Source organism: Coregonus clupeaformis, chromosome 35, assembly GCF_020615455.1.
Source record: "Coregonus clupeaformis isolate EN_2021a chromosome 35, ASM2061545v1, whole genome shotgun sequence".
In the NCBI taxonomy this organism is placed as follows: Eukaryota; Metazoa; Chordata; class Actinopteri; order Salmoniformes; family Salmonidae; genus Coregonus; species Coregonus clupeaformis.
In genome coordinates, this window is record NC_059226.1 from 17,539,219 (window position 1) to 17,600,166 (window position 60,948).

The 60,948-nt window shown below is 45.6% G+C and overlaps 2 protein-coding genes across 2 annotated transcripts; one reads left to right on the forward strand and one right to left on the reverse strand.

The window, feature by feature from the left end:
• Nucleotides 1-28,951: 28,951 nt before the first annotated feature.
• LOC123482517 (reprimo-like protein) lies at nucleotides 28,952-30,418 on the reverse strand. Its single transcript, XM_045210658.1, has one exon. The coding sequence runs from the start codon at nucleotides 30,012-30,014 to the stop codon at nucleotides 29,685-29,687; it is 330 nt and encodes a 109-aa protein (XP_045066593.1). The 5' UTR covers nucleotides 30,015-30,418; the 3' UTR covers nucleotides 28,952-29,684.
• Nucleotides 30,419-37,709: 7,291 nt separating this feature from the next.
• Nucleotides 37,710-58,273, forward strand: LOC121569604 (integrin beta-3-like). Its single transcript, XM_045210659.1, has 15 exons — nucleotides 37,710-37,865; nucleotides 39,007-39,092; nucleotides 39,424-39,628; nucleotides 41,451-41,703; nucleotides 41,969-42,131; nucleotides 42,286-42,447; nucleotides 42,512-42,607; nucleotides 42,695-42,784; nucleotides 46,718-46,852; nucleotides 46,982-47,411; nucleotides 54,550-54,772; nucleotides 54,960-55,060; nucleotides 56,531-56,647; nucleotides 57,184-57,350; nucleotides 57,490-58,273. Exons 1-15 carry the CDS (start codon nucleotides 37,799-37,801, stop codon nucleotides 57,556-57,558), a joined length of 2,364 nt encoding a protein of 787 aa, XP_045066594.1. The 5' UTR covers nucleotides 37,710-37,798; the 3' UTR covers nucleotides 57,559-58,273.
• Nucleotides 58,274-60,948: the final 2,675 nt, after the last annotated feature.

A 60,948-nucleotide genomic window follows, 5' to 3' on the forward strand; every position in this document is an offset into this window, starting at 1 on the left:
CAGCTCTTTGGTCTTGGCCATAGTGGAGTTTGGAGTGTGACTGTTTGAGGTTGGGGACAGGTGTCTTTTATACTGATAACAAGTTCAAACAGGTGCCATTAATACAGGTAACGAGTGGAGGACAGAGGAGCCTCTTAAAGAAGAAGTTACAGGTCTGTGAGAGCCAGAAATCTTGCTTGTTTGTAGGTGACCAAATACTTATTTTCCACCATAATTTGCAAATAAATTCATTAAAAATCCTACAATGTGATATTCTGGATTTCTTTTCTCTCAATTTGTCTGTCATAGTTGACGTGTACCTATGATGAAAATTACAGGCCTCTCTCATCTTTTTAAGTGGGAGAACTTGCACAATTGGTGGCTGACTAAATACTTTTTCCCCCACTGTATCATCTGTCCATGCCATTGCATTTCAGATGTCGGTAAAAAATAGAGCTGTAAACAGTAACTGAAGATAAACCTTGTTTTGATCCAACCCAGGCTTGGAGTAGACGCGCACCAGTTGGGTTGCCAAGGCGTCAAAGAGCAAACAAGAAGTGCGAGAAATATGTGCAGGTTGTTGCGTACATATACAGTCGTGGTCAAAAGTTTTGAGAATGACACAAGTATTGGTCTTCACAAAGTTTGCTGCTTCAGTGTTTTTAGATATTTTTGTCAGATGTTACTATGGTATACTGAAGTATAATTACAAGCATTCCATAAGTGTCAAAGGCTTTTATTGACAATTACATTAAGTTTATGCAAAGAGTCAATATTTGCAGTGTTGACCCTTCTTTTTCAAGACCACTGCAATCCGCCCTGGCATGCTGTCAATTAACTTCTGGGCCACATCCTGACTGATGGCAGCCCATTCTTGCATAATCAATGCTTGGAGTTTGTCAGAATTTGTGGGTTTTTGTTTGTCTACCCGCCTCTTGAGGATTGTCCACAAGTTCTCAATGGCGATTAAGGTCTGGGGAGTTTCCTGGCCATGGACCCAAAATGTCACAATTGTTGTTTTGTTCCCCGAGCCACTTAGTTATCACTTTTGCCTTATGGCAAGGTGCTCCATCATGCTGGAAAAGGCAATGTTCATCACCAAACTGTTCTTGGATGGTTGGGAGAAGTTGCTCTCGGGGGATGTGTTGGTACCATTCTTTATTCATGGCTGTGTTCTTAGGCAAAATTGTGAGTGAGCCCACTCCCTTGGCTGAGAAGCAACCCCACACATGAATGGTCTCAGGATGCTTTACTGTTGGCATGACACAGGACTGATGGTAGCGCTCACCTTGTCTTCTCCAGACAAGCTTTTTTCCGGATGCCCCAAACAATCGTAAAGGGGTTTCATCAGAGAAAATGACTTTACCCCAGTCCTCAGCAGTCCAATCCCTGTACCTTTTGCAGAATATCAGTCTGTCCCTGATGTTTTTCCTGGAGAGAAGCGGCTTCCTCGCTGCCCTTCTTGACACCAGGCCATCCTCCAAAAATATTTGCCTCACTGTGCGTGCAGATGCACTCACACCTGCCTGCTGCCATTCCTGAGCAAGCTCTGCACTGGTGGTGCCACGATCCTGCAGCTGAATCTGTCACGGTTCAGACAGACGACAAGAGGACCACAATTGCGTCACACCAGAAAGTTTATTAAAACTTAAGGGAAAAGGGAAGTAGGGAGTGAGTGAAGGCTCCAGGGGTTATCCCGTCCAATGTGCTGGGTCTGTGCCCCCCCCCCAGTGGCAGCGATGCGTCCGATGACGCCGGTGGTTGGTGGTCCAGAAGTCCTGGGGGGGGAGGAAACACAGACACAACGGGGCGGATGAAACAAGGCAGAAGTACAGTTCAAGGGAAATCCAAATACGTTGTAGCAAGGCAGAAGGCTGGTCAGAGTTACCGGGGTCGAAGAGTAGTCAGGAGTCGTAATGGCAGAGAGCAGGTCTGGTTTTCCTGGGGCAGAAGAGTATCCAAGAATCAGGCAGGTCCGGGGTCACAAAACAAGGGTGAGCCAGAAGCGCGAGCACACAGGTTCCGGGTGTGAGCTTTGCAGACGATCTGACAAAGGAGAGCTGAAAGACGGGACTTTAAATACTGGGAGAGGTTAGTGGGTAATGCAGCGCAGCTGGCAGAGTAATTAGAGCCGAGCAGAGCAGGAACAGGTGGAGCTCGTTAGGCTGAGTAGAGAGAGAGAGATGAGCAGAGTGGAAGATAGTGGAAACACATTAAGGTGGTAACCCGGTGGAGTGAGAGGGCTCATGACAGAACCCCCCAAGGGACGGCCCCAGAAGTCCCAAGAGCAACACCACGCCGGGCGGGAGGAGGGGAGCCGGAGGAGGGCTAGAACTCCTCCGAACGGTCCGAGCGAACGCCCTCATCCTCGGAGGAAGCCGGAGGGCCGTGGTCGGGGAGATGGGACAGGTCCCGAGACAGGATCAGGCACAGGACAGGAAGCCGAGCGGGCAGGACGGTTAGGGATCCCTCTGGGGCGGCCCCTACGGATTGCAGGTTGATCAGGATGCCGTTGGTGGAAGGCGGTGATGAGAGTCCTATCCACAATCCGACTAGCTGGCACCCAGGTCCTTTCCTCAGGTCCATAGCCCTCCCAGTCAATGAGGTACTGGAGACCCCTACCCCTCCGTCTGGACCGAAGCAGGCGGCGGACGGTGTAAACCAGACCACCATCGACGAGCCGTGGAGGAGGAGGACAAGGCGCAGCAGGGACCAGCGGACTCTCATGAATGGGCTTAATCTTAGACACATGGAAAGTGGGGTGCACCCTCATGGAATTAGGCAGTTGGAGCCGGACAGCAGTTGGGCTAATCACTCTTATGATAGGGAATGGGCCAATGAACCGAGGTGCCAACTTCTGCGACTCCACCCTGAGTGGCAGGTTCCTTGATGACAACCACACCCTTTGACCAACATGGTAGGTGGGAGCAGGGATTCTCCGACGGTTGGCCCCGGTAGTGTAGCTGGCAACGGATCTGAGAAGTGTGGCTCGGGCCTGTGACCAGGTGCGGCGACATCGACGGGCAAACGCAAGTGCAGATGGGCAAGTAACCTCCCCTTCCTGACTGGCAAATAGAGGAGGCTGGTATCCATAAACACATTGGAAAGGGGACATACCGATGGCAGAGCAGGTCAGAGAATTGTGTGCGTACTCCACCCATGTCAATTGCTGCGACCAGGAGTGGGGGGTTGCGTGAAGTCATGCATCGCAGTGCCTTCTCGAGCTCCTGATTTGCCCGCTCTGACTGCCCATTGGATTGGGGATGGAATCCGGAAGTCAGACTGACTGTGGCTCCCAGCAGGTGACAGAACTCCTTCCAAAAAGCGGAGGAGAATTGTGGACCACGGTCAGAAACTACATCCTTTGGCAGTCCGTGGATCCGGAAGACGTGTTCCAGGACCACCTGGGCGGTCTCCTTGGCGGTTGGGAGCTTGGGGAGGGGAATGAAGTGTGCCATCTTGCTGAATCGGTCAACTATGGTGAGAATGACGGTCTTGCCCCTTGAAGGGGGCAGCCCCGTGACAAAGTCAAGGGCGATGTGAGACCAGGGGACGTCTGGGCACAGGCAGGGGCTGCAGCAATCCGGCTGGGGGGCTGGCAGGACGACTTGTGTTGGTTGCAGATGGGGCAGGCTTGGACGAATTCCCGTACATCCTTTCTCAGAGCGGGCCACCAGAACCTCTGGGCGAGCAGGTTGTAAGTGCGGGTGGAGCCAGGGTGACAAGCTAGGCGGGAGTCATGTCCCCACTGAACGACCTGGGACCTTAGGTTTTCGGGGACAAAAGGCGGTCAGCTGGGCAAGTGCTGGGACCGGGCTGGTTACGGAGAGCTTCCAGCACCTGTTCCTCAACAGCCCAGGTCAGAGCTGCTACGATGCAGGGACTTGGCAGAATCGACACAGGATCCTTGGAGGGGTTGTCATCCTTCTGGAATTGACGGGAGAGGGCGTCTGGCTTGGTGTTGCGTGATCCAGGCCGGTATGACAGAGTGAAATTAAACCTGGTGAAGAACAGGGCCCAGCGGGACTGCCTGGAGTTCAACCGTTTGGCCGTGCGGATGTACTCCAAGTTCTTATGATCGGTCCAAACGAGAAATGGAATGGTGGACCCCTCCAGCCAGTGACGCCACTCCTCCAAGGCAAGCTTCACAGCCAGCAGCTCTCGGTTCCCTATGTCGTAATTGCACTCAGAGGGGGACAACCGACGTGAGAAAAAGGCACAGGGATGGAGCTTCCTATCCTCCGCAGCCCACTGAGAAATCACAGCACCAACTCCCACATCCGAGGCGTCCACCTCCACAATGAATTGCCGGTCCACGTCAGGCATCTGGAGGATGGGAGCGGAGGTGAACCTTACCTTGAGGGTACTGAAGGCCTTGTCGGCTGCTGGGGTCCAGGTGAAGGGTTGCTTGGTGCTGGTTAGAGCAGTGAGAGGGGCAGCAACGGTACTGTAGTTCCGGATAAACTTTCTATAGAAGTTAGCAAACCCCAGAAACTGTTGCAGCTTCTTTCTGTTCTCCGGAACTGGCCATGACGTGACTGCTGATACTTTGGCAGGATCCATTTGGATACTTCCCTCTGCCACTATGTACCCCAGGAAGGCCACTGTCTTGACGTGAAACTCACATTTCTCTGCCTTGGCGTAGAGGGAATTCTCCAGAAGACGATGAAGGACTTGCTGGACATGGCGGGTGTGTTCAGACAGGTTTCTGGAGTAGATTAAGATGTCATCCAGGTAAACGAAGACAAACTTGTTTAACATGTCCCGCAGTACATCATTCACTAGAGCCTGGAACACAGCAGGAGCATTGGTGAGGCCAAAAGGCATAACCAGATACTCGTAGTGGCCTGTTGGTGTATTGAATGCGGTCTTCCATTCATCTCCCTCCCGGATCCGCACTAGGTGGTAAGCGTTTCTGAGATCCAACTTGGTAAAAACAGTGGCTCCCTGGAGCAACTCAAAAGCAGAGGTGAGCAGAGGGAGAGGGTAACGGTTTTTCACTGTGATGTCGTTGAGTCCCCTGTAGTCGATGCAGGGGCGAAGAGATCCGTCCCTCTTCCCCACAAAGAAGAAGCCAGCACCAGCCGGAGATGAAGATGAACGGATCAATCCTGTGGACAGAGAGTCATTGATGTAGTCCTCCATGGACCTTCTTTCAGGAGCAGACAACGATAAAAGACGGCCCCTAGGAGGGGCTGTTCCAGGGAGGAGGTCGATGGCACAGTCGTACGGTCGGTGAGGGGGGCAGAGATGTGGCTCTTGCTTTGTTAAACACTTCTCTGAGACCATGGTAGCATTCTGGGACATGGGAGAGGTCAGGGGCGGAGTTAGTAGGTACTGGCCGAGGGGGTAGTGCGGCAGCAAGCAGGCAGGTTCGGTGGCAGTCCTCTCCCCACTCCCTGATCACCCCGGTCACCCAGTCGAGCTGAGGGTTGTGCCGGGCGGAGCCATGGGTAACCCAGGATGAGGGGTTGGCCTGGAGAGGGGAGCAGGTGAAACTGGATAGTCTCTTGATGGTTTCCGGACAGACCCATCAAGACCGGGGCCGTGACATGAGTGACCGATCCGAGTAAGTGTCCGTCCAGTGCCCGGGCAGGAATAGGAGGTGTCAAACGGAGGTTCTCCAGTCCCAGTTGGCGTGCCAGCTTGATGTCCATTATGTTGGCTTCGGCGCCAGAATCCACCAGAGCAGCCAGGGTGTGAGTAGAGTCAGAGAGGCGGAGGTGAACTTGCAGCAAGGGTTTGCGGTCGGAGGACTGGATGGTCATTGAGCTCAACCGGACTCCCCCTATGCCCGGTGAGCTTCGGCTTTTAAAGGGCAGGTTACCACACGATGTCCATCACCTCCACAATAGAGGCAGAGGTTTGAGGTGAAGCGGCGCTGGCGCTCTGCAGGAGTGAGAGAGGCTCGCCCAATCTCCATAGGCTCAGACTGATCAAGCTGACTTGGGTGAGTGGCAGTAGCTGACAGGAGCCCAGTCGGATCTCTCCGAATGCCGGTAGTTGGTGGACCTTGGCGCCCCCTCTCACGACGACGGGTCTGTATCCTTCTGTCGATCCGGACAGTCAGTGCGATGGCTTCATCAAGAGTGGAAGGCAGTTCATGGGAGACCAACTCGTCCTTGATATAGTCAGCCAAGCTATGGAAGAACGCGTCCACCAACGATGGTGTGTTCCAAGAACTTCGTCTTGCCAGGGTTCGGAAGTCGATGGAATGGTCTGCGACTGTACGTCTGCCTTGTCGAATACTGAACAGTTCACAAGACGCCTCTGCGGTTGGTGAATCCAGGTCAAACACCTTCAGCATCTCCTCAGCAAACAGGTCGAAGGTTGCACATGCGGGGGTTTGACGTTCGAACTCTGCTGTTCCCCAGAGTCGAGCTCGGCCCGTCAGGTGAGTGATGGCATACCCGACCCTAGCCCCCTCCGTGGCGAAGGTCCTTGGCTGCAAGGAGAACTGAAGTCGGCAGCTAGTCAGGAATGGCCGGACCTGGGTAGAATCGCCGTTGAACCGCTCGGGGTTTCCAATCTTGGGTTCCGGGGCAGCGGCTGAAATGACCGGGGCAGGTAACTCGGAGGCAGGGCTGGTGGGCAGACTGGCTGGGGTAAGGTTGGTGAGGAGTTGGATGATCCTGGCGAGTTGTTGTTGCTGCTGCTGGGACTGCTGCTGGTGCTGCTGGAACTGCTGATGCTGTTGGTGGCCGACCTGAAGCAGAGAGGTGATGTCGCCGCTCATGCGACCTAGCTCTCTCTCAGTGTGTTCCAGGCGTAGCATGGCGGTGGGTTGCTCAGGTTCTTCGGTTTCCATGTCGGGGGAAGTGTGCGCTGAGTCCATGATGGTCAGATCGTACTGTCACGGTTCAGACAGACGACAAGAGGACCACAATTGCGTCACACCAGAAAGTTTATTAAAACTTAAGGGAAAAGGGAAGTAGGGAGTGAGTGAAGGCTCCAGGGGTTATCCCGTCCAATGTGCTGGGTCTGTGCCCCCCAGTGGCAGCGATGCGTCCGATGACGCCGGTGGTTGGTGGTCCAGAAGTCCTGGGGGGAGGAAACACAGACACAACGGGGCGGATGAAACAAGGCAGAAGTACAGTTCAAGGGAAATCCAAATACGTTGTAGCAAGGCAGAAGGCTGGTCAGAGTTACCGGGGTCGAAGAGTAGTCAGGAGTCGTAATGGCAGAGAGCAGGTCTGGTTTTCCTGGGGCAGAAGAGTATCCAAGAATCAGGCAGGTCCGGGGTCACAAAACAAGGGTGAGCCAGAAGCGCGAGCACACAGGTTCCGGGTGTGAGCTTTGCAGACGATCTGACAAAGGAGAGCTGAAAGACGGGACTTTAAATACTGGGAGAGGTTAGTGGGTAATGCAGCGCAGCTGGCAGAGTAATTAGAGCCGAGCAGAGCAGGAACAGGTGGAGCTCGTTAGGCTGAGTAGAGAGAGAGAGATGAGCAGAGTGGAAGATAGTGGAAACACATTAAGGTGGTAACCCGGTGGAGTGAGAGGGCTCATGACAGAATCAACTTTATGAGACGGTCCTGGCGCTTGCTGGACTTTCTTGGGCGCCCTGAAGCCATCTTCACAACAATTGAATCTCTCTCCTTGAAGTTCTTGATGATCCGATAAATGGTTGATTTAGGTGCAATCTTACTAGCAGCAATATCCTTGCCTGTGAAGCCCTTTTTGTGCAAAGCAATGATGACGGCACGTGTTTCCTTGCAGGTAACCATGGTTAACAGAGGAAGAACAATGATTTCAAGCACCACCTTCCTTTTAAAGCTTCCAGTCTGTTATTCTAACTCAATCAGCATGACAGAGTGATCTCCAGCCTTGTCCTCGTCAACACTCTCACCTGTGTTAACGAGAGAATCACTGACATGATGTCAGCTGGTCCTTTTGTGGCAGGGCTGAAATGCAGTGGAAATGTTTTTGGAGGATTAAGTTCATTTTCATGGCAAAGAGGGACTTTGCAATTAATTGCAATTCATCTGATCACTCTTCATAACATTCTGGAGTATATGCAAATTGCCATCATAAAAACTGAGGCAGCAGACTTTATGAATGTCACACCCTGGCTCTGGGACTCATTATGTTGAGCCAGGGTGTGTTCATTTCTATGTGTGTATTTCTATGTTGGTGTTCATTCTAGTTTGTTGTATTCTATGTTTGCCTGAGTGACTCCCAATCAGAGGCAACGAGTGTCAGCTGTTGGCTGGTTGTCTCTGATTGGGAGCCATATTTAAACTGTATGTTTTCCCTTTGTGGTTGTGGGTTTTTGTTCCGTGTTCGGTCATTGATACCGTGGACGTCACGAGTCGTGTTTTGTTTTGTATTTTGACGCTTTAACTAATTAAAGTCATGTTTGTTCATCACGCTGCGCCTTGGTCTGTTCCATATGACGATCGTGACAGAAAAACCCACCATGCAACGACCAAGCAGCGTGTCCAGGGGCAGCTCTTGGGCTGGACATGGGAGGAAGCGCCGGGAGAAGAGACGGTGGAGGCGCGCCATAGAGAGGAGCTACGGCGTGATCAGGGTCGTCGTCGGACGGTCGTGAGGCAACCCCAGAAAATTTTTAGGGGGGGGCACACGGCATGGACGACGGGGCTGACGGAGGAGAAAAGGGGGTGGATCCAGAAGGCCACCAGGCCAGGGGTACACCGCCCTGTACGTCCTGTGCGGATGCCTCACACAGAGTGTGTGAGGGTAGGCATTCAGCCAGGACGGGTGGTGGCCGCTCTTCACTCCAGGCCTCCTATCCGTCTCCACAGCCCGGTTCGGCCTGTCCCTGCTCCACGCACCAAGCCTACGGTGTGCGTCGCCAGCCCAGTCCGGCCTGTCCCTGCTCCACGCACCAAGCCTACGGTGTGCGTCGACAGCCCAGCCCGGCCTGTCCCTGCTCCACGCACCAAGCCTACGGTGTGCGTCGACAGCCCAGCCCGGCCTGTCCCTGCTCCACGCACCAAGCCTACGGTGTGCGTCGACAGCCCAGCCCGGCCTGTCCCTGCTCCACGCACCAAGCCTACGGTGTGCGTCGACAGCCCAGCCCGGCCTGTCCCTGCTCCACGCACCAAGCCTACGGTGTGCGTCGCCAGCCCGACCCGGCCTGTTCCTGCCACTCGCACCAAACCTACGGTGCGCGTCGCCAGCCCGGTCCGGCCTGTTCCTGCCACCCGCACCAAGTCTACGGTGCGCGTCGCCAGCTGACCCGGCCTGTTCCTGCCACTCGCACCAAACCTACGGTGCGCGTCGCCAGCCCGGTCCGGCCTGTTCCTGCCACCCGCACCAAGTCTACGGTGCGCGTCGCCAGCCCGACCCGGCCTGTTCCTGCCACTCGCACCAAACCTACGGTGCGCGTCGCCAGCCCGGTCCGGCCTGTTCCTGCCACTCGCACTAAGCCAGGGGTGCGAGAAGTCAGCCTGGTAAGGCCCGTCCCTATTCCACGCACCAAGCCAGGGGTGCGAGTCGTCAGCCTGGTAAGGCCCGTCCCTCTTCCACGCACCAAGCCAGGGGTGCGAGTCGTCAGCCTGGTAAGGCCCGTTCCTCCTCCACGCACAAAGCCAGGGGTGCGAGTCGTCAGCCTGGTAAGGCCCGTCCCTCTTCCACGCACCAAGCCAGGGGTGCGAGTCGACAGCCTGGTAAGGATCGCTCCTGTTAAGTCCAGTCCTGCTCCAGCCGGCGGGGCCAGACTGGACCAGGGGCACTATGGGGGGGTGTATTGGAGGGTGGTGGTCAAGGCCGGAGCCAGAACCGCCGCCGAGGAGGTATGCCCGCCCAGCCCTCCCCTGGTTTGTTTAGTTGAGGCGCGGTCGCAGTCCGCGCCTTTAGGGGGGGGTACTGTCACACCCTGGCTCTGGGACTCATTATGTTGAGCCAGGGTGTGTTCATTTCTATGTGTGTATTTCTATGTTGGTGTTCATTCTAGTTTGTTGTATTCTATGTTTGCCTGAGTGACTCCCAATCAGAGGCAACGAGTGTCAGCTGTTGGCTGGTTGTCTCTGATTGGGAGCCATATTTAAACTGTATGTTTTCCCTTTGTGGTTGTGGGTTTTTGTTCCGTGTTCGGTCATTGATACCGTGGACGTCACGAGTCGTGTTTTGTTTTGTATTTTGACGCTTTAACTAATTAAAGTCATGTTTGTTCATCACGCTGCGCCTTGGTCTGTTCCATATGACGATCCTGACAGTGAAAATTAATATTTGTGTCATTCTCAAAACTTTTGACCACGACTGTAGGCTGGAGTGTCCCTTACTGTAATGATTATGCTGCTATGGGATATTTAAACTAGGACTATTTATTCGCTCTCTCTATCACATTTATTTTCTTACCATTTAGGCCTATATGATGTAGTCGAGTTCTAAAAGTTTCTAAAAGAGCAAATGGGGTGGTCACACTTGAATTGATTTTGACAGCTGTGGCACAAAGGTAGCCTTCTTCCATGCAGCTAAGTGAGTGAATTCATAAAAGTAGCCTATAATTGTGATTTCCCGCCCCTAGACAATGCGCCTGGCAAATCCATATGGTCACATGCGTCAACGTTGACAGAAGGGGCAGGGAACAGGTGGGCCGCCGCCACGTAGGTCTCTCACTCTAAATTGAGTGGGCTAAGTTATGGACAGCTGGGATAGGCCTGGGCTCTCTTTCACTTCATAGACCACTAATTACAGCTTCCAGTTGACAAGTTTTTCTCTCTGACTCCCGCTATCTCCGTTCTCCTCCTCAGTGTCTCTCTCTCTCCTCTCCTTCCCTTCTCCTATACGCTGTCACAGTCTCCCACGCGGCTCCCATCCGCCCACACCACAGCATTTCAAATGGTGTAATTAATCAATGTGGGCACCATCTCGGAATGATTCCCTCTATTTTTAAAAAGCCCTGTCACCAGGGCCATTTCTAGCATTTTTGGGGCCCTAAGCGAGTTTGGTTGTGGGGTCCCACCACTCCTGGACAAAACACACCAGGGTTGGGCTCAATTCCAATTTTTTGATTATTTAATTGTGATTTTAGTTTACTTCCTAAATTGACTGCTGGGCATGTGCCTTGCGATTCGGCCATGATTACTACAAGGTTTACATGGCTAGAAACGTACCTAGCAATCTATAAAATATTCGCTGTCATGGGCTAATTGAGTGACTGTCAACGACTGACATAGAGGAAAACTGCTGATGGGTTTTTCTATAAACTGGGGTACCAGTTAGCATAATTTGCCTTTTTTTCAAGTGACAACATTAAGATATAAAGGGGGAACATACAGTTGAAGTCGGAAGTTTACATACACTTAGGTTGGAGTCATTAAAACTTGTTTTTCAACCACTCCACAAATTTCTTGTTAACAAACTATAGTTTTGGTAAGTCGGTTAGGACATCTACTTTGTGCATGACACAAGTAATTTTTCCAACAATTGTTTACAGACAGATTATTTCACTTATAATTCACTGTATCACAATTCCAGTGGGTCAGAAGTTTACATACACTACGTTCACTGTGCCTTTAAACAGCTTGGAAAATTCCAGAAAATGATGTCATGACTCTAGAAGCTTTTGATAGGCTAATTGACATCATTTGAGTCAATTGGAGGTGTACCTGTGGATGTATTTCAAGGCCTACCTTCAAACTCAGTGCCTCTTTGCTTGACATCATGGGAAAATCAAAAGAAATCAGCCAAGACCCCAGAAAAAAATGTGTAGACCTCCACAAGTCTGGTTCATCCTTGGGAACAATTTCCAAATGCCTGAAGGTACCACGTTCATCTGTCCAAACAATAGTACGCAAGTATAAACACCATGGGACCACGCAGCCGTCATACCGCTCAGGAAGGAGTCTCCTAGAGATGAACGTACTTTGGTGTGAAAAGTGGAAATCAATCCCAGAACAACAGCATAGAACCTTGTGAAGATGCTGGAGGAAACAGGTACAAAAGTATCTATATCCACAGTAAAACAAGTCCTATATCGACATAACCTGAAAGGCCGCTCAGCAAGGAAGAAACCACTGCTCCAAAACCGCCATAAAAAAGCCAGACTACGGTTTGCAACTGCACATGGGGACAAAGATCGTACTTTTTGGAGAAATGTCCTCTGGTCTGATGGAACAAAAATAGAACTGTTTGGCCATAATGACCATCGTTATGTTTGGAGGAAAAAGGGGGTAGCTTGCAAGCCGAAGAACACCATCCCAACCGTGAAGCATGGGGGTGGCAGCATCATGCTGTGGGGGTGCTTTGCTGCAGGAGGGATTGGTGCACTTAACAAAATAGATGGCATCTTGAGGAAGGAAAATTATGTGGATATATTGAAGCAACATCTCAAGACATCAGTCAGGAAGTTAAATCTTGGTCGCAAATGGGTCTTCCAAATGGACAATGACCTCAAGCATACTTCCAAAGTTGTGGCAAAATGGCTTTAGGACAACAAAGTCAAGGTATTGGAGTGGCCATCAGAAAGCCCTGACCTCAACCCTATAGAAAATGTGTGGGCAGAACTGAAAAAGCGTGCGCAAGCAAGGAAGCCTACAAACCTGCCTCCGTTACACCAGCTCTGTCAGGAGGAATGGGCCAAAATTCACCCAACTTATTGTGGGAAGCTTGTGGAAGGCTCCCCAAAACGTTTGATCCAAGTTAAACAATTTGAAGGCAATGCTACCAAATACTAATTGAGTGTATGTAAACTTCTGACCCACTGGGAATGTGATGAAATAAATAAAAGTTGAAATAAATCATTCTCTCTACTATTATTCTGACATTTCACATTCTTAAAATAAAGTGGTAATCCTAACTGACCTAAGACAGGGAATTTTTACTAGGTTTAAATGTCAGGAATTGTGAAAAAACTGAGTTTAAATGTATTTGGCTAAGGTGTATGTAAACTTCCGACTTCAAATGTAGATCCATTCAATATAATTAATGAGTTCAATCAAAACCTATGTTTAAACACTTTCTCATGCTTGGAGTCTTTACAGTTTTGGCAAAAATCGTGTGACATTAAAAACATTGACCTTGATCCTGTGAAATTCCTGGATATTGCTTTCAGTCTCTTTTTTTTAATGGAGGTCTCAGAAGTGTACCGAAACCTCTTTACATTTCGTATATCCCTATGTTATGATATGAAAACAGTTTTCATGGGCACACATATTCAAAATAATATATGTGATTGCAAAATCCAATGCTTCAAATAGTAACTTAAAGGAGGTTCTTTAATAATTATGCATAATAGTTGTTTCAATGTGCATTTGCAGCCTGGTCTCATAGACTAGACGTAACATAGTAAATGTAAATCTGGGACACTCAAATTAGTGTGATACACTACATGGCCAACAGTATGTGAACACCCCTTTAAATTAGTTGATTCGGCTATTTCAGCCACACCCGTTGCTGACAGGTGTATAAAATCGAGCACTCAGCCATGCAATTGTAACTGTAAATGCTGTAAGTGCTGGTAACTATAAGTTATGTTATTGAGAAGTGGAAATGTCTAGGCGCAACAATGGCTCAGCCGCGAAGTGATAAGCCACACAAGCTCACAGAACGGGACCGCTGAGTGCGTAGCGCGTAAAAATCGTCTGTCCTTGGTTGCAACACTCAATACCAAGTTCCAAACTGCCTCTGGAAGCAATGTCAGCACCAGAACTGTTCGTCGGGAGCTTCATGAAATGGGTTTCCATAGCCGAGTAGCCGCACATAAGCCTAAGATCACCATGCACAATGCCAAACGTTGGCTGAAGCGGTGTAAAGCTCAGTGCCATTGGACTCTGGAGCAGTGGAAACGCGTTCTCTGGAGTGATGAATCACACTTCACCATTCAGCAGTCCGACGGAAAAACCAGGATTTGGTCTGGGATTGTTTTTCATGGTTTGGGCTAGGCCCCTTAGTTCTAGTGAAGGGAAATCTTAACGCTACAGCATACAATGACATTCCAGACGATTCTGTGCTTCCAACTTTGTGGCAACAGTTTGGGGAAGGTCCTTTCTTGTTTCAGCATGACAATGACCCCGTGCACAAAGCAAGGTCCATACAGAAATAGTTTGTTGAGTTCGGTGTGAAAGAACTTGACTGGCCTGCACAGAGCCCTGACCTCAACCCCATCAAACAACTTTGGGATGAATTGGAACGCTGACTGCGAGCCAGGCCTAATCGCCCAACATCAGTGCCTGACCTCACTAATGCTCTTGTGGCTGAAGGGAAGCAAGTCCCCGCAGCAATGTTCCAACATCTAGTGGAAAGCCTTCCCAGAAGAATGGAGGCTGTTATAGCAGAAAAAGGGGAGACCAACTCCATATTAATGCCCAGTATTTTAGAATGAGATTTTCACATACTTTTGGTCATGTAGCGTATGTTACCTTTGGTAAGGTTACGTTGGGGTAGATGGGTAGGAATATAACGCACATGTCTAGCAACCCAAAGGTTGCGAGTTCGAATCTCTTCATAACATATTGTACGTTTTGCAAATTCATAACATATAATACGAATTGTAATTCGTAACATATACTAAATGGAGTGTCTCGGATTTACGTACAGAATAATACGAACTGCTCTGAGACCAGGTTGGCATTTGATGTCTGAATGATGTCAAGTGATACAGAGCTTGTGTGATACTGCACTCGATTTAAAAACAGCCAAAGGGCAGGAATTAATGTTGATCTTGAGGATTGACAGAACATTTTGGTGTCTATGTTGTTAAACGGTCAAGATAAGTTGCCTGCTTAATGGATGACATTAAATCAAGATTCCTGAGGTAAGATTAAGGTCCTCGTACATTTTGATCCTTGAGCATATAAAAAAAAAATATTACTGGATATTTCAATGTTAAAATGTGGGTGGGGTTAAATACGGAATGCGTGGTCAAGTGCACAGCCAACACTTCCTGTCCTTTCAAAGTAGAAATTCACCCTTCTAACTCCATTCTATTAATCTATTAATCTATTAATGTATTTATTAATAGCTGCTCATAACATGCCACAGTGCCAAGATAAGGTAAGGTCAATTTATGCATAAGATTTAGTGTGTATTGACTTATTAATGAACTGCTGTTACTGTAAATGGTTAGCTGACTGATATATCCTAGCTACTTAACTAACCATTGGTAATCTTATTAAATGATGGCATACAGCAAATACAACAGTATCTATTGCTAGACTAGAGATATGCCCCTAGCCATAGTTAGTCAGTGGTAGTGGCGACCCGTCATTCAGGGCTGGCTGGGGCAGAGCCCCACCTGTTTAGCAAATAAATAAATACAAATAATAATGTTGTTGCCTGTTTTGCATGCTATTTTGGCATTAATACGTGTCACATATCAGTTTGCAAACAATGTAAAAAAAAATATTAGTGAGTTAATAAAGCCGCATACAAACATGGTCTCTTTTTTGCTTTCTTGAGTAAGGCAGCTCCAAAATGCAGGTGTTTCAGTCTAGCGCAGGGCTTTCTGTGGTGGTGGGGCAGCCAGCGGAAAATACAGAGCGTAGGGGTTGTTAATGTTCTCTAGTTGCGCCGTGATTGGCTCAGTGTTTTGTCACTCATGGGGACACTACGTCACCGCAAAATCTACGGGGATAGCTTGACAATTCAAACCCATTGGGTGTTGCCATAGATTTACATTAGAAGTGCCCATTAAAGAAGGCTCAAGGTCATTAGCCACAGATAAAATTACTTCAAATGACTTTATATCTACCGTAGCTTTGATTGGACTGATAATGTCAACATCATACTTTTAAAATCTTAGCTAGCAAGCTAGACAAGCAGTCATCATCATGAATCAAGTCGACAATCTACTGGCAAATCCTTTTCAATCCTTGTCATATGAAGAGAAATTATAGATAAAATGCATCGGTGCTCATCGTTCATTGGACAGAAACATTATACAACAAGTTGGAAATCACAAATTCAACAATGAGTGGTTTGGAAGGAATCTGTGGCTAACTGCAAGTGTTGCAAAGCAATCACTAGCCTGCTATTCAGTGAAGAGGGTCTGTGGTCCAAGTCTGGGTTTAAGGATCTCTTTTCCAAGCTTAAAAGGATAAACATTCACATGCAACACCATGGGCCAGAAAAGGTTGAATACAATGGCCATGCTGTCAATCCAGCATGACTTTTGCTGAGTTCAAGACAACTGGGAACTCTGAGAAAAACTAGCTCCGACTGGGAAAATACATTTTGAACAGTCATCCAACTCGGAATTCCAAGTCGGGAACTCGAGCGTCATTCTAGAGCTCCGACCTGAAGATCAAAAAAAATTAAAAAATAAAAAATAAAAAATCACTGACGTCATGATTCAACCTTGTTTTTTTCAGAGTTCCCAGTTGTCTTGAAAGCACCATAAATCCAGAGAATACCAGACTTTGATGACAATGTTTGATAAATAATAATAATTTGCCATTTAGCAAACGCTTTTATCCAAAGCGACTTACATGACAGGAAGGACCGTCACGCCACCTTCCTGTTCAAGTGAGCACAGCACAACAAGGTGTGTCCAAAAATGTATTGTATGCTGCTGCATAAATAATGTAATATGCCAGGGAGATATCTATACTGTAGCTAAGAAAGTAATACTAAGTGTATGTTGTGTAGTAAGCTGTTAGTAGCCCATGTGCCTCACCCTAATAATTTGGTCCCTTTCCCCCTCATAACTTAGCCTACTGTTCTGACTTGGTGGTGCACATGTAGCCTATAGCCTGTTTTAGAGATATGTCATCATCGAATATTGTAAGAGCTTTCATTGTCTGCTTATATGCCCCCTTTATTTATCCTACAGTTCTGACTTGGTGTACAGGGAGAACACTGTAAGAACAGCCCATGTTCTGAATTCTATCGCTGTACATTTCAAAAGTGCTGAACAAATAGTTATATTGACTACGTCCATCTTAGCTGGCTCATTAATGTCTTAATCAAAATTATGGATTGCCTCTTATCCGCTCGTTGTTCCCTTATGCCATAGTTTGCCTCTCAGATCTCCACAAGTGTCTAGACTCTGGGCAGTAGGGGTTAGGGGTTGTTTCTGGACAGGCCATGGGTATTATGGTAGCTCAGTCAGTCAGTCAGTCTGGCACTGTCCCAAAAAAAGGTATACCTGTCAAATACTTGCTTCCTCTGTCCTCAATTGCATTTCCTTGATTGGTTGCATCCTCTCTCCTCGTCTCCTTCTCAAAACCCATTGGATGAGATGGTCAGGGGTCTCCCCTCTCACCTTCTTATCTAAAGAAGGAGGCGAGGAGAGAGGATGTGAGGAATGAAGGAAATGCAATTGAGATTCTCCCCTTGTTTCCTCCGTTCCTCACCTCCCTCTCAAAGCACATTGGGGGAGTGGAGGGCAGGTTCCTCCCCTCGGGCTCTAATGCACAGAGGCAAGGAATGGAGGAAACAAGGACAGAGGAAACAAGAATGTGATGTCTAGTTTTCACACACACACACACACACACACACACACTCTCTGCTTGAAGAGTTTACTGATTATAATGATTTCATTATTGGTTTTTATTGTGAATTATTTTGTTGTGAACACATTGTATTATATTATTGTATTAAATTATTATATAAACTATTACAAAATATAGAAATGCTGTTGTTTATCTTTTTCATTATTCTGGAAGGTTTAGCATGGCTATAAATGATAGAGAATTTGACTAAAGCAAGTGACATTTTAAATGACATTTACACTAACAGTGAAAAGTTTCGACACACCTACTCATTCAAGGGTTTTTCTTTATTTGTACTATTTTTTACATTGTAGAATAATAGTGAAGACATCAAAGCTTTGCACAAAAAGGGCTTCATAGGCAAGGATATTGCTGCTAGTAAGATTGCACCTAAATCAACCATTTATCGGATCATCAAGAACTTCAAGGAGAGAGATTCAATTGTTGTGAAGATGGCTTCAGGGCACCCAAGAAAGTCCAGCAAGCGCCAGGACCGTCTCCTAAAGTTGATTCAGTTGCGGGATTGGGGCACCACCAGTGCAGAGCTTGCTCAGGAATGGCAGCAGGCAGGTGTGAGTGCATCTGCACGCACAGTGAGGGGAAAACATTTGGAGGATGGCCTGGTGTCAAGAAGGGCAGCGAGGAAGCCACTTCTCTCCAGGAAAACATCAAGAACAGACTGATATTCTGCAAAAGGTACAGGGATTGGACTGCTGAGGACTAGGGTAAAGTCATTTTCTCTGATGAATCCCCTTTGCGATTGTTTGGGGCATCTGGAAAAAAGCTTGTCCGGAGAAGACAAGGTGAGTGCTACCATCAGTCCTGTGTCATGCCAACAGTAAAGCATCCTGAGACCATTCATGTGTGGGGTTGCTTCTCAGCCAAGGGAGTGGGCTCACTCACAATTTTGCCTAAGAACACAGCCATGAATAAAGAATGGTACCAACACATCCTCCGAGAGCAACTTCTCCCAACCATCCAAGAACAGTTTGGTGACGAACAATGCCTTTTCCAGCATGATGGAGCACCTTGCCACAAGGCAAAAGTGATAACTAAGTGGCTCAGGGAACAAAACATCAACATTTTGGGTCCATGGCCAGGAATCTCCCCAGACCTTAATCCCATTGAGAACTTGTGGTCAACCCTCAAGAGGCGGGTAGACAAACAAAAACCCACAAATTCTGACAAACTCCAAGCATCGATTATGCAAGAATGGGCTGCCATCAGTCAGGATGTGGCCCAGAAGTTAATTGACAGCATGCCAGGGCGGATTGCAGAGGTCTTGAAAAAGAAGGGTCAACACTAAAAATATTGACTCTTTGCATAAACTTAATGTAATTGTCAATAAAAGCCTTTGACACTTATGGAATGCTTGTAATTATACCTCAGTAACATCTGACAAAAATATCTAAAAACACTGATGCAGCAAACTTTGTGAAGACCAATACTTGTTTCATTCTCAAAACGTTTGACCATGACTGTATACTGAACAAAAATATAAATGCAACATAAAGTGTTGGTTCCATGTTTCATGAGCTGAAATAAAAAATCCCAGATATTTTCAATTTTTTTGTGCACAAATTTGTTTACATCCATGTTAGTGAGCATTTCTCCTTTACCAAGATAATCCATCCACCATTTTAGCTGCCAGACATCTTGCATTTCCCAACATCTTTGCAGGAATTAGTCGTTTCTACGCGACGCGGCGGCGACCGCATCACACAGTGCAACCAAAACAAAGATCTACACATATGCAAGAGGCCTTTCTCACTCGATACAAAAAGTGGATTGAATAATTTTCAGAATATTCTCTGGTTTTCGGAGTTGCACCTGCAACTGGACACAGAAGTTTATAGTAGTTTGTTTCTTCCGAATCGAGAGTTGAAAAATTGCTGCTGTGGCATTCCACTAGCTAAGGTAAAACGGCTGAATGGAAGCATTCACATATCATTGTGACAGTGTGAAGCAAGTAAGCATTTGTAGGCATCTGTCGTGTGAGTGTTGCTGTTGATATGTTTACTATATATCGTTATCTTATCCAACTTGCTACAACTGAAGATCCTTCTGGAAAAATCTAGTAATTATATTATATTCTATACAGTTAAACCTGAGTGCTCAATTAAGCGAATATACACTAGTACAGTTGCATTAATACAGGTAGGCTATCCTAAATAAGTCTCCAGTGCCTGTTGTGTGCTGCCTGCATCTGAATTATGCTTAAATTATCTTCAGTAATATTTAATGAAAAGACACACACTGGACAGTGTGGGTTAAGTGTTAGCTCCATCCTATTAGGGATCATTTATTAATGCTCTAAGCCCCTTATGAAACCTCATGCATGAGATAAGTTCAGCTCCCCTTCTCATCACAGATAACATCATTAACATTAACTCAGCGTTAACTCAATCCTCCACTGAATACATTACAGGAAATAGAGTGACATAGCTGCAAATGTTATCACATTACTGTAAATGTTATCCTATTAGTGAGTTAATTTTGTGTGCTGGTTTTGTCACTATGAACAGGTGGCCAGTAATGTTGAGGGTGCGGTTAGGAATGGGTAGTCTAGAGAAGGTTTAGGTTTTTAACTTCCACCCCTCATCATCGCTCCTTATTCTGACTCACTTGCACCCCCGCGTCCCCTCCTCTCCTTTGCCCCCCTCACCCCCTGCGGCATGTGCTCAAGAACATGGCCATTACCTTTCTCGGTTCCTATGGCAACCCTACCCTGCTCTTGCAGCCCTTAGGTAATGGTGGTAGCAGTGACAGTATGTGTGCTCAGTGGGGGTTCGGCAAACAAAAAATTAATATGTTTACAGTTAGGATAGACAAGTGCTATTTTGGAACATACACTCAATCTCTCCTTCTCCTTCTCAGTCTTGATCTCCGTCTCTCTCTCTCCCTCTATGTCACTTGCTTGGTTTCACACACCCACACACTAACACACACACACACACACACTAACACACACACACACACACACACATCTCTTCATAATTATTTAAAACACAAATGCACCCAACTAGGGATGAAGAGAGAGAGCCTCAGATTCATTCCGTTTTCAAAGTCATCATATGGGTGGAAATCTGGTCTTGGTCAGTTGTCATCTTAGTTGTCAATATAGTGTTATGAAACATTCTGTGCCTGTGTGTTCTTTCTGACTCTTTAGGGTCCTTCTCTGTGGGTGATAAGTGGCCCATTGATTAGAACCATTTGACAATCACTGGGGCTGCAGGATCACACTGATGTCAGCTCAACCCCCCTGCGAGTGTTATGGCTTTTACATCTAGGGATTCAGTCTGTCCATTGTACATGTGCTGGTGGTGAGAGAGAAAAGAGAGAGAGAGAGAGAGAGGAGAGAGAGAGAGAGAGAGAGAGAGAGAGAGAGAGAGAGAGAGAGAGAGAGAGAGAGAGAGAGAGAGAGAGAGAGAGAGAGAGAGAGAGAGAGAGAGAGAGAGAGATCCACAAAGAATTTGAAAACAAACCCAATTTTGATAAAGTCCCTTATCTACTGGGTGAAAAACCACAGTGTGCCATCACAGCTGCAAGATTTGTGACCTGTTGCCACAAGATAAGGGCAACCAGTGAAGAACAAACACCATTGTAAATACAACCCATATTTATGTTTATTTATTTTCCCATTTGTACTTTAACTATTTGCACATTGTTACAACACTGTATATATACATAATATGACATTTGAAATGTCTTTATTCTTTTGAAACTTCTGAGTGTAATGTTTACTGTTAATATTTATTGTTTATTTCACTTTTGTTTACTATCTACTTCACTTGCTTTGGCAATGTTAACACACGTTTCCCATGCCAATAAAGCCCTTAAATTGAAATTGAATTGAAATTGAATTGAGAGAGAGAGAGAGAGAGAGAGAGAGAGAGAGAGAGAGAGAGAGAGAGAGAGAGAGAGAGACAGACAGACAGACAGACAGACAGGCAGGCAGGCAGGCAGGCAGGCAGGCAGACAGACAGACAGACAGACAGACAGACAGACAGACAGGCAGGCAGACAGACAGACAGGCAGACAGACAGACAGGCAGACAGACAGACAACGAGAGAGACAGAGACTAAGTAAATGTTATTCTTTCTTTGTAGGTCCCGTATCTGACATATACCTTTTTAAAGAGGGAGGGAGGGAGGGAGGGAGGGAGATAAGGCCATGAATACATGTCTGTCTTCCCTTTTTCTTGTCAATACCTCGAGGAGAATGGTGTTGAATGACAGGCACACATACACAGACACACACATACACATACCTTCTTATTAACACATCTCTGTACACTCGCTCAGCTCGTGAATACTGCATTACCCAGTTAGTAACAGACTGCAATCTCATTTGGTCTTTGAGGGAACTGGGGAGTTGGGGAACGGGGAGGTTTGACAAGCACTGCCTTAGCCCCCTGAGTTAGCGTTTCATCCCACTGTTTACCCAGCATCCCTGGTGTGGTTACGCAAGCTCATTACAGGTGATTTTCAGTGGAAATCAATGGCACAATAACCAGAGTCCCTCTGGGATAGAGGGGTCAGAGAGAGACGCTTTCATGTCAATTGTCTCAGACAGCATCCTGGCATTTCTAAGCTCTCCAGAACCCATTGTTGTTTGTTTTATGTTTTTTTACAGGCAGGCACAGAAGTTCAGTCCCAGTAATACTGAAAAAGACCTGCCTCTGTCTGCAGTGAACGTGGCAGAGCTGTCCTTATGCTACTCCCATCCTGAAGGGATACTTAAAGAGATGTTGTCTAGTAAAAATGTTTGTCATAACTGATCTTAAAACTGCTCATGTGTTGCATTAGGTGCTAATGGATGGGGGGGATACCTTATGGAAAGTATCCCCAATGACCATTGTGATTCACTTTACTGAAAGATAGATCCCCCCTATAACCCAGGGGTGTCAAACTTATTTTGCCCCGGGGGTCGCATTCGGTCTTCAACGAGGTCCGGGGGCCACACAAAACATTTGTTATTTCCTCTCTGGCAAAATTGGCTAAAAATAGTCCTCTATCCATTGTTTTTTTGAATTTTCGATGCTCCCTGACTGTCTAGCTTTAAATTCGGTGATTATTAGCAAGCTAGACACAGTCAAGAAACTGTGTAAATGTGGGTCCATTATAATTTCTACACAGTTTTAGTCATTTTAAGTAACTCTAACCACCCGCGGGCCAGATTAGAACCCCTCCGGCCCGCGCACCGCATGTTTGACACCCCTGCTATAACCCCTTTAGCTTGTTAGTGTGTTTGTGCATCTGGTTATTTCTGTCCTGCAGCATAGGGCTGACCTGGACATGCTCCTCAGCTAAATACAGAAACAGAGATAAAAGATGGGTCAATACAGTCTCTGACAGCCCATTCCTCTTCATGGGAATTTGATTTGGCCACACTGCCAAAGGGCTGCCTCCGCAGACAACGAGCGCCGCAGTAATATAATGCTCAGTCTCAAACGTTCATATGGTTAGAGTATCATTAGATCTATTCAATTCAGAATCCTATATGTTTGGTAAATGAAGTCAAGAGGTCTGAATGTCAATATATGAGAGGGTCATAGACATAGTCTGCCCATTATTCCGTTTTTTATAATGATGTTGAATTTCACAGCAAGCGTCAATTTCGTCAATTAGTTCATAAGAATCTATATTTTAGAGGACCTATATTCCACATTGGTTTCGGTATAACAGTGGAGACGAATGGCAAACTGAAGGCTGAGTTAGCTGGCTGAATTTCCATAATCATTCCTTTCATATCCTGCGGTTTGAAGTCTCTTCAAATCCACCAAAAGCATCTGTCTCATCAGTTGTTATCTGGTACACCTGGTGCATGCTGCTAAATTATATCAGTCTTCTATTTGTGTGACGTGAATTCAGGGCTGGGGCTGGCTGATGGAAAGTAGAACAGCAGACAGAAAGCTAAGGAAGAAAGAAGGAGAAAGGAGGATGGTGAGGAGGAGGAAAGAGGAGAACAGGATGACATGCTGACAGCTAAGGAGGTTCAGGACTGTGCAGGTAAATTCATTTCACCCTGGAGCTGAAGAATCCACACGGTTCATATCTGACAGCATGCCATTATACTGCACATACAATGAGCTATCATCACCAGTGACTTGCATTCAATAGGCCAAACCTTCCCCTCTCACTGCACAATAGTACAAATATTTATGTTTGTGAAAATGTGACACAGTGGAAGAGTACAGGTGTTAGTTTATTGACTGTTTTATTGACTGAATATGTATTCATGCGTGTGGGTGTTTCTTGAGAAGAAGGCCGGAGTCAGTATGGCTACCAGCCTCACAAAATGGCTGACTAAGAATGCATCTCCATCTACCTGAGAAGAATCAGAAAGGGGGATGCAGGAGGGAGAGATAGAAGAGGGGTTTTACTATTCCATGTCGCTATTGTGTAGTGTCACTGCACTGCCTCTGCTGTCTCCGTTCTCTACAGCACATCCCATTAGAAATGACTTGAATTGGGTTGAGAAAGGCCACTTCAATTCCAGTGAGCCTGGTGCCGGCACAGATAATGTGTCTATTGTGGATTGCTTTCCCCCAAGATACGGGGAGAATAGATACTTGTTTTTGTAAAAGGTTGGCATCATCTCTCCCTGGCAAATTTGTATTTTGGATATCTCTCAAATACTCAAAACCATTCCCAGACAGAACATATTCGGCAACACTAGAAACCAATGTAATATGTGAACATTTCATTCCAGACTAAGTTTCTCTGCTGGTGAATCATCTGATGTATTATTCCACTAAGTGTTAAATACCAACCGTGGCTTAATCACCATGGTTTCTGTCATGTTTGCTGTCCTGGTATAGCGTTCATTATATCCACTGCTGTTTCTGTTGTAAAAGGTCACCCCTGACGTTGCCTGACAAGCTAATATAGCTCTATGGAGCGCTCCAAGCACTGTACCGGAGCAATAAAGGGCCACATTCTCCACGTCCGTCATTCTAGCACTGAATGACTGAATGAGAAACAGCCACTGCAACAGTACAGTGTACTTACTGTATGTGCAACCTAGCCTAGCGATCCAATGATCTTGATGCCTCTCAATCTTCCCCATCAACCATTTTGAAACAATCACCCCTATCTCTCCCACACCAGTCCCTCGCCATCTCATTTGCATATTTAATTTATCCTTGTCACACAATCAATCAATCCTTCAAAGTGGAATTTGCATAATCAAGCATGTCATTGCTTTTAATCTTTAATCTTCATTAAGGGACTTCAGATATGACAGTTCCAATTAGGTCCCATTGTTTCTATGATCCATCAGTGAGCGTTGTAGCTAACCATTTCCCTTTTTTTCACATCTAAGAGTGTTCTGCTGTTATTGTCATCTTCCCTGCTGTAACTAGTGGTTCATGATAGATGTTGTTTTTCCTCCGACACAACAGTGTGCTGGACTGTCTCCCTCCCTCTCTCCCTCTCCTCCATCCGTCCCTCACCCCCTCACCCTCTCCTCCTCCCTCCCTTCCTCCCTCCCTCACCCAGGCAGTCTGGGGTCTCATGTAATGAGTTAAGAAGTGAACCGCCTTTTCTTCTAAATATAGGGCAGCACGTTGTTCTCTCTTAATCAGCATTCACCTGCAGATCACGACTGTATCTCAGAACACTACAGTGTGTTTCTTCTCCAGATCACAGAGTGGCCATGAGGAAACATCTAGATTCATAGTCGTTAACGTGGCTTATAAGCAGCTGTTAGTCAATGATCAAAGAGTGGGCTTCAAATCTAAGTCGAAGGATTTTGAGGTATCCATGTCAACGGGCCCACATTGTGGTGTGTTATTTCTTTCACTTCTTTTGATTAAATGGATTTCAGTCTGAGTGTATGTGGATGCTTCAGTGGACGAGGAGCTAGTGTGTGTGTGTGTGTGTGTGTGTGTGTGTGTGTGTGTGTGTGTGTGTGTGTGTGTGTGTGTGTGTGTGTGTGTGTGTGTGTGTGTGTGTGTGTGTGTGTGTGTGTGTGTGTGTGTGTGTGTGTGTGTGGACGTAGTCATCCACCTCTTAGAGACTCAGCTCTCCTGACAAGTGATAAAATAATCATGAGAACATTTGTTGCTTCTGAGTAGAGAGTCAGAGAGGGAGAGGGAGTGAGAAGAGTAGAGGGGGTAGGGGAAAGCAGAGAGGAGAGCAGAGATAGGGATATATGGGTGAGGGAGAGAGAGGCAGAGAAAGAGAGGAAGATGGGGGATAGATTTCACGTAGACTCTACTCTGTATGATTTCCTTGAAATGCAAAGAAACTTCCAGGAAGACGGGGAAAGTAGTGAAAAGTATGATGGGTCAAAACTAATGATGGGTTTTGGTGCTGGGGGGTGAGCAGAGCGAGGTCTACTTTAAGAGGTGTAATTCACAGGCTGTGGGTGACAGCAGGTAGAGATGGAGAGAGGAAGGGAGGGAAAGAGAAAGGGAAGGAGAGATATCTGAAGGGGCTTTGACAAGCTGTTTCTTGGCTGTATAATGGCCAGAGATGTCAGCGATTGTGAGACTGCATTCAGCTGCATAAGCTCTCTCTTTCGCTCTCTCTCACTCTCTCTCTCTCTTTCTCTCCCTGTCCCTCTCTCAACCCCAGCATTGTTCATATCCTGAGGGAAAGAGATTAATGTGGATGTCTTGAGGACAGACGGTGTGCTTGGACCAAAGCCCTTAGGGTCCAGTAGATAGACGCCCCAGGGGTGTGAGGAGGTGTAGAGGGGTGAAAGGGTTCCTAATTGTGGTCAACTGGTCCATTGTAGGGTTTGACTAGAGAGAACTGGCCAGATCCTGTGAACCCAATATAGTGTCGTTCCAGTCCTATGGGTTTTAGCTGAGGTTGGGCTCTTATCTCAAGGTAGACAGTGCAAAGTATTATTTTATTAGGTATTCAGTGTACTGGATAAAAGTGTTGAAGTTTAGCTTGTAGGGCTTGGACCGGGAGTATATGGTTAGCTGTTCAAAATATTAGCTGGTCACTACCCAGTATTCCTCATAAATGTGGAGTTTCATGAGCCCCCCACCCATGTGTGTGTGTGTGTGTGTGTGTGTGTGTGTGTGTGTGTGTGTGTGTGTGTGTGTGTGTGTGTGTGTGTGTGTGTGTGTGTGTGTGTGTGTGTGTGTGTGTGTGTGTGTGTGTGTGTGTGTGTGTGTGTGTGTGTGTGTGTGTGTGTGGCAACAAAAGAGTCTCATGTACTGGAGCCTGCATTGAGAGAAGAGTATTTTGACCAGACTTACAGGTATACCTCAGTCTGACACTGAAGTCTGAACCATATACTGTAGGCTACTGTAACACTGCGCACACCACATCATTTCAACGTGGAAATGTGGGTAATATTTGGTCGAGACATTAATCAATGAATGTCAACCTTTATTCACACTCAAAAAGACAGCCAGAAATGTATTGAATTTCGGATGTGTTAGCACTATGCTTTTAACCATCTAAAAGCACAACCAAATTCCATTGGAAAAACAATGTCTGATTTTTGGTTTAGTTGTCATCTAAATGTGTTATCACTGCGCTTTCAATCACTTTTATAAGCAGGAGATGTATATTTTGTGCCACTGACTTTAATTCCAGTTTGTCTAAAAATTAATAATTGATATGTTGGATTCACGTCTCCATCTCAACCAAAAATCTAAGTTAAAGAATAGGACTAAATCAAATCAAACTTTATATAAAGTCCATTTAAAGTTTGATTTGATGTAATATTATTCTTTAACGTAGATTTTTGGTTGAGATGGAGACATGAATTCATTATCTAACATATCAATTATTAATTTGTAGACAAAGTGGAATTAAAGCCAGACTTAGCCCTAGTTCAAACACCGCTCTATCGCCGCACCTAACTAAAAAAGTATTCACTTTTTCATTGGAAGAACGGGGATAGAGTGCCGTCTGAAACCATTAACTGCGCCTCATCAGACTTTTGATAATAGTTCGGCAGCCTCTGCCGCGCTGTGCGGGTGAAGCACGACTCTGTTTCATGTGGCGCACCAGAGCAGTTCTTCCACTGTCGGGGGACATAGTTAGGTGCGGCGATAGAGCGGTATTTGAACTAGGGCTAAGTCTGGCTTTAATTCTACTTTGTCTACAAATTAATAATTGATATGTTAGATAATGAATTCATGTCTCCATCTCAACCAAAACACATGTTAATTGCATGCAAATAAAGGTTGCTTCGCTACCACACCTACAACAGAAGCACAACCATGGTCTCGGATTCGCAGCTGGAGGACTTCTGCGGGAGGTCGCTCTTTTGCCTGAATTCGACCCAAAACCGACGAAGATGTCGCTGCAGTGTTGAGCTGCAATGTTGAGAGCGGTTGTATGAAACCAATCAGTACGTCAAGCAAAGCTCTTAACCGTGCCAGCCCGCTCTTCATTTCTATTCACTTCAACTCGCCATATTTGGTTGCGTTGACAACCAAACACAACTCAATATCCAGTTTGTCTACAAATTAATAATTGATATGTTGGATTCACATAAGAATAAGACTAAATCTAATCAAACTTTGAATGCACTATATATAAAGTTTGATTTGATTTCGTCCTATTCTTTAACTTTGATTTTTGTTTGAGATGGAGATGTGAATCCAACATATTAGTGATTAACTTGAAGCTTACATTTGAAATCAACAAAAGCTGGAAACCATAGGCCTATACTGTATGTTTTGTCTATTTTTTATTGAACCATGGGTTGAAGTTAAACAATAGCTGTTGATGACTTCGCAAATGCTATATAGGCCTAAATAGTATGATATTGATGATATATGATGGTGTTGTCGTGAGGGAGCTTGTTCCCCAATGGTGGAACAAGCTCCCTCACGACACCAGGACAGCGGAGTCACTCACCACCTTCCGGAGACACTTGAAACCCCACCTCTTTAAGGAATACCTGGGATAGGATAACCAGTTCAACCAGTTTCTGCCCATTGGGGTATGTCTCTACTCAACCTTGACTTTATGTGACTGCATGGATTTTATAGAGAGAAGGCCTCTGTGGATCATACCCTCTGTGGATCATACCCTCTGTGACTATCTGCACTTTATGGTCAGATAAGAACTTCGCAAATTAATTTTGATAAAAGTCAAGGCATGAGTGCACTACATTTAATAGTCTTGAGTAATCGTTCAACTGTGCATTAAAACGGACCAGTCTTACAGCCAATAAAAATCTATGCATTTGAACAATATTAGATTTTACACACAGTTATTTATGTGCGTAATTGTGTGCAAATGGGTGAAATGTTTAAGTCTATGTGTCTAAAAACAATTAATATGTATCCTTATAATAGATCATTATAATTATAATAGACTAATAATATTATTATTGTTATTATTATTATAATAATCGTTGTTATTATTACTGTCATTTATTATTATTATTATTGTTACTGTTATTGATATTCCTATTACAGTACAGTACACCATGCACAAGGTCCTCGATCACATTTAAATGTAACTAATTTGTTTAATTTATACTGCTTATTTATGCTGCTTTGTGCGATAGGCCTATGCCATACACGAATAAGTCTAATCCACTGCGACAGGTAGCCTAGGTACATTATGTACAATAGATGGCAATGAAGAGATATGACAACGTCACATTTATTCGTAGCATGCTGCACTTTTCATTCAAGTTTCATCTTGGTACAAAAATCATGCAGCATCAGGTGCTTTCAAAAAGTGCAAAAACAGTAGGTCCAAATACCACTTTGTACTGTAGGCTACAGACCAAGCCGCGTGCATGCTAAACTGGACAATTAAACACTCTTTAAAGCAGTGATGGGGTTAGTTAAACGTGCAAGATCCCTGCACCTTGAGTGTTTGCCCGACATGCTACTAAGAAACTGGACCAAGAAAAATATATTTTCAGAGAATACCCACGTCCAAAATGTACAGACTACTGTCAGAAATGGAACGGGAAAAACATACAATCTGCATGCGTAACGTTGCTGACGAGTTTGTTTTGTTACTTAAACAATCATGGAAATATCGACTTTTGCAAATAGAATTTGAGGTAACAGCGTGTAAACATTTGTATCACAAGAGTCCATTACTTTGTTCAAGTTGACAGTCAAAAACAAAACCATATCCAACAGCCTATGCGTAAACAACGATGCATTCCTGGTTCTCCTGGAACTTTTGATGTGAGGAATTGGCCGCGCTTGACTGCAATTGTAGTCTTTATTGGCAAACACATTTCGTAAGGAAATCAAACGCTTTGCATATCATCATGCCGCCCCAAAGACAGTGTGGTGAGGCTATGGGTCCGTGGCGCGCGGCTACACACCATTCTCCACCCCCGCGCCAGAGACTAGCTGAGTCCTATCATCACCGGCGCCTCTACGTCTTTAGAAGGTCTCCGCTCCTTCACCAGAAAGTTAATCATACTCTCCGATTTGATCATGAGGTTGCAGCCGAGGAAAAAGATGCCGAACATGACGGTGAGCGATAGTACGCACAGGACGGCGATCTGTACGACGCGACTGATGAAGAGTTTCCGCTCGTCCGGAGGTAGCGTCAGCGAGCCGCCGTCACTGGTTGCCACGTCGGTCCCGTTGCAGCAGTTCACCAGAGTGCCGGCGAGGACTTGGCTCCTGTTGAATAGTGCGCCCTGGGCTTGGTCGAAGAAGGAGCCGTTCATGTCTCTGTGGATGTCAGTCTGACAGCGCTATGGCAGCTATGGGCGCACGCGGTTCCACAGACACACACTCACGGCTAAACCCTGGCTTGCAGTTGCACTTTGCGTCATGTGACTGTGAAAACAAACCAAAGTAAAAATCAAAGGAGAAATGTGTAATCTTCTTTTAAATTCGATAATTGCCGCACGGCCAAAAGCTGATATATGTCGGTTCGTATCAGCGGAGAGAAACTATCACAACCCTAACCAGATGCCCTATTCAGTATCATACTTGCGAGTCAAAGTAATAAACTGAACACAACTTATACGTAGCTCGAACCTCTCAAGCGGGTCCCCTTGGACATCTCGAAGGAGGTGTAAATCTGTATGTAAGACTACCCTGCATGCGCACCTGTGCTTTCGTGCAAAGTCTCTCTCGCGTTTTAAAGGGATGATGAGTTCCCCGTGGACCACACCATCGCTCTCCACGAGGGGAGGTGGGTGGGTGGGTGCGGAGAGTAGAGAATTGAACGATTTATGCAGCCCTCATCGACTGTCAGTGACAGCAGTGTTATTATTAGAAAATGTAATCAATGGCATAAGGATTGGTTATGTTCTGTCACCATCACTGAAGAACTCCCATTAGATGATTTCTGATGGATGTAGAATATGGCAATGCTTTGTAACCTTAATTCTGGAAGATAAATGTATCAATCCCTACAACACTTTGCTCAAGCTGCATTTCTCCCTGAAGTGCCAACGTTCTAATATTCACTGCATAATGAAACAGGAGGTATAATAACAGAGGGTTCTGAAAAGAGCCTGATGTACTGTACAGTTCAGTTCTGCACTCATCATCTAAATGCCATTGTGACAGTTAAACCTTGGAGTAAGCACAGTCAGAGAGAGATACATTCAGAGACAGACTACTTGAATTGATCAATTTGATCAAGTTGATCAATCTGGGCAAACTTTTCAGCAGAGAAGTCTATTTCCGTTCCTCCCCTCTCTGCATACTTTCCCTGTGTGTGTAGACGCTGGTGCTGGTTAGCAACCTCTCTCTGTTTTATTAACATGCCTTATTCAAATATCAGTTTCTCCATCTAGTGCACAGTCAAGCTATTTCAGCTGCGATGAAGCCAACACCCTCGATGAACATTAAGATCTCTGCAGCACTATACGGTAATGTAGCCTATACCTGTCAACGAGATGCGTAGGTTTCGATGCTCTGACATAAACTGAAAGCAACCATAATCACCATAATCTACATGCAGATTGAAGATTGGGTATGAGAACTTATTGTCTTTGCCCCCTATGGACACAACCTCATCAACCATGCCTTTGCATTGAAAACCTCATATGTGCCCTAGTGATAGGCTATATGATTGGCTAGACATATTCTAGTTACTGAAAGAGTCTCCAAGGCTCATATTATGCATATCTTCAATGGTTTGTAAGGACTTTTTCCCTTCCCAGTTTGGCTTTCAGTGTTGAGCTTGTGTCAAGATAGAGGACCTCACAAGGAGCCTTAATAGGCAATTGTATCCAACTGTTCATATTCTTCTTCTCATGATGATCACCTGCTACAGTAATATTATTTTCCTGCTTCCATTACCATCTGTTCTCTTTAGTACCATCAAGCCCTCTTTAATGGCCAAACAGGGAACTGTATTCTCATAGGTCATTATCTCTGGCATCCACAATGACTTTGATTGTAAAGAACATTGACTTGGAACAGCAGTGATATCACTCTGAGTAGTAGACAGTATTTCTTATCATAGACCAGACCACTACTATTATTCACATAGAACCTCCATGGTTCAGTATTTCTTCTATTTGAACAGGAGTATTATAATAACCTTACAGTAATTTATGCTTGTCCTGTCCCTTAGCATTGTAGAGTAGGTTATTGTATGAAGAAGCAATGGCACCAACTCTATGGTGAGCAGGTGTAGGCTATCATGATGCTTTCAAAATACTCCCTCAGATAATGTGAGAGACTATTAAAGGCCCCAGACCTAATGTTCTGTATATCTGCTCAACAAAGCCTGTGAAAAGCAATTTAGGATGCTCACGACATGTCTGGTTGTAAGCGGCTTTAGGCTGCGAACTGACAAGCGTGTGTACAAATAACGATTAGCACTTTACACAAATATATTTAATTTTACTTCTAGGGGGTAAATTACAGTTTATTTATCACTGTATAATAACTGGAGCTCAAACAAAGTGTTTGGTGTCCACCAAGCTGGAATAATCCTATTAGCTTTTCTCATTTAGATCAGGGACTTGTAAATGACAACAGTTGGCGGTATCAACTAATGCTGTGTAGATGTTATTCAGTTCATTCATTTAATAGTGTATTATAATTATAGAAACAGACAAGGATTTAAATGTTGATTCCTTTGTAAATACAGCCTGCCTCCCCGTTAACAATAAAGCAGTAAACACACAGTCAACTATTTATGAAACATTAAACAGCAGTTGTAACACAAAGTACAGTCAGGGACTTTCATTCCTGAATCAAGGTGAATAGTAAAGTTCTTGAATGAAGATTCTGTTACTTTCAAACATTTTGATATAAAACTGCTTACAAAGAGTCTTTCACAACATTTCAGCAGACTTTGAAGTCAATGTTTTATATGTTTCTTTCATTTCCTGCATGCAACCTGTTGGTAAAACCGAAGCTTATACAGTGGGGGAAAAAAGTATTTAGTCAGCCACCAATTGTGCAAGTTCTCCCACTTAAAAAGACGAGAGAGGCTTGTAATTTTCATCATAGGTACACGTCAACTATGACAGACAAAATGAGAAAAAGAAAATCCAGAAAATCACATTGTAGGATTTTTAATGAATTTATTTGCAAATTATGGTGGAAAATAAGTATTTGGTCAATAACAAAAGTTTCTCAATACTTTGTTATATACCCTTTGTTGGCAATGACACAGGTCAAACGTTTTCTGTAAGTCTTCACAAGGTTTTCACACACTGTTGCTGGTATTTTGGCCCATTCCTCCATGCAGATCTCCTCTAGAGCAGTGATGTTTTGGGGCTGTCGCTGGGCAACATGGACTTTCAACTCCCTCCAAACATTTTCTATGGGGTTGAGATCTGGAGACTGGCTAGGCCACTCCAGGACCTTGAAATGCTTCTTACGAAGCCACTCCTTCGTTGCCCGGGCGGTGTGTTTGGGATCATTGTCATGCTGAAAGACCCAGCCACGTTTCATCTTCAATGCCCTTGCTGATGGAAGGAGGTTTTCACTAAAAATATCACGATACATGGCCCCATTCATTCTTTCCTTTACACAGATCAGTCGTCCTGGTCCCTTTGCAGAAAAACAGCCCCAAAGCATGATGTTTCCACCCCCATGCTTCACAGTAGGTATGGTGTTCTTTGGATGCAACTCAGCATTCTTTGTCCTCCAAACACGACGAGTTGAGTTTTTACCAAAAAGTTCTATTTTGGTTTCATCTGACCATATGACATTCTCCCAATCCTCTTCTGGATCATCCAAATGCACTCTAGCAAACTTCAGACGTGCCTGGACATGTACTGGCTTAAGCAGGGGGACACGTCTGGCACTGCAGGATTTGAGTCCCTGGCGGCGTAGTGTGTTACTGATGGTAGGCTTTGTTACTTTGGTCCCAGCTCTCTGCAGGTCATTCACTAGGTCCCCCCGTGTGGTTCTGGGATTTTTGCTCACCGTTCTTGTGATCATTTTGACCCCACAGGGTGAGATCTTGCGTGGAGCCCCAGATCGAGGGAGATTATCAGTGGTCTTGTATGTCTTCCATTTCCTAATAATTGCTCCCACAGTTGATTTCTTCAAACCAAGCTGCTTACCTATTGCAGATTCAGTCTTCCCAGCCTGGTGCAGGTCTACAATGTTGTTTCTGGTGTCCTTTGACAGCTCTTTGGTCTTGGCCATAGTGGAGTTTGGAGTGTGACTGTTTGAGGCTGTGGACAGGTGTCTTTTATACTGATAACAAGTTCAAACAGGTGCCATTAATACAGGTAACGAGTGGAGGACAGAGGAGCCTCTTAAAGAAGAAGTTACAGGTCTGTGAGAGCCAGAAATCTTGCTTGTTTGTAGGTGACCAAATACTTATTTTCCACCATAATTTGCAAATAAATTCATTAAAAATCCTACAATGTGATTTTCTGGATTTGTTTTTCTAATTTTGTCTGTCATAAATGACGTGTACCTATGATGAAAATTACAGGCCTCTCTCATCTTTTTAAGTGGGAGAACATGCACAATTGGTGGCTGACTAAATACTTTTTTCCCCCACTGAATGTGAAATACAGAAGTGGTATTTTCTGAGAAGCAGCACGTTCTGTTAAGTCAATTATCTACATCATTAGTGGCACTAGATGCAATATAGAACTCAACACAGGTCACAGGTTGCCTATGTGTAAAGATATCAATAGACATGGAAATACAGTAGATATAGATATGTATGTGTGTCTCAGACGTGTTCCTTAGCAACAGTAGGCCCATGAGCATAGTGATAGATGGTTGGTAAAGTTATTTTGGTTGAGAAAAGGAGGGAGGGAAGAAGAGAGGGAGAGAGAGAGATGGACGAAGGAGAAGGGAAAACGCTTCAACTTAGCACGGGGGAATTGGCAGCCTAGCAACACAAACTAAGTGAAGACATCCCTTAGCAACAGGGAGGGGTTTAGCCCATTCCCTCCACCTCCCCCTTCCAACTCCCCACTCCACCTCCACCCATGTCTTTAGAGGCCTTCACACAGGGCATGGTAGCACCTGAACACAGCAGAGTAGAAGCCCCCACCCTCCATACACTTATCCATCCCTCACCCCAACCCCTTCATCTCCACATCCCTTCTCCAGAGGTGCAGCTGGGGGCAGACTTCTTAGGATGTTGATCCAGTTCAATTAGTGTAATAGATTACCTACAGCCAAGTCTTCATTAGATGAACAAAGTGTGCGTGCGACGGGCATGTGTGTGAGTGTGAGTGGGGGGGTCAAGATTAAACGAGAGAGCGATGGGATTAACCAACAGGAAGAACTGATAAACAGAGAGAAGGTTAGAGAGTATAGAAGAGAGAAACAGAAAGAGAGAGACCAAGAGAAACAGAGAGATGGAAAGAGAGACAGAGAGAGAGAGAGAAACAGAGAGAGAGAGAGAAACAGAGAGAGAGAAACAGAGAGAAACAGAGAGTGAGAGAGGCCATGTCTGGGGTGGTGGGCGCTCTCACCTGTGGGACCGTTAATCACAGAGAGCTAAATGTAGTCATTAGTTCCCACCTGACAGAGACTCCAGATACACAGCAGCAGAGTGTTTCCGACCGCTCCGCTCAACAACCCCGTAACAGGCTGCATCCATTAGTCATTAAAGTTGTTTCAGGGAGATAATGGCTTCATTGCCTTAATTTGTTGTAACATTGTCCTGTGTGTGTATGTGTGTGTACGCTCCCATTTGTTTGAGTGAGTGTATCTGTTTGTGTGTTTGAGGGCAGTAAATTTGAATTGCATGGCCTTAATTGAATTAACTTGCTATTTCTACCTCCCATCTCCAGGGACAACGTCTCCCACACTTCTCTCATTGAATAATCTCCTGGCCTAAACATTTAGGCAGATCTATACATCTCTCATTAAACTTTCTTCCTCTCCTTCTTTTGCCCCCTCTTTCTCTCGCCACCTCTCTCCCTTCCGCCATCTCTTATTCTCCACTCTCCCTCTCTTTTTGTCTCCAGCTTTCTGTGTTACACAGCAGGCTATGAAACAACCCCATTGTGCCAAAGAGTGGATGCGCTTTTAAAAAGAGCCTGTGGAGGAAAAATGCTCACCCTCTTTTTATCCCTCTATACCTCTCTCCTCTCCTTTAAATGGCAGTTAAGAGTCTTTCTTTCTCTATAGGTTCTCATTTGAGTTGCTCTTTACCCAGGGACACCTGTTGAGGAGAGGAGCAGTGCTCTCCGAGCCAGAGAGGCAGGGGGCCAGCGGGTCAGGAGGCACAGCGTCACAGCACAAACAACATGTCCGCCATGAGAAGAGCTAGGCCACATCTCATAAGGTAAACCAGACTGATATATAGACTACCTGAGTTCAAACAAATTCCAGGTTGACCCTCTCTTCCATTATGAGGTGGTCTTCATTAAATCAGACCCAGTGAAAAAGAAATGGGTGGCGTTGCGGCGGTTGGTTATCCCAACACTGATATTGGCAGAGTGATTGCATTCTCAGACTCAGTGAAAAGCTTGACCAGTGTTCTATGGAGCGTAGACAGAGGTCAAGAACAATCTCCCGTTCACCAATACCCTCACCCCCTCCTCCCGATGGTCCGGCTCACTGTCTTAATTGGGCTCTTTACCCAGCACAGTGTGAGCCATGGAGCATTATCCCCCACCAGGAGCAATCAGAGCATAATGCCAGAACACTGCCTGCCTTCCTGGGTATTACAGCTTATCTATGTCTCTTTTTCTATCACCTCACCTCGCCGCAATTCCAGAACACTGGCTGGTGGCAGTAGCTTAGCAACCAGCGAGACAGAGAGAATAACGGGTATAGGGGGAGAGGAACAGTGATTCAATAAATGGACAAGCTTAGAGGCAGAAGAGAGAGAGAGAGAGAGAGAGAGAGAGGCATTGTCTGGGTCCCACTTCCGCCCCCCCAAGTCAATTTCTACAGGGGTGGCGGTGATGGTGACGGGTAGGCAGCAGTGGCGGCAGGGCTGGAGACGGCCAGGGCATTGATCTAATCTCGTTTTCATCCCCCTCCTGCACTTTTAGAGGCACACAATTTCTCTCCTGCTCCATCACTCCATAATGGACAGGCCTGGGAGGGCCACTAGGCAGGTCAGATTCAGATAAAGGAAGAATACATCAAACAGGTCTACTGGATCCTTCTCTAAAGAAGAGATGGCAGAGAATGGATGTAAATAGCCCAGCCTACATGCCCACACACACAAGCTAAATATGCTCAAAGCCCTGTAAACCCTCTTGTGAAGAATAGCAGATAAACACAAACCTCCTCATATCTCCTCAGATAATAATATATAAAAGATCAATTATGAATACATCAGTTTAATTGGGATTATAATCAAATAATTATAAACTCATCCTTCAATCCTCTGGTTGAAAGGGAATATCCGTTTCAACCGCTAGGGGGCTTTCAAGCACAGGTCACTGATTCTGAAACGTTCTCACCTTTGTTATATGCGGTTTGGACATGCCGTTAGCTGAAAACAAAAAAAAGATGTCAACGACAATGTCTACAAACACTTTTCTCTGCATTGTTATAACAATGTATTGTTTTTGACAATATGTTTTTATTTCTAGACATTTTTTATTTCATGTTTATTTTATTTTTATTTATACATTTGTTTAGTTTATATATAAATGTATTCATTCATTTATTTATTTATGTATTTTTTTTATTATTATAATTTTTTGGGGGGGGGGATATTGTCGAACAGACTGCAAAAGATTAGCAGGCAATTTGAATGTCTTGAATCACACAGATGCTTGCTACCATTATAGAGACAGACACATCTGTACCATTGACATGTGGAGAACATGTCAACAGCATATTCTTAAATATAATAAATATCCATACTCTAACCTATATGTTATGTATTTTATCTTACAGTTACATTTCTATAAAGTAGCCTAAACGTGTATGTCCGAGCCTCTCTGAATCATAATCAGCATTGAATTGTGCAAGAATGAGGAAAAGCGTTCTAATTGGTGATTCACTGGTTTGAGAGTAGGCTACTAATACTACTACAGAAGGGGAGCAGGGAGAGAAAGTCAAGCAGTCAGTCCTATCCGATTTCTCCAACATGGGAACTTTTTTTGACCGACTATGGATATTGTCTGCTTTATTATTAGCTTCTTCTGAAGTTCTTGGTAAGTATTTTGTTTTTCATTCAATAATTTTTCTGCAATACGTTTTCCTCTGCCATTCTATAAATCATGTTCTATTCTAGGGTGCGTATGCCGACTGAGTATTAATTCTACTTTTGCTGTCCTATGTTTTTAATAAGTAATACGTCTTAAGTTCCAGGAAAACTCACAATGGTTTTGACGATTTTATTTACTAAAACAAAAACTATATGGCAATGTATTGCCCTACTGGAATGGAACTTTGGATATGTTGATTCCTTATAAGGGAGCGCTAATTCTCGAGACGTGCCAGAGTGCGCTTATATTAGTACGGCCACACCTTTGCATCATACGATAGCGCTTTCACATAGTATTTGTTTTGGCCTCATGTTTTTTCCATCATTATAGAAACAGTGCTATATAGACAAGAAATCACTTCAACATGCACAATAGCGAATAGCCTAATAATAATAAACAAAATAACAAAAGGATATCTAACACATCATTAAACCTCAATATATCTAATAGACAAAGCGTTCATCTCATTGAAAACATTTTTTCTTTGAAATATCATTTTCAATTGATATGACTGCAATCAGGTTTTAACCAACTGTTAGCAAGACATAATGTGTAACATCAGAGACATATTGAGTAGCGTCAACATGACACATTTGAGCGTCACACAGTGGTGGAAATTCCTGCAGTGTGCGCCTCTTCCTCTACCATCGAATTGCCTGCATGACTGCTGTTTTACAAAACACTGCGCGTGACAGGACAGGTTTGGGTAGCAAGCGGTATGGTGTAACAGAGGAGGAGAGAGGTAGAGCCTGGGCCAGAGAGGAAGCAGAGGAGGAGGGACCAGCAGAGAGAGAAAAGAGAGTGTGAGGTAGAGAAACAGAACCGTCTGTGGCCCAACTCACCACTGAAGTAATGAGAACAGAAGAAGAAGTGTGGTTTAAATGCAGAGTCAGTATCGAGAAATTACTTGGCAAAACAGCAAGAAGAATAACATTGTCAGAAACACTCAAAGCTAATAAAGAATCAATCTAAAAGTGTCCATAAAGCTATATGATTCCTATTCAAGTGTCCATATATGAATTATATGATTTCCACTACTGGACCTCCTACCGATTCACTCATGTTTCTGTTGGTGTGTATACCTCAGGCTCAAACATCTGCACATCTCGAGGGGTGAGCACCTGCAGACAGTGTTTGGCTATCCACCCTAGCTGTGCTTGGTGCTTTAAGGAAGTGAGTATATCCCCTGGGGGACTATGTACAAAAAGTGCTGTAATTTCTAAATGGTTCATCTGATATGGATGAAAATACCCTCAAATTAAAGCTGACATTCTGCACTTTAACATCACAGTCATTGCATCATTTCAAATCCAAAGTTCTGGAGTACAGAGCCAAAACAACCAAAAATGTGTCGCTGTCCAAATACTGTATTCATCTACTGAACCCCCTCCATTTTATTGTAATGTATTTAGATGCACTTTTTTAATTGTCAATGTCACTTTACTGGTTGTCTCATTGGGAATTGCTACTCTTACCAGTGTGTGTGTTGTTTTCCTGGGTTCAGGAGTTTGGCCAAGGGGGCTCCAGTGCGTCCCGTTGTGATCTGAAGCAGAACCTGTTGGATGGTGGGTGTACGGAGGGGGAGCTAGAGTTCCCCTTCAGTACCATCAGTGTGCAGGAAGACACGCCCCTCAGTGACAAGGCATCGGGGGCGGCTGACGACGTCACCCAGATCAGACCCCAGAAACTCAGCCTCACTCTGAGGCCAGGTACTCCAACATAGCATAGGCTTACATACAAACACCCATATACAGTGCATTTGGAAAGTATTCAGACCCCTTGACTTTTTCCACATTTTGTTACGTTACAGCCTTATTCTAAAATTGATTTTAAAAAAAATACATCTTCATCAATCTACACACAATACCCCACAATGACAAAGCGAAAACAGGTTTTTAGAAATTATTGCAAATGTATCACAAATAAAAGACAGAAAAACCTGATTTACATAAGTATTCAGAGCCTTTGCTATGAGACTCGAAATTGAGCTCAGGTGCATCCTGTTTCCATTGATCATCCTTGAGATGTTTCTACAACTTGATTGGAGTCCACCTGTGGTAAATTCAATTGATTGGACATGATTTGAAAAGGCACACACCTGTCTATTTAAGGTCCAACAGTTGACAGTGCATGTCAGAGCATAAACCAAGCAATTAACTCCGAGACAGGATTGTGTTGATGCACAGATCTGGGGAACGGTACCAAGAAATGTCTGCAGCGTTGAAGGTCCCTAAGAACATAGTGGCCTCCATCATTCTTAAATGGAAGAAGTTTGGAACCACCAAGACTTCCTAGAGCTGGCCGCCCGGCCAAACTGAGCAATCAGGGGAGAAGGACCTTAGTCAAGGAGGTGACCAAGAACCCGATGGTCACTCTGACAGAGCTCCAGAGTTTGTCTGTGGAAATGGGAGAACCTTCCAGAAGGACAACCATCTCTGCAACACTCCACCAATAAGGCATTTATGATAGAGTGGCCAGACGGAAGCCACTCCTCAGTAAAAGGCACATGACAGCCCTCTTGGAGTTTGCCAAAAGGCACCTAAAGACTCTCAACCATTAGAAACAACGTTCTCTGGTCTGATGAAACCAAGATTGAACTCTTTGGCCTGAATGCCAAGCGTCACGTCTGGAGGAAACCTGGCACCATCCCTATGGTGAAGCATGGTGGTGGCAGCATCATGCTGTGGGGATGTTTTTTAGCAGCAGGGACTGGGAGACTAGTCAGGATCAAGGGAAAGATGAACGGAGCAAAGTACAGATAGATCCTTGATGAAAACTTGCTCCAGAGCGCTCAGGACCTCAGACTGGGCCTGCTGTAGCTCAGTTGGTAGAGCATGGTGCTTGCAACGCCAGGGTTGTGGGTTCGATTCCCACGGGGGGCCAGTATGAAAAATGTATGCACTCACTAAAACTGTAAGTCGCTCTGGATAAGAGCGTCTGCTAAATTACTAAAATGTAAAATGTAAGGTTCACCTTCCAATAGGACAACGACCCTAAGCACACAGCCAAGACAACGCAGGAGTGGCTTCTGGACAAGTCTCTGATGCCCGGACTTGTACTCGATCGAACATCTCTGGAGAGACCTGAAAATAGCTGTGCAGCGATGCTCCCCATCCAACCTGACTGAGCTTGAGAGGATCTGCAGAGCAGAATGGGAGAAACTCCCCAAATACAGGTGTGCCAAACTTGTAGCATCATACCCAATACGACTCGAGGCTGTAATCGCTGCCAAAGGTGCTTCAACAAAGTACTTAGTAAAGGGTCTGAATACTTATGTAAATGTAATATTTCCATTTTTTTATTTTTAATACATTTGCAAAAATGTCTAAAAACCTGTTTTGATAACTGATAACTGATCTAAAGTACATTGAACAGAGGAATTGTTACATATTGTTTGATCTCCTTCTCACTCGTTCTCCTTTCCTCTCTCACAAATTCATCCCTCTCCTTTTTATCCTTTACCCCCCACTCTCTCTCTCTCTCTCTCTCTCTCTCTCTCTCTCTCTCTCTCTCTCTCTCCTTCCTCCTCAGATGATGCCAGGCGTTTCACAGTGACAGTGAAGCAGGTGGCGGACTACCCAGTGGACCTGTACTATCTGATGGACCTCTCCTACTCCATGAAGGACGACTTGGCCCGCCTGCGCTCCCTGGGCAACCAGCTGGCTGCAGCCATGGGCCACACCACCAGCAACCTGCGTATGGGCTTTGGGGCCTTTGTGGACAAGCCCCTGTCCCCATATATGTACACCTACCCTGAGGAAGCCATCAGGAACCCTTGCTATGAGTGAGTGAGGGCTAGAGGGGACAGAGAGATGGAGGAGGAGGAGAAGGAGGGAGAGGAGGAGGAGATTTTGCAGAGGGGAAGATTTTGATTCTGCTGAGATTCTAAAAAGGCTGATATACTATGTTGGAGCTCAAATTCCCTCAGGATTTGTCTGTTATTAGCTGTCAAGTTGTGTCTAACAGCAACGTATTTCTCTCTCGCTCTCTCTCTCTCCACCTTTTTGCCCTCTTCCTGTTTTCGGCATGGCATGGGGTGTGATGTGTAGTATCCAGACGCGGTGCCTGCCTCAGTTTGGCTACAAGCACGTGCTGTCTCTGACGAAGCAGGTGGAGCGCTTCACTGAAGAGGTGGCGAAGCAGCAGGTGTCTCGTAACAGAGACTCCCCAGAGGGAAGCTTCGACGCGGTCATACAGGCAGTGGTGTGCAAGGTGATACACACACACACCTACAGACATGCAGGCACACACACACACACACACACACACACACAATCAGTGGTTTAGAAACAGCACACAGACTTGAATACATACCGTTTCTCTCCTCTCCTCTTCTTTCCATCTCTCTCCCTCCCTCTGTCATTAGGACAAGGTAGGCTGGCGTGCGGATGCCTCCCACCTGTTGGTGTTCACTACTGATGATACGACACACATAGCCCTGGACGGCCGCCTGGCTGGTCTAGTGCAGCCCAATGATGGACAGTGTCACGTCGACAAAGACAACAACTATGACAAGTCCTCAACCCTGGTGAGTGGTGTGTGTTCTATTCTTCTGACTAGAGAAACGTTATGATAATGGTCTTCTCCTTCAGGACTACCCCTCTCTGGCTCTGATTACAGAGAAGATGTCTGAGAACAACATCAACCTAATTTTCGCTGTGACCAACAATGTGGTGCCCCTCTACCAGGTGAGTACACCTGACTGTTATCAGGGTCACCATGGTTACTAGGTGTAGGGTTATGGTACAGTACGTCTTATGCCCCTCTTTCCTCAGAACTACAGCCAGCTCATTCCTGGCACCACAGTTGGAACGCTGTCGGATGACTCTGGGAATGTGATCCAGCTCATCCTGGATGCTTACGAGGTATGAAAATGTATGCACTCACTAACTGTAAGTCGCTCTGGATAAGAGCATCAGCTAAATGACTAAAATGTACATGTAAAATGTAAGAGACAGCCGTATATATGAGAGTTGGGTTTTGATTTCATCCATGCACAGTCATGCCCACTTGACCATTAACGCAAGTTGGTAACACCTAGGGAGAATTGTCATGCACTGAGAAACTGTCACGGTTTCGGGCCGAGGCTGCTTCTCTTCCTTGCTCGGGCAGGCTTCGGCGTTCGTCGTCTCCGGAATACTAGCTGCCACCGTTGCATGTTTCTACAGTGGGGAAAAAAAGTATTTAGTCAGCCACCAATTGTGCAAGTTCTCCCACTTAAAAAGATGAGAGAGGCCTGTAATTTTCATCATAGGTACATGTCAACTATGACAGACAAAATGCGAAAAAATATTCCAGAAAATCACATTGTAGGATTTTTTATGAATTTATTTGTAGATTATGGTGGAAAATAAGTATTTGGTCAATAACAAAAGTTTCTCAATACTTTGTTATATACCCCTTGTTGGCAATGACACAGGTCAAACGTTTTCTGTAAGTCTTCACAAGGTTTTCACACACTGTTGCTGGTATTTTGGCCCATTCCTCCATGCAGATCTCCTCTAGAGCAGTGATGTTTTGGGGCTGTCGCTGGGCAACACGGACTTTCAACTCCCTCCAAAGATTTTCTATGGAGTTGAGATCTGGAGACTGGCTAGGCCACTCCAGGACCTTGAAATGCTTCTTACGAAGCCACTCCTTCGTTGCCCGGGAGGTGTTTTTGGGATCATTGTCATGCTAAAAGACCCAGCCACGTTTCATCTTCAATGCCCTTGCTGATGGAAGGAGGTTTTCACTCAAAATCTCACGATACATGGCCCCATTCATTCTTTCCTTTACACGGATCAGTCGTCCTGGTCCCTTTGCAGAAAAACAGCCCCAAAGCATGAAGTTTCCACCCCCATGCTTCACAGTAGGTATGGTGTTCTTTGGATGCAACTCAGCATTCTTTGTCCTCCAAACACGATGAGTTGAGTTTTTACCAAAAAGTTATATTTTGGTTTCATCTGACCATATGACATTCTCCCAATCCTCTTCTGGATCATCCAAATGCACTCTAGCAAACTTCAGACGGGCCTGGACATGTACTGGCTTAAGCAGGGGGGACACGTCTCGCAATGCAGGATTTGAGTCCCTGGCGGAGTAGTCTGTTACTGATGGTAGGCTTTGTTACTTTGGTCCCAGCTCTCTGCAGATCATTCACTAGGTCCCCCCCGTGTGGTTCTGGGATTTTTGCTCACCGTTCTTGTGATCATTTTGACCCCACGGGGTGAGATCTTGCGTGGAGCCCCAGATCGAGGGAGATTATCAGTGGTCTTGTATGTCTTCCATTTCCTAATAATTGCTCCCACAGTTGATTTCTTCAAACCAAGCTGCTTACCTATTGCAGATTCAGTCTTCCCAGCCTGGTGCAGGTCTACAATTTTGTTTCTGGTGTCCTTTGACAGCTCTTTGGTCTTGACCATAGTGGAGTTTGGAGTGTGACTGTTTGAGGTTGTGGACAGGTGTCTTTTATACTGATAACAAATTCAAACAGGTGCCATTAATACAGGTAACGAGTGGAGGACAGAGGAGCCTCTTAAAGAAGAAGTTACAGGTCTGTGAGAGCCAGAAATCTTGCTTGTTTGTAGGTGACCAAATACTTATTTTCCACCATAATTTGCAAATAAATTCATTAAAAATCCTACAATGTGATTATCTGGAAAAAAAATGCTCAATTTGTCTGTCATAGTTGACGTGTACCTATGATGAAAATGACAGGCCTCTCTCATCTTTTTAAGTGGGAGAACTTGCACAATTGGTGGCTGACTAAATACTTTTTTTCCCCACTGTATGTTCGTTTGCTTTTGTCTGATTGTTGTTACACCTGTTATCGTTTAGTGTCATTAGTGTCCTATAAGTTCTCGTTGTGTTTGTCAAGTGTTGTGTGTGATTGTTTTACTGTCGTGCGGTTGGCTAGTATTCTACTGTTTGCTCGGTTGAGCTATTCTCCATAGTGTTTGGAGTGTTTTGACGCACCTGTTAGTGCGCCCGTTTGTTTTCGCCTACGTGCGGAGTTCTCGCCTCAGGGCATTTATTTGTGCTTGTGTTTTGTGCATCTACTAAAGTCTTTTGGACTAACGTTCTGCGTCCTGCGCCTGATTCCACCACCACACCCACCTACAGCTACACGGACAGAATCACACACCCGCTCGAATGGAATCAGCAGGAGCCGCAGCCGCACAGGAGACGTTGGAGGACAGAGTCCGGGAGCAGAATGACCAGATCCTGCGGATGGGGTCCGCCCTGCAGGAGGTGATCACCACCCTCCAACGCTGGGAGACCCGAGGGACACCCCCAACGCCATCTTCCCTGCCCTCACCATCGGAAAGTCAGCCCCTTCCCGCTCCGGAACCCAGAGGAGTTCGACTCTCGCTCCCGAGGGCCTTCGTCAGCCCGGCTCGGCCCGTTCCTGCTCCCCGCACCAAGTCAGTGGTGCGCTTCGTCAGCCCGGTCCGGCCCGCTCCTGCTCCCCGCACCAAGTCAGTGGTGCGCTTCGTCAGCCCGGCTCGGCCCGTTCCTGCTCCCCGCACCAAGTCAGTGGTGCGCTTCGTCAGCCCGGTCCGGCCCGCTCCTGCTCCCCGCACCAAGTCAGGGGTGCGTTTCGTCAGCCCGGCTCGGCCCGTTCCTGCTCCCCACACCAAGCCAGTGGTGTGCGTCGTCAGTCCGGCACAGCCCGTGCCTGTTCCACTGGTGCCTGGTTCAGCACCGGTCAGCTGCTTCACGCCGGACCAGGGGTACTTTGGGGGGTTGGAGAGGGAGTGGGGATCAGGCCCGGAGCCGGATCCGCCGCCAAGGTGGAGTGCCCACCCGGTCCCTCCCCTGTGGTGTTTGGTTGGCGCGGCCGGAGTCCGCGCCTTTAGGGGGGGGTACTGTCACGCCCTGGCTCTGGGGACACTTGTATGTTGAGCCAGGGTGTGAGTTTCCTTTGGGTATTCTAGTTTTTTGTATATCTATGTTGGCCAGGGTGGCTCCCAATCAGAGACGGCTGTTGTCTCTGATTGGGAGTCATACTTAGGTAGCCGTTAGGCATTCATTGGGTGTGGTTTCTTGTTCCGTGTTGTTCCATGTATGTAACCAGGGACGTCACGTTTTCGTTTTGTTGTTTTGTTCGTGTGTTCATTCAAATTAAATAAAATGTTCGCATTCCACGCTGCGCCTTGGTCCTCCTCTGTTCCCGACGAGCGTGACAGAAACAGCTGCGCTGAGTGAGCTCTATCCAATCGTAGCAGCAGAATCAACCTACAGCCTGCCCATTTACAGACAACAGAAATATCCATTAGCACGCAGCGCCTCGGACTTGTTTACATATGAGACAACAAAACATAGACATTGTAGCCAATGTTATGTTGAAAGAACGACACTTATGTTGAAAGAACAGGAGTTAACGTTAGCATAACAAACACAACTGTCATAAGAAATACTGATACTCTAGAAAGCAGGAAATGCTCAGAGCTTGTCATGCTGCGTCATGCGGTTGCTAAGCCATTCGTCGCGTACATTGGCTGTTTGGGATATTTCAAGAGGAACACACAACGCTAGCAAACACAACACTCCCACTTCAAACTCTCATTGCTTCTAGTATTTCTTAATGAGGATGTGGAAAAGCGAGGCGAAATGAGTGAGTTCAGCCCCCCTTTAATTCTCAAACAGTCTATTTGACTTCCCAAGAGCCAATGTGTGACAGATAGAACACTGTATATACACACTATCCATTTACGCAGAGACTAAGAGTAGAGGTTTTCTGAATCGTTTATGTTTCTGATTGAGTTCATTCTGACCTCTGACCTCTGCTCCTTGACCCCTGACCTGTGGAGTAGAGAATCCGTTCCAAGGTGGAGCTGGAGCTGCTGGGTGTTCCAGAGGAGCTGACCCTGTCCTTCAATGCCACTTGCCTCAACGGAGAGCTCATCCAGGGACTCAAGTCCTGCTCCGGACTTAAGATCGGAGACACAGTCAGTACTTGTACCACCACCATCTGGATGTTAAATGCCTGGCCTAGTGTCAGATCTTAGGTATAATGCTCTGTTCTTACTGCACAGTTCAAATATAACCTGCTGTATCACACACACCTTTCCCCCCAGGTGTCGTTCAGTGTGGAGGCCAGGTTACACGGCTGCCCTAAAGAGAAGAACCGTACCTTCACCATTAAACCTGTGGGCTTCAAGGACGCCCTGGAGGTTACGGTCCACTTCGCCTGTGGGTGTGACTGTGAGGCCGCAGCTCAGCCTGAGAGCCCTCTCTGTAACCAGGGCAACGGGACCTACGAGTGTGGTGTGTGCCAGTGTCACCCGGGGCGCCTGGGAGACCGCTGTGAGTGTGCTGACGGGGACTACAGGCCCTCAGACCAGGGCAACTGCAGCCCCAAAGCTGAGGACCCCATCTGCAGTGGGAGGGGCAACTGTGTGTGTGGCCAGTGCTCCTGTCACACTAGTGGCTTTGGAAAGGTGTGGGGCAAGTACTGCGAGTGTGATGACTTAAACTGCCTGCGCTTCAAAGGAGAGATCTGCTCAGGTGAGTGGATAGATACACTGTTGTATCTGTCAATGAGACAGCCATGTTGGTTTCTTTTACTGCATGTTATTTTCTGCGGAGTTTTGAAACTTTACTCATCAACATAAGTCGACAGGTTGTTTTTGTAACATTCCTTCTCTGTGTTTGCTTTAGAATGTGAACCACAATTCTGTCATTACAATGATCATTTACCATTTTTGGCAGGCCTATGGTTTTAGCAGGAAAGAGGAGATTTCCCTTTCCTTCGAACATGTTCACAATGCCTCAGTTGACCCTTATCCAGACCTCTCTCTCTCTTTTACTGTCACTTTAACTATTTTACTGTTAATTTAACCCATTCTATGATTTGCTTGGCTTTAATCATAGATAATCTAAAACGTTCTCTTTTAGCTTGGCTCTTGAACACCACATGTGGTAATCCATTGGTATCCATTGTTACCACAAAGTTTCTTAGTTAATACCATGTAAATACTAGGTAATTACCGGTTTAAACCAGGCTATAAAATATGATGTTACATGCCATATACTGTACGTTGTTGCCTTTGAAATAGGCCAAGAAGACTACACAATGTTGTGTAGCGATATACAGAGAATGCGGTGGTTCACAATTGGTCGATGTCGTTGACCTCTGACATTTGCTCAAATTCATTTGCCTACTGTACTGTAGCTCCAATGGATATACCCAGTCTGCTCTTGCATTTAGATTGTATTATAAATGTGAAAACATTCTAAGGAAACGGTACATGTTTACAATACACTTACAGTGGGGAAAAAAGTATTTAGTCAGCCACCAATTGTGCAAGTTCTCCCACTTAAAAAGATGAGAGAGGCCTGTAATTTTCATCATAGGTACACGTCAACTATGACAGACAAATTGAGAAAAAAAAATCCATAAAATCACATTGTAGGATTTTTAATGAATTTATTTGCAAATTATGGTGGAAAATAAGTATTTGGTCACCTACAAACAAGCAAGATTTCTGGCTCTCACAGACCTGTAACTTCTTCTTTAAGAGGCTCCTCTGTCCTCCACTCGTTACCTGTATTAATGGCACCTGTTTGAACTTGTTATCAGTATAAAAGACACCTGTCCACAGCCTCAAACAGTCACACTCCAAACTCCACTATGGGCAAGACCAAAGAGCTGTCAAAGGACACCAGAAACAACATTGTAGACCTGCACCAGGCTGGGAAGACTGAATCTGCAATAGGTAAGCAGCTTGGTTTGAAGAAATCAACTGTATGAGCAATTATTAGGAAATGGAAGACATACAAGACCACTGATAATCTCCCTCGATCTGGGGCTCCACGCAAGATCTCACCCCGTGGGGTCAAAATGATCACAAGAACGGTGAGCAAAAATCCCAGAACCACACGGGGGGACCTAGTGAATGACCTGCAGAGAGCTGGGACCAAAGTAACAAAGCCTACCATCAGTAACACACTACGCCGCCAGGGACTCAAATCCTGCAGTGCAAGACGTGTCCCCCTGCTTAAGCCAGTACATGTCCAGGCCCGTCTGAAGATTGCTAGAGTGCATTTGGATGATCCAGAAGAGGATTGGGAGAATGTCATATGGTCAGATGAAACCAAAATATAACTTTTTGGTAAAAACTCAACTCGTCGTGTTTGGAGGACAAAGAATGCTGAGTTGCATCCAAAGAACACCATACCTACTGTGAAGCACGGGGGTGGAAACATCATGCTTTGGGGCTGTTTTTCTGCAAAGGGACCAGCACGACTGATCCGTGTAAAGGAAAGAATGAATGGGGCCATGTATCGTGAGATTTTGAGTGAAAACCTCCTTCCATCAGCAAGGGCATTGAAGATGAAACGTGGCTGGGTCTTTCAGCATGACAATGATCCCAAACACACCGCCCGGGCAACGAAGGAGTGGCTTCGTAAGAAGCATTTCAAGGTCCTGGAGTGGCCTAGACAATCTCCAGATCTCAACCCCATAGAAAATCTTTGGAGGGAGTTGAAAGTCTGTGTTGCCCAGCGACAGCCCCAAAACATCACTGCTCTAGAGGAGATCTGCATGGAGGAATGGGCCAAAATACCAGCAATAGTGTGTGAAAACCTTGTGAAGACTTACAGAAAACGTTTGACCTGTGTCATTGCCAACAAAGGGTATATAACAAAGTATTGAGTAACTTTTGGTATAACTCTGTGTTTTAACCACAGCCATTCCCTTAGGGATGGATGAGCGTTATTAGACAACCAGGACTGTGCTTATGGTAACAGAGGTTAAAGTCAGATTGGCCAGTCGCTGTTGTACTCACTGAAAGAATAAGATGCACTGGATACCTGTACAGATATATCTGTAAGTTCTTGATGTTTCCAGGGAAAGAGCTATGTAGTATATTATAGTATTTTACTGAAAATACATTGTTTGATTCCCTCCATAAGACATTATTTGTTGTCAAATAGATAGTTCCCATTAGTTCCCTGTGTAGCCTTGAGTCCAAGGAATGAGGATGTTCCCATGGTCAACCGCTTCAAATGTACTGTTTGTTTTCACATTGTCCAGACTTTTTCTCTCCCCTCACCCAGCCATAGCGTCCCTCCACAGGGATTTAGACGGGAAGGCGGCGGGGGGGGTCGCGTGAGACAGCATCTCCTAACCAAAACAGTCTGGCCCTTTGGGAAGGCACCATAGAAAGGGCCTGTGGACTGAACAAGAGGGGCGTCATGTGAACCAGAATTGTTTCCATTTATTCAATTTACTTAAGGCAACCAGCTGCTATAGAATTGTGAGTTTGCTCAACAAAATAGCATTAAAGTTAATTCAACGTAAATTGTAAGGTAACCACAACTGTAATAGGATTGTGCGTTTGCTCAACATTTGGACATATAGCTGAACCAACATACATTCTCAAGTTTAATTGTATGTTCACTCAACTTCAAATTTTTATTTATTCTACGTTATTTGCATATTTCCCAGTGTAAAATTAAACTCTTCATGACAATATATTACATATATCATAAGGCCTTTCTTTGATGGTGTCACGTTGGTTGAATGAAGGGACGGACCAAGGCGCAGCGTGATATACGTACATGTTTATTCAACTTTAAACACACGACAAAACAACAAAGGAAACGAAACGTGAAGTCCTAAGGTAGAACACACAACATACCTTACAAGGAACAAGATCCCACAACCCACTAGTGCCAATAGGCTGCCTAAGTATGATCCCCAATCAGAGACAGCGAGCTACAGCTGCCTCTGATTGGGAACCACACCGGCCAACATAGATCTACACATAATAGATCGAAACATAGAAAACACACAACAAAGAATATACACACCCTGACTCAACATTTAAGCATCCCCTGAGTCAGGGCATGACAGATGGCCTAGTTACACTCTAACGCAGTGGTTATGAAACTCCTGATTTACAGGCCACATCAAGCCTGCACATTATGCTGGCTTGCGAAGTGTAATTTCTATTGGAGTCCAGCCAGAGTGAAGATATCCAACAATTTGAACTTATAATTACCTGCAACCTGCATTGAGAATGAAAGACTGATTATTGAGACTACCTAAATCATATTAACTGGAACAGCCATCTCAGTAATGGGTGCAAAAAGTCCAACTACTAACAGATTAGATTAGTTTAGAAAAATGTATGTTATTTATGTTTGTGTAGCATAAGATTAATCATCCAATCAATGTACATGCAAAAACACAGGTATTGAAACAAACAATTCTGAAAATCAACCTGCAATAGATCATGCTGGGAAATATGATAATGATGGGCGTGGTTTTGAGCAAACATATATTTGTAATTTTACTCCAAAGGCAAACATGAATTTGTAATTCGTCTCAACAAGTGTATATACAGTACATTCAGCTCAATGTGAGCAACGTTTGTTGAATGAATAAACCTTCACACATTAGCTCAATTTCTTGTCCTTCTGAAGTCCACTCAATTCACAGAATAATGCTGATTAAGCAATTGGTTAAGTTGGCTTTTTTACAGTGTGTGCTTTGTGTGAAATGTTATGTATGGTGGTTAGGATGAAGTCAGGACTTGGGAATGGGACATATTTGGTTAAAACAGTCAATTATGTCTTAACTCAGCATTAGCTATGGTTTTGTCAGTGGAAAATATGTTGTTTGTGGGATTGTGGTCTTAGTCATTGAGATCTACTCTTGTATGAAGCGTCTAGGGTTGGAATGAATGACACAGAAATGCAACAGTCCCGAACTCCATATGTAGAGAGTAGAGCCAGTGGAGCACGCTGAAGGAGACTCAACATAGTCAGCCTGTGTCTCTGGAGTCTTGTTGGCATGATGTCATTGCTGTGTGAAGAACAGAACAGTATCAGAGTCCCTGGGCCCCAGCTCAATCTGAGTCTCCCCCAAGACCCATCCCGTCCTCTTGACCCCAGGCCCTCCCACATCCCCCTGAGGGTGTGTATTTCTCCCTCTGCTCTGGAGCTGGGACTGAAGCTGGATCTAGGACTTTGGCAGCAGAGCACAGTAGAGCAGGAGTCAGCAAGCACACCCACAGGGCACACAAACAGGCTGGAGAGAACATGAAAGTTAGCATTCCTCTGGCACGCTGCCCTCTCTTTCTATCCTCTCCTCTCTATCTCCCTGTTTAAAGTTAATCTCCATCACAAATACTCCCACTCATCTCCTCTGTCTTTTTTAAATGATTCTCTCATCGGTGTATTTACAGTATCCCCCCCCTCTCTGTCTTTCTCGCTCTCTCTCTTTCTTTATATTTCTGTCTATGACTTCCTCCATTGCTTCCCTCTCATTCTCTCTGTCCTCCCTCCTGGTTTATGTGTCTCTGTAGTTTATGTTTACTACTTGATAAATTGGAGGATTAGAGTGCCGCCTCAGACCGAGGCAGATGATTTAGACAAACATCCCAAATGGCACCCTATTTCCTATATAGTGCACTACTTCTGACCAGGGCCATAGGGCTCAGGTCAAAAGTAGTGCACTGTCAGGAACAGGGTGCCATTTGGAATGTATACCTAGAAACTCCTTCTCATGTCTCTGACTTGATCCTAGAACAAGTAAAGTAGAGAGAACAAGACACAAGCATGAACTCACTGTACGGATGAGGGAGAGTATAAGGAGCATTAGCCAAACAAGGTTTTAAGAGAGGAAAACCGGGACTTTCTTTACTATGTATTGATTGTGTCCCTGTCAAAAGCATTCATTTGGGTCAGTGCTCTGTTTGTAGGCTATATACTGTAAAACAGGGTTCCCCAAATGGCGCCCCAAATTTGGCCCGCAGGTGGTTTTATTTGGCCTCCCATGTTTTTGGAGAAGAAAAGCCAAATATTATATCTGTTTGGGCTTCTTGCGGTCAATTTGCAGTCTACAAATTATTTGTAATTATGTTCCGGCCCCTGGACCATCCACTCAAGAAAAAATCGGCCCGTGCCTGAATCTAGTTGATGATCCCTGCTGTAAAACATTAACCAGCTCAACTCAGACCACTTATGTGCCTGCAAGACAGTAAAGCAACCCTTTGTAACTATAGCTGCCTCTTTCATTACACACACACAAGTATGCACACACACACACACGCACACACACACACACATCTCATAGTGATGACAGAGTCAGATAGGGGGTGGGAACTGGGGAATTCAGCTGAAGGAGGTGGTTTCACCTGAAAACAACAATGGCCATGTCTCTAAGGGCCTGTTTCTACAGTTTACAGACCCCTGTTTAGTTTCCATCGGTAACTCTAACCCAGCTGAGCTCTGAGTCAGTGACTCAGTTTGTCTCTGCTCTTAGTCATTCATTGCCCAGACCTGTTGCTTTAACCTTCATCCTGTGGGAAACAGCCGGTTGCTCTAGTATGTCTGTCTGAGGGCAATCAAACAATCATTTCTCAACTGGCTGGGCTGAGAGATATTGAGGAGGCTCCAGGGAGTGGTCATCGCAGCAAGGGATTGTCCCAGTGTTGGGAGGGGAACAGTGGGATGGATTACTAGTTTGCTTCATCCTGCCATTGTCTGCACTGTCTGGTCATGAATTGATGACTTAATGTTTTGGGAATTATTACTCAATATGGACTCATCACACATGTGCCTGCCTGCCCATGCTCTCAATACACTAATTAATACATATGGAGACAAACACATGCAGATCTGCTGACAATTATACTGAACAAAAATATAAACGCAACAATCAACAATTTCAAAGGTTTTACTGAGTTACAGTTCATATGAAGAAATCAGTCAATTGAAATGAATTCATTAGGCCCTAATCTAAGGATTTCACATGACTGGGAATACAGATATGCATCTGTTGGTCACAGATACCTTTAAAAAAAATGGGCCTCACAATGGGCCTCAGGATCTCGTCACGGTATTTCTGTGCATTCAAATTGCCATCGATAAAAAGCAATTGTGTTCGTTGTCCGTAGCTTATGCCTGCCCATACCATAACCCCACAGTCCACCAGGGGACACTCATTTCACAACGTTGACATCAGCAAACCGCTCGCCCACAAAACGCCATATTGGAGGCGGCTTATGGTAGAGAAATGAACATTAAATTATCTGGCAACAGCTCTGGTGGACATTCCTGCAGTCAGCATGCCAACTGCACACTCCCTCAAAACTTGAGACATCTATGAAGTTGTGTTGTGTGAAAAACTGCACATTTTAGAGTGGCCTTTTATTGTCCCCAGCACAAGGTGCAACTGTGTAATGATCATGCTGTTTAATCAGCTTCTTGATATGCCACACCTGTCAGGTGGATTATCTTGGCAAAGGAGAAATGCTCACTAACAGGGATGTAAACAAATTTGTGCACAACATTTGAGAGAAATACACTTTTTGTGCATATAGAAAATGTCTGGGATCTTTTATTTCAGCTCATGAAACATGAGACCAACACTTTACATGTTGCGTTTATATTTTAGTTCAGTGTAGATACAATCTGGCAAAAACACACGCACAACCACTCACACACACATTGCTTTGAAATTCATAACATTCCAGGCCAGGGTTGGAATTGCACTCGGGTTTGTCCAGTACCGATTACGTGATGTATGAGAGAAAAATAACCCTAATGTACAAAATATACATTTATAGTGCCTCTAAGTTAGACATGAAATAGCCATGAAACATGGCCCATCCTCTCTCTCTGTCTCTACCAGGACATGGGAAATGTGACTGTGGCTTCTGCAAGTGCGGCTCTGACTGGAAGGGGGAGAACTGTAACTGTTCCACCCGGACAGACACCTGCATGTCCAGCATGGGCCTGTTGTGCAGCGGTCGGGGCCAGTGTGTGTGTGGGGCCTGTGAGTGCACCCAGCCAGGGGCCTACGGGGCCACTTGTGAGAGGTGTCCAACCTGCCCTGATGCCTGCAGCATCAAGAAGTGAGTAAATACAGGGGGAGTATAACTGACACACAGATACTGTATGAGTACATGTGATAGGGGTGATGATGAAATGGTGATGCAATAAGGGAGATGAGGAAAAGGAGGATGATAATGATGAAGAAGTTGGTGGTGATGATGATGATGATGGGGATGATGATGTATTAACATTGTGTTGTATCTGCAGGGAATGTGTTGAATGTAAGCACTTCAAGAGAGGCAATCTCTTTGAGGAGAAAAGCTGTGCCAGAATCTGCAGGGATGAAATTCACAAGGTGGAAGAACTAGGTAAGAACTATTACACAATGTTCCCTTATTGTGTGCTCTCCATGCAACAGATTGCATTATTTACACTGGGTGTTAAAGTTCTTGATGTTCTCACATATTCTATCATGTGAGCAGCAGGTAGCCTAGTGGGTAAGAGCGCTGGGCAAGTACCCGAAAGGTTGCTGGTTTGAATCCCCGAGCCGACTAAGTGAAATATTTGTCATTGTGCCCTTGAGCAAGGCACTTACCCTAATTGCTCCTTTAAGTAGTTTAAAGCATGTTATATACATGTTGCTCCAGACTACAGGTTTGTGATATGCAGTCAAAACTGTGTGTGTTAACAGCCCACATTGAGGCCCCAATCTCTCTACAATCTCAGAGTTTGTTCTTCCTGAGGAAACTCTGCAGTTTCAGGGTGGATATGACGCTGATGACCATTTTCTAGAGATCATTCATTGAATCCAATTTAACATTCAGTATGATCTGCTGGTTCGGTAATCTAAACCTAAAGAGCCAGAACAGGCTGGGTAACATTGTGAAACTAGGTAGCAGGATCATTGGTATGATCTTACAGTAACTGACCTTTCTTACCAGTAACAGACATGAGTCATACACAAGGAGCCATCCATTCTGAGAGACTCCTAGCATCCTCGTTTGTTTCCCTTAGAGCATAGATACAGGCTCCCTAGGTTCCTGAGTGGCGCAGTGGTCTAAGGCGCCGCATCGCAGTGCTAACTGTGCCACTAGAGATCCTGGTTCGAATCCAGGCTCTGTCGCAGCCGGCCGCGACCGGGAGACTCATGGGCGGCGCACAATTGGCCCAGCGTCGTCCAGGGTAGGGGAGGGAATGGCCGGCAGGGATGTAGCTCAGTTGATAGAGCATGGCGTTTGCAACGCCAGGGTTGTGGGTTCGATTCCCACGGGGGGCCAGTATAAAAAAAAAAAATGTATTCACTAACTGTAAGTCGCTCTGGATAAGAGCGTCTGCTAAAATGACTAAAATGTAAAAAAAAAAAAAAAAAAATGTAAATGTTTAAAACGAATAGGTCAAAACTCTCCTTCATCCCAGCTGCTATTACCTTTCTCAATATGAGGTAGGACTGTACTGTTTTTGTATGGACTGGTTTATTCATATCTGCTTTAGAGGTCTAATTCCTGTGGACACACTGCTGTTTTATATTGTTTTTGTCCTTTGTTTGTATATTTATTGTTATGTATCCATTGAATTTACTATGTGCTGCAAAATAAATATAATTAACCTCCAGCTCCTCATCTGGTCTCTCTCTCTCCGCTCTCTCTCTCTCTCTCTCTCTCTCTCTCTCTCTCCACTCTCTCTCTCTCTCTCTCTCTCTCTCGCTCTCTCTCTCTCTCTCTCTCTCTCTCTCTCTCTCTCTCTCTCTCTCTCTCTCTCTCTCTCTCTCTCTCTCTCTCTCTCTCTCTCTCATCCTCCACTTGGATCTATAACCCCTATAACCCTATCTCTCATCCCAGTCTTCTATGAGAGGAATGCTGTGAACTGCACCTATAAGGATGAGAATGACTGTGTGGAGCGCTTCCAGTACTATGAGGATGCCAGCGGCAAGTCCATCCTGTATGTCATGGAGCCTGGTGAGTGTGTCCATCAGTGTGTGAATGGGTCTGAGTTCTGTGCTTATGTACTGCATATCATATGTGTTTGACAGGGTCTGGATGAGAGTTAATTCCTTTAGTTTTCTAGATAATTATTGTGTGTGTAGAAATAATGTGCATTACTATGTGTGCATAGGACTGAAGCCGGGAGCTGTAGGAGGATTCGATTTTTCTCCCTAGCTAAGAATAGTGTGTTCCTGGGTGCCATGTCAGTCTTTGTCTGTGTGGCTGGCAGGCACCAATAGAGAGTAGAGCAGGTACAGAGAGGGCAGACTGGTTCTCTAAAGCTGATAATACCACTCAGCCCTGCCACCCCTGGTAGTCTTCTCCCCTCTGACATGCACCCAACAGGAACAAAGACAACCCCAAAGCCAGAGCGAGGTGCATTAATGCTAGTCCCCCATTGCAGACACAAATCTCATCCACCCAAACCCTCCCCTCTTTTTCATCTTTCTTTTCCCTGCTCAATCCTCTCTCTTCTCCTCTCTCCTCTTGTTCTCTTCCCTCTCTTTCAGACTGCCCTAAAGGACCTGATATCCTGGTGGTTCTCATGGCGGTGGCGGGGGCCATCTTGTTTCTGGGTCTGGCTGGCCTGCTCATCTGGAAGCTGCTGGTCACCGTCCACGACCGCCGAGAGTTCGGCAAGTTTGAGGAGGAGAGGGCTAAGGCCAAGTGGGATACGGTGAGTTCAGCTATGCTTTTAAGACAAAGCTGCCATCTGATAGAGAAAATATGAATGGCAAGAAATGTATCCATGTCAATATGACACGTGTCTGATTAGATATTTGATATATTGTCCTCTATTTGTTTCCATTTTCCAGGCTAACAACCCCTTGTACAAAGGAGCCACCACCACTTTCACCAATGTGACCTACCGTGGGAACTCTTGAGGGACCAATCACAATCAGCAAAACTCAGGGGTCTATAAGAGAGATGCAATGTAGTGACATAGGCAGACCCTCTCCACTGTCATGTGATAAAGTGTGCTGACTCTACTGTCAATTAAAGACATTTGTTGATACACATTGCTATTGTGTATATTATGTAAAAACCAAAGCATTAAAACTGCCTTATCCAACATTTTGATGTCAGTCCAAATGATGGCAGGGCCTCCAGGACCCCTATTTCACCCACGAAGTGTGACATCATTCCCATAATAAGGCCTGGTATAGTTCAGAGACCCCAAACCTACCTTTGGAGAGAAATGTGTTATTTTATGCTCTGTTGTTGTTTCAAATTTGATAAGAAGAAATGCGTGAAATTGTACTGCGCACACCACAGCACACTTGCCCACAGACCTCTTTTACAAACAACCTGGTTGTAGTATGTTATTATGGATCCCAGCTGCTTGCTACTACTGCCACTGTTTACTTGTGTTATGACACTGAACTCAGGGATTCACACTGTAAAAAAAGTCAAGTCCAAAACCTGTAACAGCTACATGGGATATCATGAGTGAATGTTGTTTTAGTTAGTGGTGCTGGTGCACAATGTATGTTAATGACCACCACTTAGCAGCTATGGCTATCGAGTGACGCAGTGGTCTAAGGCGCTTGAGGTGTCACTACAGACCCCCTGGTTCAATTCCAGGCTGTATCACAACCGGCTGTGATTGGGAGTCCCATAGGGCGGCGCACAATTGGCCCAGCGTTGTCCAGGTTTGGCTGGTGTAGGCTGTCATTGTAAATAATAATTTGTTCTTAACTGACTTGCCTAGTTAAATAAAAATAAAATCTAGCATGTGTACAGTACAGTATGCATTTGTGCTTTGGTATCAAACGTGGGAGTGATGGACATCAATTAACTGTTTGTAGCCAAGTTTGCCAGTTGTTAGAATGTGGCTACACAAACAGACTTGGTCCCTTTTATAAGTCACGTTTTTTTTTTATAATGCATTTCTGGGACATTGGTTGTTCTGTCATTTGCTTTATTGCATAACATATGTAAATGTTAAATGTAATATGTTTTGGGAATGAGTGGCTTTTGGTTAGTTGATTGGTTTTACTATGTTGATTTTGTGACGATCCCGGCTGTCTGAGTCGGGTCCTGTCTGGTGACTAGTGTTCCTGCTCGTATTCTCCAGTTTCCCGAGGGTTCGGGAACGCTCCGGGGAGCGCTCTGGTTTTCCGCACCTGCATCCCATCAGCAATCTGCACACCTGGTCCTGATCATCACCCTTCTTAGGCTCTGGCCCAACATCCAGTTCCTGCCGGATCGTTAGCCATGAACAGTATGTTGTCAGCGTATCAGTCTCTGAGCCAGTAGTGTTAGTTTTGTTGTTTTGCACCTTTTTGACTTGCTGTGTACTGACCTCCGTTTTGTTCTGTCTGCAGTCTCTCACCCGGAACCTTCACCCAACCTCTGCCTGATGGTCGGCGGCTGCCGAGCCAGTACGGACCAACCACTGCACCCTCAACAACCCATCCACGCCACCCGCTCTGTTCCCTGGATTATTCAGCTTCACTCGGACTCTATTAATAAACACTCACCTTTGTCTCACGTACCGTGTCCTGGTCTGCTTCTGGGTTCTGGCTTAGTTAACCGTGACAGAACGATCCGGCCAGTAATGAACCCAGCGGACCTGGACTCTGTTCGCCATGCTATTACCCAGCAGGAGAAGATGTTGGGCCATCATAGCACGGTACTACAGGAGATCGCGTTGTCAGTTCGGAACCTTTCTACCGGTCTGACGGAGGTCCAGAACCAACGCAAGTGTCCGGTGGAGGATCCACTACCGGTTTCACCCATCTCGCCTGCCGCTTCTGAAGCTGTGTCCATCCGTGAGCCCAAGGTTCCGACGCCGGATAAGTATGAGGGAGAGCTGGGAAGATGCCGTTCCTTCCTTATGCAGTGTGGACTAGTGTTCGATCTACAGCCCTACTCTTATGCCACAGACAAGGCTAGGATAGCCTTTGTGATTGAGTTGCTGCGTGGTCGAGCGCTGGAGTGGGCTTCAGCCGTTTGGGAACGACAGGATCCCTGCATGGCTTCATACCAGGGGTTCACGGCCGAGATGAGGAAGCTCTTCGACCATTCCGTCCGAGGGAGGGACGCAGCTAGGCGCCTGTTTTCGCTTCGCCAAGGAACTCGCAGCGTGGCCGACTTCGTGATCGAGTTCAAGACGTTGGCTGTGGAGAGTGGGTGGAACGAGGAGTCTCTGCAAGCGGCCTTTTACCAGGGTCTGTCGGAGCAGCTCAAGGATGAGCTGATCTCCTATCCGAGCCTAGTGACCTGGACAGCTTGGTAGCTTTGTCTATTCGGGTGGATAATCGAGTCCGAGAGCGAAGGAGGGAGAAGCAATGGGTTCCGTCCAACCGATCAGCTTCTCAGGATCCAGTCGGGTCGTCAAACTGCGCGGCTCGCTAAAGTTGGGAGGACTTTTAGCGAGCCAGTTTCGACCTCTCAATACCTCTGTCAGACCCCGTTTCCCGGCTACCCTTATGAACAGGAATCAGAGCTTAGCGATTAACGCTTTTATCGATTCAGGTGCCGATGGAAGCTTTCTAGATGCCGAGTTGGTGGAACAGCTGGGGCTTTCCAGGGAGCAATTGCCGGAAGCCATTGAAGCTACCACTCTGAACGGCAGTAGTCTGGCACGTATCACGATGAGGACTGAACCGGTTAAGATGCGGTTGTCGGGGAATCATTCTGAGATGATTTCATTCTTCATTCTGCCGTCTTCCCATGTTCCTCTGGTCCTTGGATACCCCTGGCTGAAGGAACACAATCCCACGTTCGATTGGGTGACGGGCAAGGTAACGAGTTGGAGCCTTGATTGTCATGCTAACTGTCTCAAGACTGCCTGCCCCCATTCGGTTCCCAGTCAGGTGATTGAGGCTAAACCCCAGATTTGTCCCTGGTTCCCGAGACATATCACGATTTGGGGGAAGTTTTCAGTAAGCAGAAGGCTCTGTCACTCCCTCCCCACCGACCATATGATTGTGCCATCAACCTGGTCCCTGGAGCTGTCTACCCCAAGGGAAGGTTATACAGTATCTCCCGACCTGAACGTGAGGCGTTGGAGACCTACATCAAGGAGTCCCTAGCTGCTGGTCTCGTTCGTCCCTCGTCATCACCCCTGGGGGGCAGGATTCTTCTTTGTGGGTAAGAAGGATGGCTCTCTTCGACCGTGTATTGATTATCGGGGGTTGAATGACATCACGGTCAAGAACAAGTATCCCCTGCCCTTGATGAGTTCTGCCTTCGACTCCTTACAGGGTGCTACGGTGTTCACCAAGCTAGACCTACGCAATGCGTATCACCTGGTCCGGATCAGAGAG

Bases quoted from the DNA above. Each gene is read 5' to 3' on its own strand.
- LOC123482517 (XM_045210658.1), bottom strand. From the start codon at position 30,014: ATGAACGGCTCCTTCTTCGACCAAGCCCAGGGCGCACTATTCAACAGG.
- LOC121569604 (XM_045210659.1), top strand. From the start codon at position 37,799: ATGGGAACTTTTTTTGACCGACTATGGATATTGTCTGCTTTATTATTA. The intron at 39,629-41,450 runs GTACTCCAACAT...CTTCCTCCTCAG, and splicing joins CAGCCTCACTCTGAGGCCAG to ATGATGCCAGGCGTTTCACA. The intron at 54,773-54,959 runs GTGAGTAAATAC...TTGTATCTGCAG, and splicing joins GATGCCTGCAGCATCAAGAA to GGAATGTGTTGAATGTAAGC.